General features: G+C 37.6%; 1 long non-coding RNA gene across 3 annotated transcripts; it reads left to right on the forward strand.

Annotated features, from left to right (window-relative positions):
• The first annotated feature begins 17,204 nt into the window (after positions 1 to 17,204).
• Positions 17,205 to 37,526, forward strand: LOC105874728 (uncharacterized). Of its 3 annotated transcripts, none has more exons than XR_012922814.1 (6): positions 17,205 to 17,608; positions 18,295 to 19,297; positions 22,595 to 22,728; positions 34,629 to 34,795; positions 34,923 to 35,044; positions 35,362 to 37,526. It is a non-coding gene; the product is annotated as an uncharacterized LOC105874728 (long non-coding RNA). The 3 variants fall into 3 exon arrangements; XR_012922813.1 differs by having other exon boundaries at positions 34,945 to 35,044; XR_001155637.3 differs by having other exon boundaries at positions 19,260 to 19,297; positions 34,945 to 35,044.
• The last annotated feature ends 34,563 nt before the right edge of the window (positions 37,527 to 72,089 follow it).

Raw genomic sequence — 72,089 nt, forward strand, 5'->3', positions numbered from 1 at the left:
GAAAATAGACCGTATGTTTGCGTAGGTGTTGGGGTAGAGATGGTAGTTAGGAGGGGCTGTTTTATCCTAAAGTAATAGCGGGAGAAATTGTAAAAAGTTTCATCAGCCCTTCATTATCCTGTAGCCATATGTCATTTACTACCTCCTCTTGCTTGGTTTGGCTGGAACAAGGCTCCACAGATGGTTTTTGGAGCCCTGTATATGAACTTATGGTGGGTTGGGCCAGGGACCTTTGGGAGGAAAAAGGATGCTTTTGCAAGTCTAGGCATCTTAGAAATCTGGAACTCTCTGTGCCCTACAAATATCGTTCTCAGAAGGTGGAACTTTTGTCTTTATTTCTAGCTTGGATAGGAGAAGAGACAAATACGGGTGGAAAAAAAAAAGAGTTGCAGCATGAGAGAATAACTTTCAATCCTTTGATAACCTTGAAGTCTGAGTGTAAATTCCAGTTAGCCTCTTTTGTAATTTACTTACTGATATCTAACAGATAGGTAGCAATATTCTGAAAAGGTGAAGGAATTATTTCTATTTTTTTACTATAAGATAAATTAGTTCTTAAGAAAACCTTTTCTTATTTTCATGGGGGTAGTGGTGGTCATGTATCACTCTTTACTGCCCATTACCTATTATGCTATTTAGCATGTACTAGTTTCCACCAATGTTTATTAACTTAGTAAATTAATATATTGACTACTTATTTAACACTTTGTTAGTTTTCGATTGCTGTGTAACAAATTATCAAATATTTAATTGTTTAAACAACATCTATTTATTAACTTGCAATTTCTCCAGAACTGGGGATCTTTTGGAAAGCTTCAAGATCATGCTTTTATGTTTGTCCATAGTGTCCCAGTATAATTTTAAGTGACTGTTTCCTCCTGCAGTGAAATCAGATTAAGCTAGACCCTGCCCACTGTGTCCCACTTTGCTCTGCTAGAGCCTAGTTATTCCAATGCATCTCTCTTGCTCCTTGGATGTAGACTTGCTAGTGTCTTCACTCTGGCAAGGTTATGGTGTGTTCTCATACTGTCTCATCGATTAAGACACAGGATGTCTCTACTGAGTGTCCTTTACCTTACTCCATCAGTTGAAAAATTAATCAAACATAGGATGCTGAGAACCTGCATTGTGAAGAGCACAAAAGAGGCAAAAACCACTATCTTTTCCTTAGGGAGCTTAATGGTTTTGTGTAGAGTCAATATTATTTATTAGAACAGAATAAACTTAAAATAACAGCCAAGGTAGGATTTATCAAATAGTGAAGTAGATTAGATCACCCCTAACCCCACCAAAGCTGTAACTGGATTAGTCTGAATGGACCAGGAATGGTCACCTGAAAAAAGCTGAAACAAGAAGAGTCTCTTTCCCACAAAACTTGAGTTATGTGAGTCTTTATCGTGCACTTGAACTGAAATAACTTATAAGGTTTAGGGAGTCCACCCATGACATGGCATAGAAAAACAATGTGCAGAGAAAGAGGAGAAAGAAAAGAGAGGGAAAGAGGGTGAGAGAGAAGAGGCTTCTCATCTTGCTGTGAATCCCTTATAAGGTCTAGATGTATGATGTGTTTGTGGGTTACTAAAGATATCCCTCTTTTCCCCCTAGATCTTTCCTTTTATTTGTTTAACCCAGTTTGACTAGTATCTGTTACTTATAAACAAAGGATATCTCAAGAAAAGAGGCACTAATCTTTATGGTCCCAGCTATGCTTGCAATAGGAATTCAGAGAAGGGAGAGATTTAGTTCAACTAGAACAGCCAAGATGGGACTTACCTGACTCTGAAAGAATGATAGATAATCATAGAGGCATAAGACAAAAGAGAGAACTGCAGGTTGTGTGACCATGTTGTATATGAAGAACACGGGACCAACTTGGTTTCCACAAAGGGTACATATCTTATGTTTGTAGCATATTTAGACTGCAGTATCAAAAATGTTCATTTTGTGGAAGATCAAACTATGTCTTTTTTATTATTAACCACAAAATATCAGGATTGCAACAATAATAGTACTAATTTCTCATAAATGGTCAGTTACCCATGGATTTAATTTCTACAGTCTTCTGCAAAATGTTGTAACAAAAAATGGGTACATTTTGTCTGAATAAAAAATGCATGCACTTTGGGTCAGTTAGACTAGGGCTCAACACCTAGCCCCATCACTTACCAACTGGATGATACTGAATAAATTACTTAGTCTCTCTGAGTTTCAATTTCCTCATCTGCAAACTTGGGGCAAATACATCTAATTCATAATGCTTATATTTGAATTAAATTAAATCATTCAAATATGAAGATGTTAGAATCACTTAAGATACTCAATGTATTAATATATATGCAACTCCCTTCCCTAATTTCATTATGCGTCTGCATTGCTGCCAATTCAGCACTAATATAAAATGAAAATAATAATCATTGTCATGACTGACAAAATATGATTGAGACAAAATATGACCTAAGTGCTTTGCTAAATGCCTTATCTCATTTAATTCTAGCAACTGCGTGAAAGAAAAAAAATCCAATTCAGCATTATCCTTGTAGAGATTTTATATTGTGCATACCTCTGGAATTCCTTCCAGCTTATTATCTATTCTGGATAAGTGAGTATGTCTCTGAACTCTCTGAAATCGAATTCAATTCTATCATGGGAACAAATGCTGTCCCTCAAACCTAGCCCATTAGGGAGAGCTTAATGTAAGCCAAGCATCACTTTCACAACAGTGTGTTTATTCTCAGAGAAAATGTTGTGATTGTTTGTGCATGTGTGTGTGTGTATGTGTGTTAGTATGGAGGAAAGAGACGTTCAGAAGGCATGCATGGGGATGATTATACGTGGTAATTTGAGAAAAAAGAAAGGATTGAGCTCCAGATACAGCTTTGCCACAATTAGATTACTTTTGTCTCTCCTTTGCAAGTCTCTTGACCTTTCTAGACTTTCTTCACTTGTGAGAGATGACTTTGATAATATGTAATACAATGATTTTCAATGGTTTTAAGCCATGGTTTCACATTAGAATCCCTTGGGGAGTATCTAACACCTACTCAGAGAATTCTCTGAGGGTGGCATCTAGCCGCAGATATTTTTAATGAGCATAAAATTGATTTAAATGTGTAACCAAGGTTAAGATCACTGAAATAAATGATTTTAAAGATCTAGTCCATGTCTAACATTTCTAGGTCTCAGGAACTAGTCACCACAAAAACTAAATAGAATCACCACTAGGGGAACTAAAAACGGTCAATGAAAATTGTGTGTCCCAAATAGAAGTTATGGTAGCCTAATAACTTTGGAAACCATTTGTGAGACCAAGCTCAACCTGGTGAAAACAATTTTGAGATAGAAGTTGGAATTGATAATAAATTTAGAGATAGTTGTGCTGACAGATTAATTTAATTCATTTATTCACTAAATGTGTTTTGACCACTTACTATGTGTAAGCCCCTATTAGGCATCATAGTAGAAATAGTGATAAATTAGACACGGATCCTATCTACAAAGAACTTAACTTTTGGTGGTGGTTTGTTATAAACTTAAGAGAGGTGTTAAAATGCTCATTCCATGGGCATCTGGAAATACTTCATGGAGGGAGGAGGTGATATTGGAGTTGAATAGGAGGAGATACATGAACATGTGGAATGGACTGATGGTTGGGAAGATGGGTGGAAGAACATTTAAAGCAGGAGAAGTGTGGAATAAATGCTTTTCACTTTTTATTCAGCAGTCCTGAATTCTGCATGTTGTCTCATGCTGCTTTATAATTCCATACCATGAAACAAACTATTCACCTTGATCTTAATGCCCCTCTTCATTTTTTTTTTTTTTAAATCTTTATGCCTGAGCTGAGGGCTACCTCCTTTGGTAAACCACTCTCATTGCACCTTGTCTGGTCTATCCATCCATACATGCCTGTGCTCATGTCTACCATAATATTTACAATAAAATATTGCAATGAGGTTGTGAGTTCTTCAAAGCAGGGGCCTTGTTTCAAACTTTCATTTACAGAGCTGTGCCTATTACATGACCTGGCTCAAATAATCCATAAGAAAACTGTTGGACTGGAATGATAAAGAAAAGCAACTTTTCATGTGATAATTATGATTCAACCTCTAGCAAATGTAATTTTTTTGTTGTTGTACTTAAAATTAAACCTACCACCAAATTTTAAGTTCTTTGAAGGTAGGATTCATGTCCTTGCTGTAGCCTCATGCAGACTCATAAGATTTGTCTCCAGAATATTTTTCTGCTATTGTTTCATAAGCTTCTCCCCCATTCTCAGCTCTGTACCACCCACACTGTTTTCATCTCTTCTCCAAGATGTGAAACTTGTTCCCTTTGGGAATCTTTGCACTTGCTGTTTCCACTTCCTGAAACACTCTTCCCTGTCACAGGGCTTCCCCTTCCCCTTGTTCTTGTCTCAGTGTAAATGGCCTTTCCTCACAGAAGCCTACCCTAACCACCACTTCTTTATTTCACCCAAACCCTTCTTTCATCACATGTATTATCTTGCTGAATCATCAGTTTTTTTTGTTGTTGTTGTTGTTTTTTTACTATTAGGCACCTCCTAACCAGAACACAAGCTACATGACAGAAGGAATGTTATCTCTTTTATTTACTCTTATATCCCTAGTCCTAGAATGGCATGTGCCATATAGTTGTTCATTGCTATTTATTTTGTTTTAATAATTGAAAACAACTGCATTGGAGAAGAACAATTTCCATAGTTTGCCAACTCATCTGGTTTGGAAAGGAGAATAATGGAAGACAGGGGTAGAAAGTTTGGCTCATGACAAATCTTGTACAATCTTAGATGCCAAATCTCTACATCAGTTACAGGTTCATGTACCAATTGTTGGCAAAAAATCATAGCCCAACTTGAAAAATGGGATAGACTCCTAGAAATAGAGGTGTAAATTAACTAACTTTTCAAAATGTCATATTTTTAAAAAAGGCAAGTCTTCCTTTCATCTCTTGATTTTGCACTTTCCCATGAGAAATGTGGTAATTGGTTGCCATGCATTTAGCTGGCCAAGTGCCAAATGCATAAACAAGCTAGATGGCATTTAAACAATGGTGACATTTACTCTACATGCTCGGAATTTTCCTTCAAAAATAGAAAATGTGTCTGTAAACTGGAAAGAGTGGTAAGCATCATCTTCCCTTGACATTAAATCAATATGGAAATCAAAAACAATGTTACAAAAAGTGTAGGTCTCAGAAGATATGTCCTAGTGTCGTTTGTATTATTGTCACTGCATTACTTTTTTTTTGTGATACTTTCTTTTTTCTTCAACAACCACCAAGTCTAAGGTTCTAAGAATTAAAGGGATAAGATGTAAAAAACATATTTCTTTTGCATTATTTTTATAAAATTGATAACTATCTCTTATTTTATAAACTTCAGTTCTTGTTGTACTCTAAACAGAGACTTTGATTCCTTAAATATGATGCAGACAGGAATACAAACGAGAAAGCTCTAAAGTTCTACTGAGTATTAGCAAGTGGGGTGGGGAAATGCTCACTTATCTCCTTTCCCTGAAGAATAAAATTGAGGAAAGATCAAAAATACAAGTCAGATTTTGGGCAGAAATGTGGACATAAACTCAGCTGTTTCAATGAATGATAAAGAGGTAAAGGTGTTTCTGTTTTCCATCCCAGTAGAGGAAAAAAGACAACGGACTTGATAGTGTATAAGTATGTGGGATAATTGTGATATGGTGACAGCACTCAGGCCCAAGGACCAGAGTGAACTTTACGGTTAAATTTGCCCCTAAGCAATCTGTGGGCTGGGGCAAGTCATTCAACCTTTCTAAGCTACAGTGTTCTCATCTGTGAAATGATAACATTAGATTTTCAAATCCTTTCCAGTTTGAAAATGTCACAAAGTACATGCTTACAGAAAAAAATCCTCAATATTTGTAAAATACTTTGTAAGACACCACTTATATTGAATCCCACAAGTGTGAAAGAAATAAAAGGACCCACACCCTCAATGTTATTATGTTTATTTTGCAGTTGAATAAATCCAGGTTTAACTAAGTTGAAGGAAATGTGTTAGCTAAGCAAGGGATCCAGCTTGCTTTTCCTATGAATTATGGAAATGACAGAAAAGTGACATTGGAAGATACCTAGGAAGCACTCCTGGCAGAGGATCTTTGCAGATACCCTTAGATGGGATCTAGTCTAAACGTTTACTCTGCACTAGAATGTCTTCTATTTAGCTACTGACAGATGATTATTCTAGCTATTCCCTCACACTCCTTGGGACAAGGTGCTACTTACTGACACAGCTGTTTATCATTTATGGGCATCTCTGTTCTTCTTGTATTTTTCTATGTGAAGGGCACTGTGTAGAATTCATATAGGTGAAAGTTGCCATGTTCATGTCAGACTGGGAAGTATACTAAATCTTCCTTTGTGATGATGCTTGTCTAATATCTTTTTAGGTAAAATCATAGGATGATCAAATATTACAATGAAGAGAATGCACTTGGGAAGCATTTATTCACTTTTCTTTTTAGCATGGTCGACTAAAAGTTAGTAGGGAAACTTTCCACATGGAAAAAGACAGAGGCATCCCATATCACTTTGAAACATCTGCACATTGTCACTTTAGCCCTTTTAAAGAAAGGAAGAGGCTGTTATGTACATTTCTACTATTATGAAAGAAAGAGAAAGTTAATCAATAGGGATTCCCATTACCTCAGATATTTTCTGTGGCTTTGATTTTTTTTTATGGCAGGAGGGCTAGTCCAGTACCAACACGTTCATCAATGTGAGAACTGGAACATCCCACTGGTTTCTTGCCAAACTCTTTAATCACACTACTTCTCCCACTTTCGACAATATTTTCTCTTTATATACTCTCCTTTCAAAGACCTATGTCCTAATTCTCATAGATATTAAGTATTCCTTCCCTATCATATAAGCTTTTATGAAATACTTAACCTTTCTTCTGTCATTAGTACAATGCTTCCCTATATTGTGATATTTCCATATTGTCTTTTCCTTTCATGTGAAATGCTACATTTATCTAAGACAAGATGGATTTTACCTTCCACAGAACATGAAATTAGGGGTTTAAACCAGCATTATCAAAATCACTATAGCACCAGGAGATCTTGATTGATATCCTGCTTGCAGAAGTTTTATTGGACACCAAAAAGTTGTCAATGTAAATGATCAAAGTATTTTTTACTAGTTAATATACTTACTTGCTTTCTTTGAGGCCACTATGGAATAGATTAATCTTTTCTAATACCAAAAAAATTATAGAACAGCTGAGGAATTTCTATACATATTTTAATAAAATTTTTCTCCCAGGAAACAATAATGAAAGGCCATTGAACCTTTATAATATTTTATTCCTTCTATCACAAGGAGGACTTGGACTTGTTTCTAGTGAATGAATGATAGAATTAATGTTGTGATATACTTTAAAACCTCCAAAATATGCTGGCCATAATGGAAGCATTTTTATTTTGGTGCTTTAAAACATTATTCAGCTAAGTATTAACCCATATACTTAATCATCATAAATATCACAAGGCTTAGAATATTTATAATGCTATGTCTAGTATAGATAGGGTATATTTTATTCATTCTACAGTTTGTTAAACTATGAAGACTCAAATTGATGCTTTTAAATGATCATGCTTTTCCAAAAAAATAAAGTTTCTTATCTGGACATTTTTATTTGAATTTTGAAAAATGCTGTTTTCTGCACATCTTTTAGAAGACAAAAATAAATCCAGTCTGTGACATATCCTGACAGCCATTAAAGCACATTCTGTATTTTGGTTACATCATTTCTGCACAGATTATATTACTATTGCTTCTCCTTATACGATATGGCTAAATCTTAAAAGGATACTTCTGAGTACATATTTACTAAATGAATATAATATATTTTCCATTATATTTCACAGAGTTTGAAACAACTCTCCTCTACTTTTTTGGTTCCTCAGATGAAGGGTTGGCTACATCAATGATTTAGAGAGAAACATTCCAGGAGCTTTTCCTTTATTGATTTCTGGAACTGTTTTCTACTTTTATCTTCTATTCATTTGTCTTTTCAACTATGTCTTTCTGTCACTTTTTTTTTTTTTTTTGCTATTGTTGTTCTGTAGCTATTGTCCTTATCTTTGTTGTTTTCTTTCACAATGATCAGTGTTTACTGTATTCAGTTGTAGATGATCAATTAATATTTATCAAATAGAAAGAAAATTATTCTAAGAAATGTTTTCATTAGCTTCTAGGAAAAATACTAAATCTTGAGGTAGAATATTAAAAAATAAACATGTTTCTTCCACCACAGTTTTATAGTTAGTGGGAGAGAAGGACCTTAACAAATCCAATGGAATGTTAAAGAGAACACAAAGGAAGTAAAGTAGTAGGACCACATGGTCAGAAAAGAGAAATATTAACTGGAGAGTAATAATAAGTTATTACCTATAGAGCTGTTATTTTGTACCAGTCTCTACTAAATGAATATACTTGTTCCTAAAGTAATCATCCATTCTAAATCAATTCCAAGTAGACTCTCTTGATCCCAACATCCTGTCCTGGGCAATGGGCTTTCAGAGACATTAATTTGTAGAACAAATAGTAAGAAACAAATAATAAAAAAAAATATTCAAGTAAATGGCCAGGAATTTGAAATACAATGGAAATCCAATGGCCGTTTAACTTATTTAGTAAGAGTTTAGGGATCTCAAAGCAGTGAGACAGTTCTGTCACCATAGGGACTGAGCAATTTCAAATGTACCTCAGCTCCAAACTCTACTGTAACCTATGACAATCACTATTCTGAGATATATCATGGTCACCAGGATATTAGTTGATTTTGTGCCACTTTTATGCCTGAAAAACCCCAACAGATGTGATTTATTGACCTTGGCCAATAGCATTGGTTTTACAAAGAAAGAATAGTCGATTTGCTTATTATCTAGGGTATTTTAATGACACTCACACTTCACTAGAGCATTAAATATATATTTCAGGTTATGGAACTTTCTGATAGTGCATAGCATTAGACTCAAGATCTTATCTACATGTATAAAGAAATCCTTGGATGGATTGCAATAATGATGTGTGAATTACCATTTTGTTATGACTATTCTCTAAACACTAAAAGCAATTTAATTGTGAAATTGTGATTCAGACTATTCCTCCTGGTTTCTCTCTCCCTCATTAAAGAATATAATGAATAGACTATATTTTAAGAAAGTGGTCTAATTGATGTATCGACCATTCTCATCAATCCAAGAAAACTCTATACCATTCTTTTGCCCTCTTACATCATTGATATAGAATCCAATCCTCCTGGTTTATCTCTTTTGTAATACCTCTATCATTGAGCATGTCATGTTTACTATGACTCTAGTGGCCAAATGTTTTGTTGATTTTTTTTTTCTCCTTTGAAACCCTAAAGCTTCTGTATGTCATTTGTGGAACACATCACATTTTGCTTTCTATAATTATCACCCACCCGCACTAGACGGAAAAATTTTGAGGGCAAGACTCATGTTTGCACATTCACTTCTGTAACCTTTAAATTACTTAACCAAGCTTGTAGTTGATTCACCATTTATTGAGCTTAAATTTAACTGGATACAGAAAAATTCTGGAGAAACTTAAAACTTGAATTCCACTTCTACTACAGCTGCATTGACAATGTGTGAAAATATGTTTCTCATGTTGCAGCTACCATTTCCATTAGTTGAGCTAGATCTCTTTGCTGCCAAAATTATAATAAATATGAATCCAAGCTTAACAACTGAGAAAAGCTTTCTTAATTTGATTTTGATTTTCTTTTAGCTGAGATGATTTCAATCTCAATTGTGAAAAGTACTAAAAATTGTGAAATGAATATTAATCAATGTAGAGGTAAAGATATTTTGTTTCTAATAAATACATGTGTGTTTATATATAAATGTAATTTCATTCTCACTTATACTAAATAAAGGATAGACCAAGCACATTCACAGGGATCAAGTTACTTTCTTAATGTTGCACAATAGGAAAGTGGCGAGGCTGAAATTCTGAGGAGAGCATTTCTGAACGCTGCAGTTACTGCAGCTGCATTGGAGGAGGTGCAAATTCTCACTAGAAATACACTCAAACTGAGATTTAACTCACCTTTTTTGCAATTGTTATTTGGTTGAAGAAAGAAAAAATTCAAAATAATTACCGAGAATTAGAATGAAGAAATAAATTTTGTATTAAAAGTACAGAAAACGATTTCCCTGAACATTCTATTTGTCTCTTACCAATTGCTAATACTTAAAACACATTTGAAAGTAACTTTCTAAGGTTTAAAAATATCCAATGAAAGCAAGTTTGGGTAACATTTGTAAATGTGATGGGCTGATGCTCTCCTCTTCTTGTGTTGAAATCTTAACCCCCACTACCTTCGAATGAGACTGTATTTGGAGAGAGGATCTTTAAAGTTGTAGTGCTAATTAAATTAAGGCCATTGGTGTGAACCCTAATCCAGTATAACTGCTATCCTTATAAGAAGAAATTACTACATAGACATATATGAGGGAAGACCACATTAAGATACGTGGATAAGGTGGCCATATACAAGCCAAGAATAGAGGACTCCAAAGAAAGTGACCCTTAATCTCTCATTTCCAGCCTCCAGAATTGTGAGAAAATAAATTTCTATTGTTAAAGCCACGTAGTCTATTGGTACTTTTTATGGTAGTCCTACCACTCTAATGCGATTAGTTTTTAAAAAACTAAGAATCTCAACTTTATATCTTTTTCCTTTAACAGGAAAACTCCACGAGACCCAGTGTCATTACTCTCTGCTTTATCTGGTATCACTTCAGACTAGAACCAGAAATTTTTACCAGTTCAAGCAAACAGAGAAGCACGTACCGTGGTGCTCTCAGCATGGAAGGGCAGCTTGAGGGATAGGGCTGGAGAGATGCTGTAACTCTGTCAACTCTGTCCACTTTAGGGTATCAATTCATATCCTTCCCTGAGGACCAGAAAACTAAGCAATAAGCAATGGCAGGGAAGAGGAACTGAAAACTAGAAAACCAAAAATACTTTAGTACTCCCTGCAACACAATATTGGGAGTGTTCAACAAACAATAATTCTAGTGATACTATAGATGTGCCAACATACTAGAATAGTTGAAAAAATATAAGGCATTACATATTATCACCATCACCCATTGAAAGTCTTTAATATGCTGGGAACAATAATAATAAAACCTTCTGAGAGAAATGACTTAAGACATAAAAGGAAATGTGCTTCTCTCTTTTTATATAGAAGCTACAGAGAAACAAATACAATGAGAGAGGCATTAGAGTTTATTATTGACTTGAGAAATGCAAAGTCACAGACATAAGATTTGAAAGACATTCAGATGTTTCAAAATTCCAGAGACCTAATGTGTAGATTTACAAATTGACTAAAATTTCTATATAGAAACACTCAGAGCCATATAAAATATAAGTGTGGCAGCTAATCTATTATAGGTATTCCAAACTTATACAATGATCAGTTTCCACAAGGAAATTATCTATGAAAAAATGGAGTTTTACTATGACTATTTAACATATTCAATGACAGATTTTTTGGCACATACCATATCATTTATCATTTACACTACAGGTAGTTAATAATTTTGTGTTATTGTTTGGAGACATTTGCCTGAATCATTTGTGTAACTTTGAATAATAGCTGCTACCTAAAAACAAAAATTAAAAGCGACTTGACATAAACTTATAACTTGTTTAATGTAGGTGTTTCTTACCAGAGTAATATCTAGAACAATCCTTTTCTATTGGCAGCAAAGCTGATAATAAAAATTATTGTTATTTGTTTTTAAACCCCTTTTGTCTAAAATGAAATAAATTTTTAAGAACTGAAATTGCTACTTCTGGATTTTGATGAATATCCATGCCTGCAATATTTAAGGAAAAAAATAGCATTTATTGAAAATAATAATCAGATAAGAATGAGGGAGCAGACATGCCTGATAACTTTTAGAATTCCTTCCTCACCATTAAAAATACTCAGAAATGTTTTCGGTCAGTGTTCACATTACATTGCATTGGAATATCTCTGTTAATTGCCATCATACCCTACATTTCCAATGACTATTAAACTTTTTAAGGGTATCCATGATACCAACTATTCATAATAATTTTTACTCCCCACCCCCAGCACTTCTCAAATTATGTTACTTATATCTTTATTTGTAGATATTTCTTACATATGCTCTCTACAGATCCTTCACCTTTCTCCACGTTGTGAATGTTTTTCCCAGTTTAGGTCAGGCTGCCATGCCTTTTCATTTTCTTGAGTGTTTTTCGAGGAGCAGGAACTTTTAAAGAGAATTATTAAGATATAATATACATACCACAAAAATAATTTATTAAAAGTAGACAATTCAGTTATTTTACTAAATTTATAGAATTATGCAACCATTACCATATTCAAGTTTTTGAACATTGCTATTTCTCGAGAAATTACACATGAACTACTTTGTAGTTTATCCTCCCTCACGCCCCCCCTTCCCAGTTCCAGACAATCACTGACCCACATTCTGCCATGATTTGCTTTTCTGAACATTTCCTGTCATGTAACCACACAATATGTAGCCCATTTCACCTGACTTCTTTCACTGAGTATATTATTTTTTATGATTACCTGTGTTGGATTAAGTCTTTCACTTGAGTATAATGTTAACCTATTTTTTTAATAAATGCACTTTATTAGATGGAAAAATTTCCATTTCTACGTTATTGAAGGTTTTGTCATTATTTCATATGATTGGTTGCTTAATATTTTTCTATTGTATGAATATATCATATTTTGTTTATCCATTCACCAGTTAAGCAGCATCTGGATAATTTGCAGTATTTAAGCTATTGTGGATTATATGACTATGGATATTTTCATACAGAACTTTATGTGAACATATAATTTATGACTAGATCTCTAGAAGAAGAATTACTATGTTGTATAGTTAACTCTTAACTTCTAAAGAAACTGCCAATGTGGTTTCCAAAATGGCTGCACAATTTTATTTTTCTAGCAGCAACATATGTTGGTGGTTCCAATTTCTCCACATCCTCCACAACACTTGGTATTTCCTGCATTTCTTTTTTTGAATTATAGCCATTTTAGTGATTTTTATAGTGGATTTAAGAATCATCTTCTTAATAATGAATGCTGAGTGGTGTTGACCATGTCTTTATGTACTTATTATTTATTTGTAAATCTGTTTTAGTATTTATATTTATATGTCTCCTTCCTTTTGCTTGTTTTAGATTTATTTTTTATCCTTTTTTAAAAAAAAAACTCAAATTTAGGGGGTACAAGTTGAATTCCATTACATGTACATATTGTACAGTAGTAAAGTCTGGGCTTTTAGTGTACCCATCATCTAAATAACGCCATTGTACCCTATAGGTATTTTTTCATCCCTCATCTCCTCCCTTTTGATTCTCCAGTGTCCATTATACCATTCTGTGTGTCCTTGTGTAGCCACAGTTTAGCTTCCACTCATAAGTAAGAACATGTGGCATTTGTTTTTCTATTCCTGAGTTACTTCACTTAGGATAATGGCCTCCAGATCCATCCAAGTTCCTGCAAGAGGTATCATTTCATTCTTTTTTATGGCGGAGTTGTGCTGTGTCAGATTTTCTTTATTCACTCATAGGTTGATGGGCACTTAGGTAGATTGCATATCTTTTGAACTGAATTGTGCTGCAATAAATGTACAAGTGCAGGTGAATTATGAGCTCTTTTTGAGGGGGGTAGATATTTAGTGGTGGGATTGCAAGTATATCTACTTTGAGTTCTTTGAGAATTCTCTATGCTGATCTCCATAGAGGTAGCACTAATTTAGATTCCCAACAACAGTGTCCAAGTGTTTCTCTTTTATTCGCATCCATGACAACATCTAATGTTTTTGACTTTTTATTAATGGCCAGTCTAACTGCAACAAGGTGATGTCTCATTATGGTTTTAATTTGCATTTTTCTGATGATTAATGATGTTGAGCAGTTTTTCATATTTTTTGGTCATTTGTATATCTTCTTTTTAAAAATGTCTGTTCTCATCATTTGCCCACTCTTTAATGGGGTTGTTTGGTTTTCTCTTGGTGAGTTGAATTCCTTGTAGATTCTAGATATCAATCTTTCATCAGATACACAGCATGTGAATATTTATTCCCATTGTGTAGGTTGTCTATTTGCTTTTTGGATTATATAATATAAAATTATATTATTTATAAGTCTATTATATTATGTTATATAATTATAAATTATATATAATTTATCTATAAAATATATAATTATAATAGATAAAATCATGTAATATAATTTATATAGTTATATATTATATAATATTTATGTAATTATATAATATATAATTATAGAATATATTATAATTATATATTTTATATATAAATTATATTTTATTTATAATTATATATTATTGTATATTTTATATATAATTATTTAATTTTATATCATATAATTTTATATATATATAATTTTCTTCTTGGTAACTCCATTGAAAAAGAATCTCTGAACCTATGATGGAACCACCCTGAAGATAACAGAGTAGCTATTACTCATTAATAATTAAACCTTTTTGAAATTGTCTAAGGGAAAGTACTGTTACACACTCTTTCATAAGATGTGTTTTTGGCAGCAACTTCTGGGTTATTCCATAGATTAGTCTAAGACAAGAGAAAATTCAAGCAAAGCAGCTGTATCAGACATTAAATTTCAGTGCTTCCATGAGAATGGAAGAGAGAATGTCTTCCAAGAGACATTGGAAGAGTGCTTCCAAGAGAATGTCCTAAATGGCAGATTGGCTAGTTCAGTTATTAAAGGAGCATGGAATATTCTTCAAAAATACTTTTATTATTCCTGAGTAAAAGGTTATCTTTGGAAAACAAACCTGTACCCTACTAATAAAACAACATGCTGGCCAACTGTGTTCTATAGATGGGAGAAAGCAATCTGAGATCCTACTCAATCCTCAAATTACTAATGTTATTCGTTAGCCCAGAGAGCTGTTACTTTCTCATCTCAAAATGGTTTGAGGGATTTTCTGAATAAGTTGTTTAATGTCTTTTCTACTAGCCTTACTAACTCCTTTCTAGCCAGGATAGTATATGAGAATTACACAATGTAGAGTAACTATCCCCGTAATATGTTGAAATAAAAAAAAAAGTAAACAGATAAAAAAGAAAACACAACATATCAAATGTATGGGATTCAGCTAAAGCAGTGCTTAGAGGGGAAATTTGTAACTGCAAATGTCTAAATTAAGAAAGAACAAAGATCTCAAATCAATAACTAAACTTTCCACCTTAACACCCTGTAAAAAGAGCAAACTAAACCTAAAGCAACTAAGACCCCAAAAGCAAATGAAACAAAAACAAAATAGAGAAATGGGACTTGAATAAACTAAAATGCTTCTGCACAGAACAAGAAATATATATTATATATATGGTAGAATTTTTGTTATTTTATTGTTAAAGCTGTTATCTTTTTGGCATTCATTTATTAACTATTGACTTCATGTACATTAGGAATGCTATTAGTTTTGTAAAGGCTGCAAAGAAATCTGAAGACATTTTGTCCTAAAATCAAACTGTCTACTTGAAAAGGTTTAAATTTAAAAAAATAAATAAATTTTCAAAGTCCCTTTTCCTTCCTAAGGTCTCCACTGAACTTTATAACAGCAACAGCAGGAGAGCTAGCTTGATAGATATTAAAGTCATATAGTTGAAGAATTTTAGGCTCAGAAAGAATTTTAAAGTTCATTTAATTCTATCCTTTTATATTATTGTCACACAAAAATTATTTTCTATTTTCATTTTAAAATAAAAGACTTTAACATTTGCAAAAAATAGGTTTCTTGAATACTCTTTATTCAGCTTCCATAACTATAAATATCTTACACAACCACAGTTCCATTTCAAAACTAGGAAATTAAAAGTGATATCATATGACTAACTACTTCACAGACCTTGGTCGGGTTTTGCCTATTGATTCACTAATGCCAATTTCCTGGACTATAATCTAACTCAGGATCCCGTGATCTGTTTTGTTGTCTCCTCAACTTCCTTTAATCTGGTGCAGTTCCTTAGTCTCTTTGTCCTTCAGGACGCTCATAGTTTAAAGTGTACTGGCCCCTTGTTTTGTAGAAATGTTCCTCAGTAATAACTCGTTCATTTTCAAACTTAGGAAACCAAGTGTGGTGATGCCGCATATCCAACAGCAAATTAGTGGAGAGCAAGCACCGTGTACACGGATAGAAAACTGCTAATTTTATGGGAAGTTCATTCCAAGATCTCAGAAGGCCTGTCAGCTACTTCAGGCGGTTGGGTGGAAACTGATACAGGTTAATCAATGAATTTGTTCAGCAATTATATAATGGATGTAGTAGACAAATGTCTACAGTAGGTTACTGATTTCCTATGGAATCTTGAGTTTTGTGGTCAGTCCTGGGACTACAATGGTGTGACAAAAACCAAAATGGCCCTGAGCTTCAGTTTTGAGATCCTTTTCTGTTCCCCTTTCCCCTCCAGGACTTTGTAGTTTTGGAGGAAGCCATGGTGTATGCCCATAAAACATTTAGGACATGACTAGTACCAAAGTTCTCTTCCAAAAGAGATTATGATATTAAAGACTAATTTTAAACAGAACTGGTGCCATGGAAGGTGAAGAAAAGGCAGCAGTTGGTGACTAATGGGAAAACCCTAAACGCGCACACAATGATCGTGATCGCGTGTGTATATACAGACACTTATTTTTTCCACACACAGCCCCACCCCCATCTCCGCTGCTGTCCGGAGTCTCTCTCAGCCAGGACACAGCGCCCGTGCCGTGGGTTAGATCAAAGCGCCCATTTACAGAGACTGAGAGGGCAAGAGTAGCGTCCCCCTCCTCCCCAGGACAGTGGCAGGAGTCCACAGGGGCAGGCGCAGAGCAGCAGAGCGAGGGTTCGTGGCGGTCGCGGCCCGACCATGGCCCGCCCGCAGCGGCTCAGAGCGGTGCGGAGAGCGGGGCGCTCCAGCAGCTCCCGGTCCCTCGCGGGGCTCGGCTGGCGGCCGCGCCCGGGTCCCTGAGACTCCGGTCCCGCCCGCGTGGCGGCGCCTAGCTCCGCGCGAGTGGCCGCCACCTACCGGCGCCGCCTCCGCCCCACCGCGGCCCGACGTGGATGGAGTCGGAGCCCTGAGCGCCTGCCCCCCGCAGCCCGCCAGCGGAGACCCCGCGGGCCCCCTCGGGTGCGGGAGCCCCTCTCCGCTCCTCTCGCCCCCGGATGGGACAAGGCGCGGGCGGCGGCTCGCTGGCGAGGCTGAGCGCGCTCCTGGCCGGCGCGGGGCTTGGTCCTCCGCGCCGGGGCGTCTGCGGCGACTCCTCCTCCCTCCCGGAGAGCCGCCGCACCGAGCGCAGGCAGCGGGAGCGAACGGGAGGAGAAGCCCCTGGGGACTTAGGCTAACGGGACTCTGAAACTCCGCGGCAAGATGACTCCATGGCTTCCGAACGCAGGAGCTGAGGCTGACGCGGCGGCGGCGAGGAACGCACAGAGATGCTCACCTGGTCTGACCGCGACCTCGATGTGAGTAAGGAGTGGCGGGGCGGGGTCCTAGAGGAGAGGGTGGCGAGTTGACGTGGGCTGCAGGATCCGGCAGCAGGGGATTCGAGTCTTGTGGCTTCGGAAGTGTGCACAATAAAGGCTTTGCCGCCTTTCCCAGAACTATTTCACCTTCAGGCTGAGCCTCTGCCTTTCCAGGATCTTCATGTTTTTCTCCAAACTCTAACCCTGAAACAAACAAACAAAAAACCCCAACTTTCAAGTAAGCACGTAAATCTCTACTTTCTGTACCTATGCTTGTGGGGCTGAAGACCAGGCAAAGAGTAGGGTTTTATTAAGTACCTGGAATGTCGTGGCGAAAGAGTTAACTTTTCAAGCAGCCTGGCGTTCCCTCAAGTCATTTCCTCTTCAATAGCTGCAAGTTTACTGATGGCTCAAGTCTAGGACGACATATGTATAGGTCAATTTAGAGGACACAAAGATCGCAGTGGGCAATCGCTGCCTTCTTTCCAGTGTAGTCGGTGCCTGTGACACTCAGCTGATAGATGCAAGTTACAGGGAGAGCCTGAACCATCTTTCTCAGGATGCTGTGTGTGTGTGTGTGTGTGTGTGTGTGTGTGTGTGTGTGTGTGTGTGTGTGTGTGTCAGTGTCAGAACTGGGGCTTTCCAGCTTGTGAATTAATTACTGATTGTTCTCCAATGTGATCCAGTCATAGAAACATCAATATCCAAGTGACAACAACTGCCTGTTCACCAGTCATTGCCTGACCTCCTCTACTGAACAGCGAAAATAACCACTTGAGCCTTTCTTATGGAGAATGGGATTGCAGGATTGCAGAAAGCTGACCTTGGGGAGAGTGGTGTGAGGTGGGCTGCTGGCTGACACAGAGAAACTAGCAGTGGTGAAAGTTGGTGATTTTTGGCCATGCCAAGGGAAGTTTTAGATTTGGAGGAATAAATCTGAAACTTTTTAATCTGTCAGAACTCTCAATTTAAAGTGAACCTGGAAACACTTACTGGAAGAAATATGAAAACAACAACTTTGTTGGTGATGATGAAAGACTATTTTAAAAGTGGGTGAACGTTCTCCAGGCTACCATAGAGTGGACAGTGAAAGAACATTGTAAGCAAGGATGGGTAAAAATTAAACACATATGTAAATAGGCAGAGATTAAATCAAGAAATGGGAGCATTTACTCTTGGAGATGTGCACAGATTATCCTGCACACAGCCTGTCACTATATCTTCATTTGTACTGAAATTGCCAGAAGGCTTCCCAGAGACCCAGAGACATGGCATTTCAGCTGTGCTCATTGTTAGCTTTTGAAATAAAAGTGGTGAACATTTCAAAACAAATAGTTACTCATTGGGAATTCTGTTAGTACATAAGTATAGATCGTATTGAGGCAAATCTTAGCAGCATTCAGTATCTATCGATGGCCCTGTCCTGCAAATATCTACCATTGCCCTAATAGCCAACTTTGAAGACATAGGTTCTGCTTTATTCTATACAAGTGTGTTGAAGTTATTGCAACAGAGAGTCCACCAGCTCCCGGAGAACTTTGCCGTCACTCCCTACCTTAATAATCACATCTTTAATGTCAGTATTTAATATTTATTAACATATCACCACCAAAATGTTCATCTCATTTATAAAACTTTTCTACTTCCTTAGGTGAAATGGAAAGTTCTGGCTTCAAATGTATGCAATATGTAAGTACCATGAAACAAATAAGTTTTGGACTAGAAATATATAGTCTTATGCCAAGCTGCAAATTATCTTGTAACTTGTCTTGAAAGATTTTGAACTGAATGAGAGGGGGTAAAATGTATTTTTTGCCAAATCAAATACTAGTCCATTTAAGAAATGACTGGAATGTTTTGCCAGGTGTTGTGTATGTGTGTGTGCGCATGTGCGTGTGTGTGAGTGTGTGTGTGTGTGTGTGTGTATATGTGTGTGTTGATGCCCAGGGTTATGCTAACAAGCCCAGAGGAGACAGTGTGGGTCAGGGTTTCGAAGGTTGGCAGGCAGTAAGTCTACTAAGGCTATTGAATATAGTTAGTATTAGAGGGAGTGACTTAATGTTTGAGCATTCAAAGTTTGCTAACTAATGAGCTCTCTCTCTTCCCTCAGATCTTTTATTTCTCAATACCAACCACCAACACACACGCACATGACTTTTTCCAGTATGTACGTACATGCTTTCAAAAACAGGGATAATCAATTTCATCTAGCCACATTCATTTGTCCGAGCATTGTGGAGGAAGTAAAGTTTAAAGTTATTATTTTTATAAATTGAAGTGGGGGAATCAGAGGAAACTTAAATGCAGGCAACTCGATGAAAACAGAGTGGAGACCTGACTTCTAGTCTTATTTATTAGTTATGCACCCTTGACAAGTTATTTTAATAATATGGGTTTTAATTTCCTCATCTGTGAAGTGGTGTCGATGCCACTCAGAACTATTACACAGAATCAGAATCAGATATGTGTGTATCATATCTTGATAACACACAAAAGGACGTTGGTGTTGTGAAGTACTGTATACACGCGCATCACTGCCTTTCCCACACATTTTTTCTCTTAGATCATTAAAGAAGATAGTTCATTAACCCCAAATCTAAGACCAAATTGGAGACTTATGATTTTTCACTTAGACTTCCTAACCCAGAAAGAAGCAGGGCACAACGTCACACATCCTTTGGACCTCTCTGATTGTTAGCTAAAAGCTGTGGCTAAGGAAGACTAATGATTGCAATAACACCTGCATCGGAGGTACAGACTTATGGTAGTTATAGGCTGCCCATCTAACATTTCAGGTTTTATGGTTTCCTTGCCTTGTTCCTTTCTCCTTCCTGTGCCTTTTGCTGATGCTCTTGGGGGTAGCCTTTTGAAGATGTCACTTTTGCTTTGCCCATGACTAGTTCCATCCATTGTGTGTGTGTGTGTGTGTGTGTGTGTTTTGTGGGATATATTGTGTGTATATGTGCAGTGGAATTATCCAAATTTGATAGCCTTCACTTAAATGCAGGTACTGATACTTATAGCCTTGTCATATAGGACAGCCTTTCTTGATGAGAACCTTCGCTAGATCTGGATCCAATGGGGGGAATCTTGTGACATGAAAGATACTGAGTACAGATAATTTCCCAAGAGCAAGAGCATGTTGCTTTTGTGCCCCTTATTTCATACATCATGTGCTGTGATCTGATTATATATGTTAATATTTAGTGTTTTATGTATGTGTGAGTCTGCATGTGAGTATTGTTCTCTCTTTTATTGAGTTCCAAAATGCTAAGCAGCATTAGCTAATTATTAATAATCTATATAGGATTCTTATTAGGTAGATGGTAAGCATTAATATATGTTCTTCAAAATTTTATGCTAAATATAACTTAAATGTTTCAGTTTCTCACTGCCTCTCCCACCCCCCGTGTCTTTTGCACAGGCAATATTGTTCAAGGAGTTATAAACCAAAGATAGTTATGTGCAATATATTACTTAGCTTACATTGTTATGGTGGTTTTAATACTGTATTCTTAAATTGCATGGCTGGCTGGTCATTTGACATCTCTGTGTTTGCCTTCAGCTATTTTTAGTCATGACTTGTATCAAAACAATCTTGATAATTAAACTAGGCTTTTTTAATGTCTTATATTTATTATGTTTTTAATTTTCACAATAATTTTATGAGGGCAGGATTATCAGTCCCATTATACAAAACTGAGGTTAATAAAGGGTAATTGAGTTGGCTAAGATGACACAAAGGGTCAGAGGTAGAGCATGATTTGGAACCAACATTGATCTGACTCCAGACTTTAATGTAGAACTTAGAAATCAGATCCTTTTAAAATATTTCTGTAACATTATTTGTTTTGGATGGTTATCAGAGGAGGTTGGGCATAAGTAAGTCCTGGTTATGAAAGCTCCATCTCCTTTTGAAAAAGAAATGTTTTTAATATGTGCCTGTCACATCTCATTCCTTACCTTCAGTAGTAATTGCATTGTTCTCACATGCCATTCCTTCATCCTAAGTCTTAAAATCAATTCTTGGGTGGTGAATTGATCATCAGATCATCTGAAAATGTTGAGATCTGGACTTGGTTAATACATTTCTGAGTTATCAACAAAATTAGGTTTTATTTTTAAATTGGTTGTGCAAACTGGGTTGGGTGATTATTTGCGTAAAATTCTTTTCAACTGACTTTTAAAATTTTAGTAGAATTGGCTTGTTTTAGCAAACTTACATTTGTCCTTTTTGATCAGGGCTCTGCTCCAAATAAAAAAATGCAAACACAATGTGGAACAAAAGGCAAAATGCTGTGGAAAAATAAAGTATGAGATGTGGAGGCAGCCAAAGCTCTCTTCTGTCTTAGACCTCCTTAAAACCTATCTTAAAAATAAGAAGCCTGCCTGCTTTCTGCTTTCTGGTTACACATGGTCAGTAGCTTCTCAAAAGCCCCACCCAGGTCACATCCAATATATTAGTGTCTTCAACCTGAAAGTGTTGAACACTTTGCACTTGTAAAGTTATGGAGAAACAAAGATACCACATTGATCTATGACCTCGACTAGAGAGTGAGCAAACTTCATATGTCACATGATTAGGTCTTTTCCTACCATTCATATACAGTTGAAATTTGAAAGTCATTGTTTAAATGAGGTACTAATATTTGCATTAAGATACAAAGGCATATTAATTTGTTTTATATCATCTTTGTGTTGGCAAACATGTAATATTTGGCTATAAAATACATAATATAAGATTAGAACTTAAATCTTTTTTTTTAGAAATGTACTGAGATCTTCTACTAAAGTAATTAAATATTGACTGTGGAAAGGATTTACATATTTTTAAAAAAGGACTTTCAAGACTATAGAATTGGGTGCAAAAATACGTGCAGTGTTTTATTTATAATATTAATAATCACAAATATTTAAGGGGTGTTAACTCTGTGCCAGGTAAATGCTACCTTATACAAATTATCTTGTTAACTTCTAATTCCACAGATATTTTTCTGAGCACCTAATATGTTCTAGGCACTGATCTAGGCTTGTGTGTGAAGTGGTACAGAAAGTTATGAACATTCATATGAAGCAGAAGATGCATATCATCTGGATGACTAAAGTGCTAGAGAATAAAGGTAAGATGGGACCTCTGGCTTAGACTGTTATGCAGGCTTGTGGTGAGAGTGCTTAAAATGTACCATGAATGGTAGGAAGAACTTTAAAAGGAGAGTTTTGAAAAGACCATAATAATCACAAGATAGATAAATATAGTGAGGAACAAATATAGTGAGGAGAGGGGTTAAAATCCCCTAATCTATAATATCAGTTTGGAATGAATATAGGTATATTTCATGCCCCATGAGAAATTAGAAATCTATACCTGAAAAAAAAAATCTATGTTGTCCCTTACAGACATCATTGCTCTTTTTTGAACATTTAAAATCTCATCTTAGATTAGTATTGCATCTTTGTATGCTGACTGATTTCTCATGTGCGGTTTTCAGAAGAAAGAACTTCCTTTTGTTTAGTAAATGCTTTCAGAGATACCCTCATCCAGGCTGCCCAGATTGCCATTTTGCTGCATGACTCTAAATGTATATGCAAATTCTGTGACCCATCTTAATGTGTATCGTGATTATTACCCCATATCTCTAGAAAATGTGGAGGGTGCTTTTGTGTCCCCAGCAGGGAAACAGGGCAGTCAGCCTTCCTGCAGTGGCCAGTGGTGATGGTGGGGAAGAGGCTTGGCCAGTGTGAGGAGGAACAGGCTCCATGGCACGTAACGTCACCGCTGAGAAGTGCTGGCTCTGCTCAGATCAAACGCGTGCAGTAGTCAAAGGGCTGGCAAGAAACAAAGGTGAATTCTTACTGTGCAAGGTTTATAATGAAAGAACAGAGCCTAATGTAAAATGTAGGTAGGAAAAGAAAGGACTTGAATACTTTGTAGGAAACCCTGTGTGTACATTAAAGATCTCTATAGATCTCCCGAATGTTTTCATACCACCTTAGATCAGTAAGGCACGCTTTCACTTTTCAAAATGCCTCACTTCTGAAGAATTCTGTTGCATTATTTCAGTTTTATTCTCACCATAATCCTCAGAGATAAGAAAGACAACTTACCAGTATTTACATTTCATGCAAGATGAAACAGAACTACTGATTTAGCAGTACGATTTACACATGTCAGTTGTTGGAAGAAGAGTAACTGAAACTTAGAATACAGCATTCGGCAGATACTTGGACTTGCTCAGAGCTTTGTTGTTGTGGTGGTGTTGTTTGTTTTGCTTGGACTGGGGTCAGACACACAGCTGTGGTCACAGTTTATGTTTGGGCTGAAACCTGTTCTCCTGCCCATAAGAGATCACCACTGTGGAGGAGTGTAGAGATTGGGCACAGGGCTCCTTAGTCGATGTTCATCTCCAGCTAAGTGTTACAATATGGCAAAGGAGCTCAGGGGAAGAGGTGAAAATCTTCAAGTTTTATTTTTAAAGCTCACTCTGGGTTCAGACAAGTGACTTGCTTTGGCCAATAAGATGTTGAGGAGTATTAGTCATGCCGAAGCTTTTAAAAAAATGCTTGTATCAGTCCACCTTCTCTTGGAATCCTGCTACCGTAAGTACAAGCCTAGGCTAACGTCTCTGAAGGTAAAAGACCATGGGAAGGTAGCAAAGGTATCCCACACAACCAGCCTAGAGCCAACCAACTTCCAAACACGAGGGAGCCCAACCAAGATCAGCGGAAATGCTCACACAACCTTTAGCTGAAGGCAGACACACAGTGAGCCCAGCTAAGTCTGGTCTAGATCAGGAGAATAGCTCAATTATTCCATAGCCTCATGAGAAATAATAAATGTTGACTATTATATGACACTGATGTGTTGTGGTTGTTGGTTACACAGTATTCATGTGGCAATAGATAACTACTACACCAGCCCATGGAAAGTGGTCAATAAATGTTAGCTGTTTATACTCATATTTCCTTGACTCTAAGGTGCTTGGGTAATGCTGCCGTTTTGCTTTTTCTGGAAGCTTTCTGTGGAAATTTTTTACACAACAGCACTGTAACTACCATGTAGCTGACAGTAACTATTATATTCCATTAACTCTCCTATGCATCCTGAATGAAAAGATGTTAAAACACAAAAATCATACCTATTATAGAAAATTTCACCAAAACTCCCCAAGGTAATGGTGATCTATGAGTGCTACTGAAGCCCAGCTCCTTGGAGCCAGAGTGTGCTACAGAAATGAAGGTTGTTAGTTTGGTACAATATGGAATCAGAAATTCAAGGTCATGAAGACTGGAGGTACCTGCAGAGTGCATGGTGAACAGTCCCCTCCATCAAAACAGACCAGTGCCATCCTCTTTGATATCCTAGGTGACCAGAGGGAGAGTAGTTTGAGGCTCTTAAGAGGGCTTCCAAGTTGCCTAAACATCGCAAGGACAAAGGCTTGAGAAACAAAGCTTTCTTTTACACTTGCATTTTGAAGGGTTGAAATATGGCCCCTACGGTCTCTTTATGCCGAATCAGGATAGTATTTAATTATGCTGGTCATAAATCGCACGGGGACAGCCAGGGAGTGTTTAAATACTACAATTATGAGGACAGTCAGAGAGATTTTAAATACTACAATTAAAGGTACTCATTGTATGTTTTACTTTTTATGTTTCATAAGGATTTGTGAACTGCCCAGAGACAAATTTATATTTTATTCCATTATCTCAATCTTTTATAGTCTTTTATAGAGTGAGGTATATGGGCTTAATATTTGGCATTTATATTTTTAATGGAAGCTTACAGGCATTAATAGAAAATCAATAATATGGTTTCATTGCTAGTCATCATTTTGGACCAAAAATGATCCCCAGGTTGAGACCCACAATTGGGTTCAAATAACCTTAATCTGATAAAAACAATTCTCTAAGACACCTTTTAGACTATGAGGTTAATTGCAAAGGTGAGTGTCCCCAAAGTGTTTGACAAAATGGTGGCACTACAGGGATCCTGATTGTCCATTCTGGGATAGAAACTCTGAAGGGGGCAGTTCTCAGTCCAGAGGAATTAGCATGCTATAGTTGGATAATATGCTGGTTCTGAATACTCTTTCTGCCAAGAGATTCTTGTTACTCCCCTGTGCCATGTCTAAGAAAGGGCCTTTGCCTTATTAATGATCAGGCTTGAGAATCACACCACTGAATCGTCCTCTTCATCTAAGATGCAGCTTTTATTTCCTGTCCAGACCTCTTGTGGTACCCTAGGAGAGCAGGGGGCATACTAGGATAGGTGGAGAGAGATAGGTTTTGGGGTCACAAAGCCCACGTGTTGAAGCAGAATAAGAATGAACATTTATTGAGCATTTTTTAATGTGCCAAGCTCTCTTCTAAGGGCTACACATTTATCATTTTATCTAATGCTCACAACTAATCTATGATCTGGGTGCTATTAATAGCTCTATTTTACATACAGAGCTGTGGAAACTTGAGACACAGGGAAATTAAGTGACTCACAGAAAACTGTATGGTTACTGAGAAGCAAAGACAGTATTTAATCCCAGCCTTCTCTGCTTCCCTCCAATCAAAGTCTTCCTCAGTTGGGCATTGGTCATTTTCAGATTCAGACAGATTCTTCAGATGACCTAGAGAGCTGGGGGAGAGAGCGGTGTCTGTTGTTCTGTTATGAAGGAAGCTGCCTTTGCAGTCACATGCAGTCAAGTTCAGGACCTTGTTAAGGGTTTCTCAGGATCTAGGAACAGCAGGGTTTCAGGTGCATTGCATCAAGTGTACAATGGCAGGGAGGGGACTAAATTCTTAGTCTTTGGGCACCAGTGGATGAAATATCCTGCAGGTATAAAGGGAAAGACAAGTCCAAATTCCCTTCCCTCTCTTGGACTCTTCCCTATGGCATGTGGAATTAGAGGACACATATATATTGGCTAGATTTGATACTAATTAGAAGAAATATCCCTTCATTGCCATGTGAAAACAATGTTCATTAATTAAAAGGGTATTCTCTTCATAGTTGTAGAAATTAAAATAAGAACATTGGGAATAGTATATCCTGAAGCAGAAATACAGGACAGTTGTTTCTATTATTGTACTTAATTATCATAACTAAGTTTTTGAAACCATACCCACTGTGGAAGATTTTAAGATGCTTCTGTCTCTCCATCCTCAGAAACATCATACTTAGCTTTATACACTTAGGGTGTGAAGTCATCTAATTGTTTTTCCTGCCTTTTGGCAATGTCAGGCAGGGACAACTTGTTTTGTCAAACATCTGCTTATTCTACTGATAAAATGAAATATATAAAAAATGTGTTCTTTCCCTTTGAAAACTTAAGATGTGTTGGGTATATTTAAGGTCACAAGCTACTGTTCTTGTTTGGTCACATGCTACTGTTCTTGTTTGCAAACCACAGAAACCAACTCTATCATTATCAAAAATGAAATACATAATTAATCTAATTAACATATCCATCACCTTGCATAATTACCTTTTTGTGGTGAGAATATATGCACACGAAAACATCACATTGCATACCTTGATACAGGATTTTTGTCTATTATATTGCAATAAAACTGAAATAATATTAATAAGTGACTTATATAAGATTTATATATATTATAGGTGTGTATATATATTCACACACACACATATGTATGCATATATATATGGTAACAAAAGAGATTTTATGAAAAGCGATCATTAGCCCTAAGGACAGGGCAACAGGAACCACAGCTGAAATTCTACCAAAGGAACGGTATGATTCATGCACCTCTTAGTTGCATACAGTGTCTTAGTCTTACAATCATTTGATCAAGATTCAAAGTCATGAAAAAGAACAGGAGATGGAGATGCTATGAAAAACAGCATAAGGAGGTGTTGAATGCTAGCTAGGCAAAGACAAACAAAATTTTTCTTCTAGAAATCAATGTGAAACCAAAAACTGTGTGTGTGTTTGCATATGTGTGTTGCTTTTTATAACTTGTACATTTCTAAAATGCTGTATTTACAATGCATCCGATTTCATTTGTAAAAGGGTAACATCTATTTGTATAATTCAAAAGCAGCTTCTTGTCACAGCTAGTAATGCAAAACAGAGCTTCAAATTGATTTTGTTTAAAAGTAGAATTGTCCCATAATTGCTTTCCTCAAGGAAAGAGGCTGAATATGTAATTGCAATCCTTTAGGGAGGCAAATTCTAAATTCTGCCAGCAGGAAGCTCCTCTCTTGAATAGAGCTCGATGGAAGATTCCATCACAGATCCCACTACTTCACCCAGGCAATTATTCCTCAGGAACTGAATTATCCCTCAAGAAGTGAAAGAGGGATCTTCTTTATCTCTTTTTTTCTTTTCTTTGTGTATGTGAGCATGTCTGTGATCTTTCTTTGCAACAATACATGCTATTTCAGCCAAGACTAAAATGATTGATTTTATCCTGTTTTCCAAAGAATTAAATACATTACTTTTGTTACTTCAGTGCTTGTTAGGAATCCCAACATTTTCTTTAAAGTCTACTCATAGTGATGAGCCTTTCTTTGAGTACCACCAGCCCAGGCACCTCCTCCTTCTTCCAGAATCCCACTGGGACACTGCTGTCTCAGGTACAACCTCATGCTTGATATCCCTGCTCTCATCCTTTCCTGTGTGGGGTCACATGACTTCTCCTAGTCCAGGCTTTCTGGCAATCCTTATGGGCTTCTGATAAGACCTAATGTGGTCTAATATTCAGGAAGCTGATAGTGATATTTGTTATTTAGGCATATGAATTAGTGAATTACAAACATAAAAAAAAAAAAAAAAGCCTTCCCTTTCAAGAAACATCACTATTTGGTCATTACAGCCCTTGTGGCCACCCTGAGAATCTGCCCGGATGAGTCTTTCATCGAAGTTGGCTGTAACTGATGCTCAGAGCCTCCAACTGGCCTGTAAATCAGAGCCACGAAACTTAGGGAGCTTCTAGCCCCATGGAATTTAAGCTTGAGGATTTCAGTCAAATTTTTTAGAACGACAAAATATGGAACTGAATTTGCTAAGTTGGCACATCATAATGAAAACAAAACAAAAATAAATAAAACATCAAAATCAAACTTCCAACAATAAACAATAGATTTCAAAAAAGAAAGAACATTTTTATCACCAAAAGAACAAAAAACATAGTATCAAATTAAAGGAAAATGATTTATTTTTAATAAACTTAGCTTCATTTTTAATAAATTTTGTTTATATGAAACCTACTTTATTTTTTTTCCAATTTTTTAAATGTGTCATTTGAATCCTTCGGCATTTATACTCTACAATAAGGATAAATCTCACAAACTTAATGCTGATGGAAAGAGGTCAAATACAAAATGGTTCATACCGTACAGTTCCACTTATAGAAATAATATAAACATGTGAAGCTCATCTCTGCTGGTAGAGGTCAGGGTGGTGGTTTCTCATCCAGGAGTGGAAGGGGAGTGTCAGGAAGGGAGTGAGGGAGGGAAGGGAGTGAGTGAGCTCTAGGGTACCAATGATGTTTTGTTTCACGATCCAGATGATCTTGCACACATCAATTCATTTTGTGAAAATTAAGCAAGTTCTGTACTATTTTAGCTGTACATTTTGCCATATAATTCCTTAAATTACAATAAAAATTTTAAAAAGCTACACCAGCATAGCCCAGTATAGATCTATATGCTTTTAGAAATGACTGGTTCAGTTTCCCTTTTGACAGATGAGGAAGCAGAAGACCTGAGAAGGAAACTACATTATTCAGCAAGTCAGTTCTCCAACTGGGAACTGAGTCCCGGCTGCCTCCGCTTAGTCCCAGGACCTTGCCATGCTGCCAGCTTCTTCATCTTGAGATTATCCCTGTGCTTGAGGTGTCTCTACCAGGAAGGGCCTGACTTACCTTAGGTGCTTGCTCAGGTGTTGGCATGCAGTAGACGTGTGATACACACTCACTGAGTGAGGCTTAGATGGCTGTTATCATCACCCCATCCTCACCCCAGGAGCCGGGCACTTACTGATGGATAGCGGTCTCCTTTATACTTGTGCATACCTAACCCATTTTATTATGCTATTTCTTTAAGAAAAAGATTTTCTCCTTTTCTCCAAAACAAACTCCTCTTCTTGAATATTTGAAGCTTTCTGACCATTTTTGTTTTATTTTCTTCTCTCATCTTTGCATCATCTACATCTTTTCTTTCCACTGGTTCTCCCCCTCTGCCTACATATATGCTCAATATCCCTTTGTTTTGGAAAATAAACAGTCTAAACAACAGGAAAGCAAAACAAACAAAACAACTCCTTTTATGGTCCCACAAGTATGTCATGAGAGGGTTATGGGTGTCCATCATGTGCCAGACTGGCCCACAGTTGGGCAGACACAGCCTTCCTCTCCAGTTATTTCTTTATGTTTTGAAAATTTTGAAGAATTCAAGTGATCCCTAATTGTTCCTGCTCATCTCTAGTTTTGTTTTGTTTTGTTTTGTTTTTTCTCAACCCACTGCTGTCTGGCTTCTACTCCCAAGGCTCTGCTAATGCTATTCTTTTGAAGAATGCCCATGCACTCTTGGTAGGGTATCCATATATCTTAATTTGCCTCGGATAATGTGTTTGTTATTCTGGTACTCATACTAATGGAGCTCTGTTTTTAAATTCTATAAAATTCACAGATTGGAGAGTAAATTATGTGGTCAACACTACCTCTGAGTTGCCATTACTGAGTGCTTGTTGTCACTGACCCTTTGTCACATTGGCCATGGTATGTATAGCAGTCATGAACGTAGGCTTTGACATAGATCCCTGGGTTCAATTCCTGGCTCTCTTGTGTAGGAGCTGTTACTTAATCACTTAATCACTGTGTTACTTAATCATTGTGATTCTCAGTTTATTCATCTGCAAAATGGGAATAGTAATAGTAGTACCACAGTTAGATGGATTCAACACAAAAAGTATCTGAAGTATGTTGTTCAGTTCCTGGCACAGAGTTACCGTTCAATAAATGGGATCATTATCTCATTGTGTCTTCCTGGGAATCTATCTCATGTGTTGCACATTTTCTTCTTATCTCTGGTGATGTTTCTTGGGATTCTTCTGTCCTCTCTTTACTTCCCACCTACACTCAGTGTGTTCTCCATGTTTACTGTTTCTGTGTCTGACACTATGCGTTAGCCTTACAGTTAAGACTTATGGTCTGGACTGAGCAGCCAGACCTCATGAGTTTATAATCCTAGCTCTTTTACATTCTTCTAGCACAGTGTACTTGGACAAGTTATTTTACCTTTTGTTGTCCACATTACTATAACTATAAAATGAGGTTTATAGCAATATCTATTTTCATAGTGCTACCAATTTTAAAGCAGTTGTTATAAAGATTCAGGGAGCTAAGACATCTATCACGTGCTTAGCACAGTACCTGGAACAGAGTGAGCACCCACAAAATGGTAATTATCACTATTCTCAGCGCCCAGGTTAGAGATGTCAGCCTGCATTCATTCTTATCTTCCTCATGTCCCCATATAAGAATCTATGAATAGTTCTGTGCATTTGTTCTCTGTGGAGCCCTCACAAATAAATCCACTCTTTTCCCTTCATACCACATTACTCCAGTTCAAACCTTTGTTCTGTTTTTCTGACCTCCTAGAGTAATTTCCTAACTAGTTTCCCTAGCTACATTATGCCCCCCTTCAATTTATTGTGAATGGTAAAGCAGTTAAATTTTCAGTTCAGAAATCACATTTCTGAACATGTCACCCTTCCATGCTAAGAACTTCTATGGTTCCCTATTGTTTATAGATTTGATTGCAAACTCCTGATATTCAGGCTCTCCTCTGTCCAGACTCCACTTCCTTTTTAAACATTATTTCTCCTCTGAACACATTGCTGCACCCAGTTGCCCAGCTAAACAGAACATTACATTCTTTCTCATGTCTGACTGCAATTATCCCATCAGGGCCATTGTTTCTGTTGTCCCATCAACCTCAAAATCCACGCCTCTCTCAATGTCCAATTATTACCATGCTTTGAAGTGGAACACAGGTGCTCTGTTCACCCTGACTTCCCTGGTGTGTCCTCTACCGCTAAAATGGAGGGGTTCTCTCCCTATGTTACACCCCTCTGAAATTCTGTCTGACTCTTCCCAACAGATGCCACATTTTCTACCTTGTGTTCCATCCTTAGACAATTTTTTCTCCACTGGAACAGCATCTGCAAGTGCTCGCTTTCTCTTCTTGTTCCCTATCCTCTTTTCTTCACCAGGCAGTTTGCATCATTATGTCCAGGGGAGGGAGGAAGGTGGCTTGATTTAATTAACCCTGCTATGCAGAAATTGAATCAGGTTCTGTGGAGGCCATTGCAAAAAACATAAAGGCCTCCATTCTTGCTTTGCAGGAACATAAAGCTGAATTGTGAAGAAAGAGCACACATACATGAAAATGACTTAAGCACATTCTCAGAGCAGCACATAAACAGAGGCAGCTTAATGCAGTGCCCACGGAGTTTGTAAGTGCTGAGAGGGTGCAGAGTAGATAGCTCATCAGCCTTGTGGTATAATGGGAGATTGCTCAGTGGAGGAAAGGAGCTTTTAGGAACTGGAGAGTAGACAGGCAGAAGCATTAGCAGTAAAGGGAGGGGAGGCTGTCTTGGGGGGTAGCAGTGACCAGGCACAACTCAGGAATGTCTATTTCCTCCCACGCCTGAGGGGCAGGGCTGGCTTTACCCTGGAAAAGTTTAGGTGTGTTACTGACCCAAATCGAGATACCCTCAAGCCCCAATTTAGAGTATCAGTGAAATTAATCCTTCATGTTTAGTACTGAGGACGTACTTTGGAGTCAAGCATGCTGGCTTCACATCTTGTACTTATTGAATATGTGATCCTGGGCCCTCTACCTCCATAAGCCTTGGTTTGCTCAACTGTCCTTAACACAGCTTGGGGTTCAGAATAACAGTTTGACTGCATATCAATCCTACCTCTCCTAAGTACTGGCTGTGTAATCTTGAAAAAGTCCCTTGACTTCTCTGAGCATCTTCATCCTCATGGGATGTCTGTGAAGATAAATGAAATAGAATATATAGGAGTCTCCCATATCATAAAAGATCAATGCATCTTATATGATGCTATCAATACTATTCATTACATTCCTAGAATTAGCATTTTCATTTATAAAATGGGAAAGCTAATAGTCACTTGCTAGGGATATTGTGTGAAGTTAATAAGCCATCATTCAAAACACTGGGCATAGAGTGAACACTCAGTAAATGAAAGATTGACACTCTGCCAAGACAATATATGCCTGGAGTTAATGATAAAAAATGGATTACCATTGTGTTTAACTGGTTGTGTAATTTTGTGTTTAATATCTATCTTTCATGTTAGAATAAAATTCCAAGAATTTAGAATTGTATCGGTCTTACCTATAACTGAATGCCTGGTACTAAACACAATTCTATATGCAGTGTGAACTAATACATAGACAAAGAGGAGGGACTAGGGAAAAAAGTTACAGTGGTAATTATGGGGACATACACAGCTGATAAATGGTAGATTTTTATGGAATGATGAAATGTGCAAGTTATTTCCAGAGTTGTTGGAATAAAGCCATTTACATTAAATAGGCAGAATATCAGTAATTAAACTATAGATTCTAACTTTCTCTAGTCTATGTTCTTCTGTTTTATTTATACCTTATTTGCAACAAATTCATGCTCTTTCCCTCATATTATCTAACTTTGTCTACTGATCCTTTTAATTTTCTTTTATGGATCTTATTACTTACTATGCAGATTGAAGGATTTGTGGGCAAGGAATCACCTTTGTAAAAGGTGCTTACCATTAGAATCTAAGCCATGGTATGTCTCCTGAGAATTAGTACAATTATTAGAACATCTTAATTAGACTCTGGGAGGGGGAGAATTTTTTGGGGGTAAGTTCCACAGAGAAGAGAGAAGAGAGGAAGAGACAAAAAGAGAAACTGAGGGAGACTAAGAAAAAGCAAGAAAGGGAAAGAAGTTTAGTCATAGCAATTTAACCAATCAGCTTAGTTAGACTTACTCTACCTACTTGCAATCTTGAAAGTGGCTAACCACTTTATTTGCAAATATTTATTGTGCACCCACTGCATGCAATGTTGGGAAGTGCTGTCCTAGGTAGAGTAGGGGTTAGAGAGAAAAATATGGCACAGCCTGTGTTCTCAAGGATCTTCCATCTTAGCTGTGGAGGAAAAAAAATGAATCAATAAAACTTGAGTAAACCACCTTGATTTTAGAGCAGAGAAGACAAGATATTGAAGGAGTTTGGAAACTATATTCTTCTAAGGAATGACTAGAAGACCTCAGAGGTATGTCTTGAAGACAGTAAGTAGGAACTGCCCAGGAGCTCCTGTGAACAATCGGCTGTTATTTGGAATAGCTTCAGGTTCATTTCATGTGGCTCCAATGGGCTGAGTTAAGATTGATAAATCTATTATTCATTCATTTATTCATTCATCAAATATTTTACAGAGCACCAACTAAGTACCAGGAATTGTTAAGTGCCACAGAGGAAAAAAAATCATAAAATCCTGTGCCCTAATGATTAGAAAGTTACAGAAGAGAAAGCTTCAGAAGGTGAACTTCACAACCAGAGATTTTGAGAGATAAGCTTCCCATGAGATAGGGTTAAAACTTCTCACAGAGCTTTCTAATTGTTAATGCATAGAAAGAATTTAATACTTTTATTTGTGTTTTATATAACAAATATTAGTTTACTACAAGTCATGAACCATGCTAAATATTGGGAATACAGAGAAAAATAAGACCGACAACTCCCTGTCTACATAAAGCTTCTATTCTAGATGGAAGGAGAGTCACAACAAACATTAACACCAGTAAGCATGATAACTTCAGGTGATAACAAATGTCAAAATTATAAAGCATCATTTATAATTGTGGTAAGGAGAATCTGAATGGGAAGTTTTAGATTGGATGGTAAGGGAAAGTCTTTCTAAGAGAGGGAATTTGAGCTCAAATATAAGGCATTGTGGTATAAAATTCAGATTCTCCCGTTTTAGGATCAAGGCTCTCATAGGATCAGTTGCTTGAAGAGATAGCAGCTGACATCTTGCAGTTGAGTTCCTTCCTCTAATGGCTGCCCTCAGCTATGGAAAGCTGCATCTTCTACAGCCGTGACCCCTTGCAGTGTGGGAGTGGGAGGAGTTCAAATCAAATGAGTCATCAGGTAAGTATATAAAGGCCCTCATCCTAATAAAAGACAATCCTGCAGGGCCTTATTAGCTCCATACCTTGCCATGGGGTTGACTGAGACTTTGAGATTACATCACCTCTCTACTTCTCCTTCTTCCCAGCTTGCTTTTCTAATTCCCACAGAGCTTGATTCTGAGAACACTCCCCAGGAAATTCACTGCATACAAGCCTCTGCCATGGAGTCAGCTTACTAGAATCCACCTCCACATGACCTGTGACAGATGTAAGTGACAAGGAGTTGACCATACAAAAATACCTTGCATCTAAGCAGGCATTAAGATAAAATAAGAAGTTGATGACAAAAATGGCACTGTTACTGATATAAGGGAGTCTGGGGAGATGGGATCCTTTTCCGGTTTCCAAACAAGCATGATACCAGCCAGCTGCCCTCTCATGGATGTTCTCCCCTGACCAAGACTGCCTTAATGTCCCCTTTAGCCTGACTAAACTTTAGACAGTTTCTTCCTGATTATAGGCCCCTGACCTCTCATTTCTTGGGCTATTTACCTTAGAAAACTTGTAATTGTAAATTCTTTCTAGGTCCCTTGAGAAGTAAATCTCTCGGCCTCTTGCCAGTTTTACAACCTAAGAATGTTTTTTCTCAAGGACCTGGGAGCCATCACTTTGAAATATAATCATCAAGAAACATCAGCATCCCTACTCCCAGTCTCTGTGGTGGGTGAGAGCTCAACTTCAATAAGCAGAAATGAGCAAACACAGATGGTCTAATCACATTGGCCAGCCTCCTCCCAAGAGCATCTAGTACTTCTCCCCTCGCTCCCAGCAGCGCGGAGAACCTGCCTTTCATTTCAGTGCAGAGTTGAGTTCAGTCTATCTGGCCTACTGCAGCAGTCTTGAATAAAGTTTTCCTTTCCTGTTTAACTCTGTCTGGTGTAATTTTTCTTTGACATTCCTTTTCTCTTTAGTGATTTTGTCAAGCAGAGAGACTAGTGGGAGAAATCTAGCTAGAGTTAGCAGGACCCAGCTCTGCCAGCAGTAAACTCACTTGTGTTCTAGATTATTTGAATTCCTCCTGGTAAGGACCATGGGAGATGGTAAAAGTTCTATTAGTTAGACTCCTGGAAGGACAGCAGCAATGTATCTGCTGATACCTCAGAAACTCAGTCTGTTAGGACCCAGCAAAGAGCTTGCCCGGGAGAGCCCAGCACAGGAACCAACCCTGGGTCTATCATGGTCTGAAAGAGCAGTTGAGATTTCAGGCCTTAGAATCTGCTTGGCAAGCTCCAAAGCCAATGCAGAGCATCCTAAACTATGAGGCCTGTGGTTATTTCTAAGAGCTCTTGTCTTCCCTGATGATTTCATATGAAATTCTCTAAGCATCGACATGGTGCTTCAGAGAGCTCAATTGTCATCATTACACAATGGCCCACTGAGTTGACACACTGGAATTTACCTTATAAACTCTTATGGGCATTTGAGCAACTTCCAGATTTTTTAATATTTTTTGGTTTGTTTTAATGTTATTTTTTTTTTCATTAGGATAAATTCCCAGCAGTGGGGCCATTGGGTCAAAGGTCATATTATTTTTATGATTCTTGTTACCTGTTCAGATTGTTCTTTTGAAATATGGAAAAAATTTGCTTTGCTACCAATGTTGGCTGATATCTCACAATTGTATTCAATTTTTCTTTTTACCAATTTAAATGTAATGTCTTTTGTCATTTATTTAATGGGACCTGGTAGTTATTTTAATGAAATTTGCATATATTTATTACCATATGGTTTATATTTTCCCTCTAAGTAGTAGGACAAAGACTCTTCTGATATATTTCAGGTTTCTGTCCCTGGACGCAGCCATCCCATTTAATCTTGTCATTGGCTAGGTTTAAGGGGTTCTTCCTGTTGTTCTTTAATTACTGTGGTAGGAACCATGGTAAAGCAGAGATCTCAGTGGGACAGTTGATAGCACGGAGGTGGTCTCTAAAGCAGAGCTCATTCCTGGGCAATAGAGAGGGTTTCTCTATGCCCAGGGAGATGCATGTTGGGCCTGCTCCTGCACCCCTTCTAACCCTACTACATGATCCATCAATCCCACTTCTGGGTCTGCATCTAAAGGAAATAAGTGTCTTGCATGCCAGTGCTCATTGACACATAATCCACAATAGCCAAGATTTGGAAACAAGTGTACATCAGTGGTTGAATGAATAAAGAAAATGTAGTATATGCACACAATGAAATATTATTCAACCTTAAAAAAAAGAAGGAAATCCTGCCATTTTTTACAACCTGGACAAACCTGGAGGGGATTGTGCGAAGTGAAATTAACCAGACACAGAAAAACAAATAGTGCATGACCTCACTTACATGTGGCACCTAAAATAGTCAGACTCATAGAAGCAGAGAGTAGAATGGTGGTTGGTGAGTGTAAGAAAAACTGGGAATATATTGGTCAAAGGGTAAATGTTTTAGTCATGCAAGATGAATAAGTTCTAGGGATCTAATGTACGCCTTGTGACTATAGTTAACAATATTGTATACTTGAAATTTTCTCAGAGTATAGATCTGATGTGTTATCACCAGACACACATATACAAAAAAAGGTAACAAATGTGAGGTGCGGGATATACTGATTAACTTGAGTGTGATGATCATGTTATAGGTACATGTATATCAAAACATCAAGTTGTAAACCTTAAATGTATAAATTTTTTATTTGTCAATTATACTTCAATAAAGACAAAGAATATGCCATGAATATTTTTACTTTTTACGTACATATTTATTATTATATTTCTAGCCTATTAAAGCACAAGTTTTACGAACTATCCAAATACCTCATGATGGATCTGGAATTCTAATAATACATATCAGACTCAGAGCCAGCATTGCTATTAGGCCTGATTCCTTCCCTCTTGAGTTTGTGTGTGTGTGTGTGTGTGTGTGTGTGTGTGTGTGTGTGTGCGAGAATGCATGTGCTTAAGTTCATATTTATGTGAATTTTATGCCTGGCATGTATACATGTGGGTCTGTGTATGTGCCTGAGTAGGTGTTTTAGAACCAGACAAAATGACCTTGTCATTTCAAGAAATCTGGCTCCAAACTATTAAAAGAATGCATGAGAACATGCTCTAGTGGGGAGCGTCTAATCTCAGCCCATAGTTTATGAGAAGTATCCTGTCATCAGGCAGGAGTGGTGGCTCACTGTAATTAATCCCCTTTTTGTCCCTACACCTCCAAGAGTGAGAAATAAAAGAGCATTAAAGGGAATGCAGTTACAATCCACAAAGGGACCACCTAAAATGTCACCTTGGCTCAACACATTGCTCCCTTCATGACTCCTAGTCCTGAGTTCACCTCTCATCAGCACAGACAGGGCTTATTGCTGGCTGAGACCCAATCAGAGATTTCTTGGCAGTCAGTTTCCACAATATTGTAGGAGTCTTAGCTAAATCTTTACTGAAAGTTAAAATTTTGTGTCAGAGTTTTTACCTTATCCTGTATGTGTTCATGGAACACAGAAGAAAGCAAGGAAAAGAGATGAATTATTGTTGGAATTTAAAGTTTAGGGGCAGAGAGTTGAGTGTGAGCTCTAGCATTTCCATGTAAGAACACAGAATAGGGTCACTTAACTTTTCTGGGCTTCAGTCCTCCCACCCCATTTGTAGCATAAGCATCATGATACACGTCTCTCAGTGTTTGGAGGGAAGATGAGTGAGTTAAGTGTATGTAGTGAGTAACTTAGTACCTGGCACATAGTCAGTTCTCAGTGCTGACAATTATATAAATTAAAAGGAATTAAAACACCCTCGTTCATTTACAAAGCACATGTACTTCATGTCACCTTATCCTTGCAACAATCTATTAAGGCAGGCATGCACTCTTGTTTGCATTTGCGCATGTTTCATGGATGGCTAGTTTGATTAGATTCCATCAGTGGTATTTGCACCACAACAGCTGCCACCCAGACAAGAGGATGGTATTGCTCCTAGCTCTGCAACATGCTGCTGGCTCTGTGAGGGACAACCATCAAAACACAGGCACTGCTGCTCTCCCGAAGCAAGACAGATGGTCTTAAGCAACAGGCCCTTATAGATGGATGGGAATCCTGGCACAGACTCTTTAGAGCAAGAACTTTGTACAAAACCTCAACCTTGTTGCACTTCCTTGATAAATTCCAGAGTGTTGGTGCTATTGATTTTTTGTTTCTTTAAAAAAGAAGGCAGAATTGTCTTTGTACAAATGCAATTCAAGGTTCTCTCTTCTTTTCAGAATCAGGAAAGTAAATTATGGAAGGGGTTGGTGCAACTTCAAGGCTTGGATTTGATTTTCCCTCCAGCAGGGGATGGGCTAGAAAATGCCATAGTGTGACTTCACGTGTCCCCAGAAAGATATAGGAAAAGGACTTAGAGATTCAAAGGAAAGAGGATTCTATGGTTAAGACAGGTATCCCTTCCCGAGTGTTCCCAGTAGTCTTTGGTGATTTTTGGAAATAAGAAAAAAGAAACAGGTGGAGGGCTTTATTCTCTCACAAAAAAGGAAGAGAAAAAAAGATAGAACTGGGAGATAAGGAAATATGAGAAGCTGTCAGCTTTATAATCTTGAGCCTTGATCCTTAGGTTGGCAATTTGGAAAATACGGAAAGTATATAGTAGTCTTGTTTTTTTTCTTTTTTGATTCAATAAATTACTAAAACATAACCACTACCCATTCTTAATTTGCTAAAAATAAAACCTGTTTTCAAAGCATTTAGGTGCAAGGTATTATCCTACCCCCCTGAGAACTGGTCTTTTGAACTCTGTTCCTCTATCACTCATCTTATTATTATATTAAATTCACCTACTTTATAAACGGAGAAACTGTCTTAAGCCAATTATTACTGGATTTCAGGACAGTCAGATAAAGTGTATGTTTCTGGGGAGATAGTGATTCAGCACAAGTGGGTGCTGTTTTTCCAAAATGGGACCCATGGAAAAAATGTGGATAGATCATCCCCCAGGGCTGGAAAAGCAACTAGAGCCTTCCTGGGGGTCAAGTGGTGTGTGTGGTCACCATCTCTGGGACAGAAGGTGATTCCACCTTTGTGTGCTCTGACTGGAATGTGACTGCTGAGTACTAGGAAGTATTCAGAGCGGTACATCCTGATGAGGTGATGGTTGAGCGCAGCAGAATCCCATATATCAAGGGCTAAAGGAAATTACACCAGCTGAACTGTAAGAGAACTGAGCAATCTCCATGCCCAAATTTCTTACCTGGGAGATGAAAAATCTGAGATTCAGGGAGGAAAGGTGACTTCATCCAAGTCATCCAGTTAGGAAGCAGCGGGAAGATTAGAACTTACATCCCATAATTCCATGATTGATTCTGTTTCTATAAACGTAGATAAACAGGAAGTCCTGGGAAGAGAAGATATTAGCTGTGTCTTCATAACATCTAGAAGCTTCACCTCTCCGTTGTTTCTAAAATAAAATACCAGGTTGATGTTGTGACCATGAGTCAGGAATCAGGGTCAATGAAGCTCAAGGAGCTTGGTCCTTTCTCCTTTCCAAAGAAACTTGTCTCCTTTGTCAAGGACACTTCCACAGATAGGCCAGACAGAGTCCTACCAGGGCTATGAAGCCACCACTTAATCTTTTCCCTACTCTAGCTAGATAGAATCCAGTGCTTCCTGCTCCCATCCATACTTTAGTAGCTCTTGGGGATAACTAGGTGATATTTGTTCAACAGTCCAGAAGACATTCCATGAAGCAGACAACCAATGGGTTAGGGTTTAGGAAAGAAAACCTATAAATTATAATTACTTTTTGAGTTCTTTTGGACAAACTATTAGTTTTGGCAACATCTATTTTTGGTTCTCTGGATGTGCAAATAGTTCTTAAGCTCATCAAAGTTGTATGAATACGAGAAGTGTTTCTTTCTTTCCCCAGACAATCAGATTGTAACTTAACACCTTCTACCTAGAATATAAGCTGTGCTCAATATGTAGTAGCCATAATTGTCAAGTAAACAATATTTTTTATGTGTGTTTACTGTATGCTCACATTTTAATTCATCTTAATACAAGAGGAAGAGAAAGAGACATGGTCCCCTTGACATATAAAGCTTGAAGTTTGCAGAGGTAGATTAAATAAATTACTATCAATTATAGTGGATCAATGTCATGTAGAAGTTAGGATAACATAAGAGTGAATCAAAAGGACAACTAACCTAGTTTGGGGAAGCAAAGATATGTTTACAGAAGAAGGGCCTTTCAAGTTTATGATCCGATGGATAGGTAGAGGTTTGAGTAGGTGAATGCTGTCAGGGTAGCAAGGAGACATTTTGAGGTTGGGGGGTATGCAGGTTCTTCAAGGGGGGAGATGGCAAGTTTAATTTCACAATCAACTTGTGGTTTTCACCCTATCAAAAATAAAAGGCAAAAAAAAATCACTAATGAAAACCATTTACTAGGATTATGTCTATATCTATTGGTGATAGGCTGCCAGTGAGGAACTGAGGTCCTTAGTCCAGTAGCCTGTGAGGAACTCAATCCTAACAACAACCACGTGAATGAGCATGGAAGGGAAGGATCCCTCAGGTGATCTTTGAGGTCACTACAGTCTAGCCAACAGCTGGGCTGCATCCTTAGGAGAGATCTATCTTGAGCCAGAGGCTTCCAGTTGAGCACATTCAGATTCCTGTCTCAAAAGAGATTGTGAGAAAATAACAAGTATTGTTTTAAATTGCTAGGTTTGTGGTATTTGTTATACTGAAGCAGACAATTAATACACTGTTACTTGCTGGGATCAGGACAGGTTCAGCCTCATTTTTGTATATCTTAAGTACTTGTCCAAAGCCCTGAAAAATAGTCATAAAATTTATTCTCATAATTTTTCTGAGTGAAAACAGACATCAAACAAACTATAAACCACACAGCTTTATACTTACTGGATTTTTTCATAGCCATAGATTTCTGAATCTGTGGTTGATTGACATGGCAGCATCCAGTTATTCAGAAACTCTACGTTAACACTGATTAATGCTTTATGTCAAAACAAGGCATTTGGGGTTATCCAGCCTATAGTGTGCACTTTGGGCTAAAGGGGATGAACTGAAGAAGGTTGGAAGCCAATTCCATGAGAGCAGAAGCTGCTGCCATATATATATATATATATATATATCTTTTTTTTTTTTTTTTCCCCCCTCTCCACACAGCCTTCTCTACTACTGTATCTCCAGATGGCCTTTTTGGATGCTACACATGGTTCCCAGTGAATTTGTTTCCCTGGCTTTCTTTCTCTCAAGGGTCCCAAGAGCAGAGACAGTTGATTTGTGTTCTCCTGGCATCCTGGGGCAGCTCTTACATTAATATCTGAGACATTCCTGCCCTTGGAGAATCAAGATCCCTCTACACCCTCTGCCTCCCACCTCATCATGGGGAAATATCCCTGCCAAGTATATTCTTAGAGATTCTTAAAAAGCACATACCCAGCAAAATTTTCTGGCAGAAATAGAGGCAAAAACAGGGATAGGCTATTTCTAGATAAAAAATATAAGAAATATATGCATAGAAGAAAAACCAAGCTTATATAAACTTGCTGCTTCTTCCACAGTTTCAGGGGCCAATATCCCAAGAGTTTTGTTTGCTTTAATGTTTTAATTATGAAATATTTCAAACTTATCCAAAAGGAAGAGAATGATATAATGGAATCTTATGTACCTTACTTGCCTTTCAGCAATTATCAACTCATTTATATTTTATCTAGATCCTTCACTCACTTGTTCCTTCAACACACAATACAGTGGACTATATTGGATGCACTTTCAAGAAACTATGGCATTAGTATAGGAATGTATGTAGATCATATCCCAGTGATATTTGTCTTCCTAGTACCATAGTGTGAGGTGATATGACTTTTCCCAGATCTTCTGTTTTTAAGCATTATCATATCGAATCCTCACAGTGATGCTCTGAAGACAATACTAATTCCATTTTATTGGGAGGAATTGATCTAGTGAAATGAAGTCACTTGATCAAAGTTATGGAGCCGGAATGTAATCAGCCCCTGATATGAAGAGAGGTCTGCAAGGAAACTTATGAGAACTATTTAACCAAGAGTTGAATATTGTTCAATCAAAAGAATTACATTTTCACCTTTCCTAAAATGGGCTTAATGTTTGTTTTTCACGCAAGAGGAAGCAACACAAACCCACATATTTTTGCTCTTTGCTTAATTAAGAAAGCGGGGAGAGAGTCCAAGGTATGGCAGTGCTTATGCTGAACGTACTTTGTAACTAACAGCCATACGTTATCTCAGGATGTCCAATTCCTATGGCAGGGTATAAAAATAGGGAGAAAGAACAATTTATTTCAGCTCTAATCAAAATAAGAGCAAATGGATCAATGTTTACCAAATGAAACTTTGTTAGAATAACACTTATTTCCTAAGACCCATGGGTATTACGAACTGAAATAGGAAATGAAAAGCTATTAAAATAAATGATCCAACAGTGTTCTCTAAATAACCATCAGCACTTTGATAAAAAGGAAACTTATCACCCACTTCTTTTGTATTCCTTAAGTTCAAATTCATGTATCTTTCTTGGTAGGTCAGCACTAAATTAGGGTAATGAGTTCTAAATCCTAGGCAATATTATTTGAAAGGAAGTTGAAGTTAAAAACAAAACAAAAAAAAGAAAGATAAAATACTTTTAATATATCTGAATGTTATGCTTATAGGGACTCTGTTGCTGGACCTAGAGGAAAGTTGAAAACAAGACAATAAAAAGATCCTAGTATGAGTCAATTAATACATTTTAATTTAATGTGCTGAATAAAAATTATTAATGTGAGATTTCTGGAATTAGCTTTTTTTCCATTTTCTGCTTTCCTTAATCTCTTTTCTTCACTCATCTTCCAAGGAAGTGTCTAGGGAAAGGACAAGGAGAAGAAGAAAACAGGGTAAAATAAAAATAATAATAATTATTATAATGGTCATCTTTTCTAAATGTATTTTGTTGGTAACTAAAGTTATGATTGGTATATAATTTTATAGGACTAGAGGCTTTTAAATGGGGGTTTAAGGAGGGTGGAGAAGGGGTTAATGTGGTGTTTTAAAAAATATATAAAGAGACCCAAGTCATTTTGTAGTTACTTTTGTATGTCTGGATTATGTGTTTTTAATGACCTCATTAAGGGGTTCTGGGCATAAACACTGTGAGTCACAACTTTTAAAGGCAATGTGTAGTGGTCCTAATCCTCCAGTCTGTAGGAAGAGTTAAGCTAGTTTGTTCCTCAGCTTTCTTTCCTCCTTTGCTGGAAGTAGGAAGGCTTGATTTAAATGCTTGCTCAGTGCAGTGGAAAAGTCCTGGATATGTTGAAAGTACAATTCTGGTAAAGTAAATAAGTGTGTAAAAAAGAACTAACAGTTTCAAAGGACTCTGGCTTCAGTTTTTGAAGCTGTGCACGTGTTTTCTGCAATTAAAATTCCTTTCCATTCTTTCAAATTTGTATCTCCCTAAGGAGGCTCAAAGCAGCACCTTCCTTGAAATAATTGCTTGCTTTATCTCCAAGGTAGGCTTATTCGCAGGGACTGGGATTTACTCAAGAGGTGGCTTGTCTATTTGCAGAATATTTGACATCCAAATTTTTTTGAGTTGAGCTATTGGTAACAACCTTGGAAGAAGTTCTGAGGTCGTCACTGAGGAAGAAGGCAGGGGCTACTGCACGTTAGCAATAATGATTGGAAGCAAAATATGCTGCATTTTTCATTCTTAGAATGTTGCAATATGCCTGTCTAACACATCAGAGAAGTGTCAGGTACAGAGAAAGAGGATTCCCTGATATACTTCACTGAATATAAATAGAGCACATCTATCAGTCATTTATTATAATAAATGGTAGGCATTGTGTGTCTTCACAACAATCCTAAGAATGATGTTGCATTAATATCCTCCATTTTACAGATGGAAAGCCTGAGATTTAAATAGCTTAAAACTATTGCCCATAGTGTCTCAGGTAGTAATTGTCAGAGCTGAATCTAAGTCTAAGACTATCTGATACTAAAGATTGAGAGTTTTTTACTCCATTTTTCTATAATTCAGACTGATTGGGTGGTATTTATCACCTGGCTGATGCTGGCTATCAAAGTACTGGGTTTTGGAAACTTATTATTATTTCGAAACGAGCCGGAGTATCACTCTGTTGCCCCAGGTAGAATGCAGTGGCATCATCATAGCTCACTGAAACCCCAAACTCTTGGGCTCAAGAGATCCTCCTGCCTCAGCCTCCTGAGTACCTAGGACTACAGGCATGCACGACCATGCCTGGCTGGTGTATTATTATTTAGTAAGATTATATTAAATTACTTCTATGTATCAGGCTTTTTCTAGATGTGCTGGAGGCCACAAAGATAAACAAAATCCAACACATTTTCATGAAATCTGCAGTCTGTTAGAATAAGTATCTCTAAAGCAAGGCAAATTATAAACGACACAGAACAAGAATAAACAAGGGGCTTTGAGAGTTTAGAAGAGAGTGGGATTCATTCAGGACAGTAGAAGAGAACTTGTGAGCTGGCTGTCTGCAGTGAGAGGGCTTTAGAAGAGGGATTTAGAACAAAAAAAAATGAGGAGGATGCAGTACAATTGGAGTTTAAGCTAAAACTCACTCCGCAGAAGATTGATTTGATCCATCTATTTTTCAATTTAAAAATATTGTTGGGTCAGTTTAATTCTTTTAAATGTTAATTAATGGATGCATTGAGTGTCATGGCAAGTACTAATTGAGGTGGTGCTGGAGGGATGATGAGGAAATGAAAGAATTATGTGAATTTTCTGCGAGGTCATTTTCTTATGAGACAGAAAATCTGATGGCAGCAACAGTGCTGATTTCTGATGACATTTCTGAGTAAATTGTTTAAATCTTCACTCTTGTTATTTATTTTTTTTATTTTTTAACATCACTAATCATCAGGGAAATGTAATTCAAAAATCACAATGACATATTACCTCAAAATTGCTACAATGGCTATCAGAAAAAGTCAAAAGATAAATGTTGTTGAGCATGTGGAGAGAAGGGAAGAAGGTCATAAGACCTTCCTCAGTGCATCATATAAGAAGGTATCATTCCCCTCTTTGTAATAACTATTTTCCTGTAATTATCAGGAACATTATAGGAGTGAATTGCATGAGACTATGTGAATATCCTATTTATCCTTCTTGCCTATTTCAAAGACTTTAATACCATATATTTCAAGAACCAAAAGAAACATCACTATGATGTTCTAATGGTGATTTTCTCTAATGGTGGTTTTCTTATTTCTTTCATATTTATTAGTTGAGATTCTTTTATAAGGGACAACTGTCCCTTCTCTCTCATTTATTTATTAATTCAGTTATGTACTTATATTAGCATGGACTTGAATATTTTATTCTTTGGATTATGATCCAATACTATTTTTACTTATGCTGCTGAAATTTCTCTAGCTGTGCCCATTAAACCTTTTTCATATTATTAATATCTCCCATGCCCTTTCAAAATGCATCCTTTCTATTTGGCAGGAGTTGCGGGGGTGGAGAGCTTTCTTACTTGCAGGCGCCACACGATGCTTGCTCCTAGGTCATCTTGTGTTTTGCCTGTCTGTCCTGAAAACAATCTTGCGTTTTCACAATCTTATAAAAACAAACATTATTGCATTTAGGGCCCTAGATGATCCAAGGTAAGGTCCCCTTTCCAAAACCCTTATTTGAATCATGCCATTTGCCATATAAGGTAATAGTGACAGGTTCTGGGGATTACCCAGCATAATATCTTTTGAGGGGCCACCATTCAACCACTATCCCTTCCATCTCAGATAAAGGCATTTGTTCAACAGGAGGGAGAGGACAGCAATATCCAGTGGAAAGACATGATTCTGTGGCAGTGGTTGCTATTACCTCCCCCATCAGACTTACACCTCAAGGAACATTTTTCCCAGGACTTACCACAATTTTTTGTGAGCACCTGTTGTGGTTCCTACAGGAAAACACACAAGAGTGTTTCACTTTCAAATTTCTGTCATCTTCAGGGGCTTTAAACTTTCTCACCAATGCACACTCGTCTTCCATCAATTTTCCAACCAAACTCATTGTTAGGGTCCACTGGTGTCTATCGCCCATAAGTCAGTGTTTGCATCTTGTCTTTCCTTGCAGCTTCTTTTCTCTCCATAGTCCATCCCCCTCGCACCACCCCCCAGTTTGTTGCCTTGTAATCCAGTTCTGTGATAGGATTAAGGAAAGTTGTGAACCTGCATGGGGTATCATCATGGAGAAATAGATTTTGTTAATTTGCTTTGGCTTGTTGTAAAATGACAGCTTGCTGTTTTAATTTGCACATATCTGATTACTAGTAAAAATGACAATGATTCATGTTGGCTTAAACAGTTGAGAATTCCACTTAAATTTTTGTTTGTGAAGAAGAAACTTCATAGTACTTAAAGAAGAGGTGAACTGCTGAGCAAAACCATACATTTAATATTCCAGGAGCTATTTAAACATGGGCTAAGATCTACGTGGTAGAAATATGTTAAACCTAATTAGAGAGTAATATTTGGAATAAAAGGCATTCAAGTCTCTTTGAATTCTGACAGTGTAGATGGAGATAAAAGGCCACATAAAAATAAGGTATATCTCAAAGTGCAAAAAGCTTTCCCTTTCCCGTCTATTCTACTCTTTCTTCATTTTTCCCCCTCAAGAACAAGGTGTGGATATCCTTTATCTAAGTCACTTTCAGATTAGCAACTTCTACAACCTGCCACGTTTTAACCTAGAATTTGCTGTTTCTCACCCTCATTGTCTTAAGATACTATCTTTTATTTTCCAAAAAGATTTTTCACTAATAAGTTGAAGTTCAATTTTAAAGCCAAGTAGCACAAGTCTTATTAACCAATGGAGAAGTGTGTATGAGAGATAACAAACTGTTGGCTAGATAAAAGCTGGATCTAATTGCAAGTAGGAACATTATGGGAAATTGTGCTAATTTCTAATGATGACCTGAGTAAAAGATTGCATAACATTCCATAAAACCCCTAAAATCTTGGTTATTTCTGGGAAGATTTGGGGGAACCCAAATTAGGAAAACAATGTTTTTGTTTGACTTTTCTTACAGATTGTGATGCAGAGATTTGATATGTTAGAGTATGAGGATAAATACTCCTCCCAGTTCCTCAGAAGTCTACCAGTTGAAGTCAGAGGCTAAAATAACTATAGGAGCTATCCCTAAGGATTCATTCTAAGGAGTAAGATTATATCATGCTTGTGAGTATGTTTCACATGTTATCAATGCCAAGGGCCAAAGAAAAAAGAATCTCTTGGTTCCCATTTGAAGAAAAACTAATCTTCCTATTAAGAATTTATTTGGGGTTAGAGAGCAGAAATATCCTGGGGGTGTTTCATCTAGTCAGAGATTAGTGGGGTGAACACATCTGTCTTCCCACCTCAAAAAGTTCTCAAGAAGAAGGCTAAAGAGCTAATATCATCAAAAGATCTGTAGATAGGGAGTTGCCAGAACTGAGTTTCATCCTAATTTTATTACTAACTAGTTTTGTTACCGGTCAAATTAATCCATGTGTATGGGCTCCTCGACTATAAAATGACAGACATAAAACTAAGCAGTCTCAAGAGCCGCTATAAAATTCTGTGGGGAAGTCTTCATTTCTGTCTTAAAAATTATCAAGCAAGGTAAGCTCATATCTTCCCCAACAAGGTCTTTTCAAACCTTGTATTGTATGGAGACAGTACATGGTTTTTGCCATACTTAAGTTTCTTAGTGTGTGGTGTTTAAGGAAGGTGGATCATATACATTTTTTTTAATTTTTTTTATTTTGGCATATTATGGGAGTACAGATTTTAAGGTTTCAATAAATGCCCTTCCCCCCCAAGTCTGAGTTTCCAGCATGACCATCCCCCAGATGGTGCACATCTCACTCATTATGTACATACCCACCCCCCTCCCCCCTGCCCAATACCCTATTACTGTAGTTCCTATGTGTCCACTTAGGTGCTACTCAGTTAATACCAGTTTGCTGGTGAATATATGTAGTGCTTGTTTTTCCATTCTTGGGATACTTCACTTAGTAGTATGGGTTCCAGCTCTAACCAGGAAAATATAAGATGTGCTATATCGCCATTGTTTCTTAGAGCTGAATAGTACTCCATGGTATACATATACCACATTTTATTAATCCATTCTTGGATTGATGGGCACTTGGGCTGTTTCCACAGCCTTGCAATTATGAATTGTGCTGCTATAAACATTCGAGTGCAGGTGTCTTTTTTTGTAGAGTGAGGAATCCCCATTCAGTCTTCCCCACCATCTTTGGAAATTGTTCTGTCAGTCCTCAGCAGTCGTGAGAATGTCTGTCACCTGGTACTTCTGTGGTTAAGAAAAGTCAAAGCGTTTAGTGGTTAATCATATGGGTTCTATAGTCCATTGGCCTGAGTCAGAATTCTTCGTTTCCTCTCACTGGTCATGTGACCTTAGGGAAGTATCTAAACCTCTTGAATCTAACTGATTTTCACCTGTAAAATCATGACTAAGGTAAATGAGAATGTGAAACGAAGCCTTCCTTGCAAAGCACGATGCTGGCCAATAAGGACAATCTGATAAATGTTAATTACTATTTTTATCCACTCAAACCCCTTTAACTGAGTTATTTTTAGAAATCATAAAGTTTTGTTTAGTATATGACTCATGTTTCCAAATAGATTGTGGTATTAAGATGTTTCCTTACTTAAATTCCCTCCTGTAAGGATGGATATCATTAAATCAGGCTAATAAACTGACTCATGTTACCTACCTCTCCCTCTATCTTACGAGGTTTTGGAGTCTTTGTAGGATTACTTCATTTAACATAAGAGTCCCCTCGTGAGAAATTTAGAGGCCTAAGAGAGTTTTCTCACTGATTCGTTGGTTTTCGTTTTATTGGAGAGAGACACCTCTCGTAGCCTATTCATATCTACCAGATTACTAAAACTAGACTCACCTATTTATTCCTTAAATATTTATTGAACACTTACTGTATATCATGTAAACTTCTAGTTGCCACAGTGGATAGTGAGAATATTAAGGAACCAAATTTTTCTCTTGCCTCAATGAGTGAAAAGTCTGCTTATCTACCTGAATTCATTGCTGTGAATGTCAGAATTGAAATTCTCAGGACCTGAGAGAAATCCCCATGGCACATGGCTGGTGGTGTTGGGTTTGTAAAAGTCAACACTTAGTGTCTGACTCTAAGGACTCCTCTCATAAGTACTTATGGAGTCCACTAGCTGAAGGAAAGAGCTTATTTCCCCCTAATTCTCACAAAGTTCTTTTATAGTTCATGGATGTCCCTTTCTCTCAAGGTTTAAGTATCTGAGGTTTTATTTTTCTTCTTCTGAAAGCTTGTATCTTTTGACCAATATCTCCCCATTTTCCCACCTCCCACAAGGCTCTGGCCTTCCCACCTTCTGTTTCTGTGTGTTCCACATTTTTAGATTCCACATATAAGTGAGACGATTTTCTCTTTCCTGACCCTCCCCATAGAAGGGATATTGCAAATATGCTTTTTTTCCCCAAATGAAACTCTGTGTTTTTATACTAATAAATCCTCTTTGGGTTTACCAAACACCCACAGAAGCTCTGAAGAATTTATATGGAAATGAAGGCAGCCCTACATCTGCTTAATTAGACAGATGCACTCATAAAAGGAAACAAGTGTCTGCTGGAATGGAAGGAGGATTGGGATGGGAGGGGAATTCCTTTTCAGCTGTTTTCACAGGTTCATTTAGGGGTTATTGTCTTACAGGCTCCAGTCTCTTGGGTCACTACCCTACTCCACAGGAAAGAGGAAGATGTTCACTTTCACATCCAATAAAGTATTCAAATTAACCTCCCTCCCCACTGTGATATAATTAATGTCAAATTTAAGGAAAGCAGATTGCAGATTTCCAAAAGGATGGCAGAGACCTAACCAATTTACTGGTATTGAGTTGTGTATTAGAATCACCTGGGGAGCCTTAAAAATGATTATGGCCATGGCCAACTAAAACAAATCACTGCTAATTCACCATCCTCTCAAAATTAACTTGAGGAGTAAGATATGGTCTTAGTGTAAAAAAAAAAAATTAGAATTTGAAATTATTAGCCTGTGTTTTCCACTGGGCCTTTAGTAATATTATTGGGCCAAATTAAATTTGCTCAACTTTTTTTAATACAAACATTCATGCAAGTGCTCATAAACATATAACACACAACATAAGGCACAGAGAGACAAATGCCAATATGCTTAGAAATTGACACTACATATTAATAACAGTACAGACACACATTCAGGATATAGATTTTTTCAGAACCTCACAAACAGGCTCATAGTCATACACACACTCAGATACACACAGACATGGAGATCTCATACAACAGAGACCCACAGACACAGAGAAACAATCACAGACACATACATATCTGGATGCTTTCAGAAGGCAATTTGTATAAACATAGTCTGAAATACACACAGAAAGAACATCAGAGCTATGCAAAAAAAAAAGAGAAATAAGAGTCACAGGATGAACTTCATGGTTTGCAAATTATATCTATATAAGGCTATTGAAAAATTAAGAAGAAAAAGAATCACTGAGATAAACTTAGACACCTAGCACACAAAAACCTAAGAGGAAACATTACACATTCAAGAATTCTTCTTTAGAAAGTTTCATTTTTGTTTTTTTATTAGTGTGGGCAGGCTCTTGGAGTAGCAGCATTGGGTGTTATTTGCTGCCTCTTGGTGGATGTATTTTTGCTGAGATCACTTATAAGCTTCTTGGCTCCATGCCCAGGTGGATCATATAGGAGGCAGGGTTGGAATTATAGCCTTCAAAAAGAAGAATTATTCATGTTTTATTGAAAAGGAGATTCTGCTGAAATTTCCCTCTTATGGAAACCTAGAAATTTGGATAGCAAGTAAAGACGATTTCACTGGGTTTGGATGCTGACAGAGCTTGAGACAGCAAAACAAAACAACCTATAGTAATAATAATTAATAAGTACTATATCTGTGCCCTTTTATAATATAATAAATTTTCTTATAACTACCTACTCAGTGAATCATGTGACACGGCTGTTCAGTGTGATCTAATTTGATCTTCAGGGCAACCAAGTGAATACGAATTATTATTATCAACATTTTACACTTGTCACAATTAATGCCAAGAGGCATGAGGTAACATTTTTGAGGTGATCTGGTCACTAAGTTGCATGTTTGGAGGTCAAATACATGACTAATGGGCACAGTCTTTGCTTTTAGTAACTGCATGACTCTGACATTTGCACTCACTGAACTTGGGGTTGATATTATGGTTATTCTTACTTTTCATATGAGAAAACTGAATATTGGAGAGGCAATTTTATGCCAGATTTCCATGGACACACAGAAGACTTGAAATCAATGTTCTTATTCCTGTTCTAGGGCTGCTTGCACCAGAGAAATAAGACTTAGACCATTCCATGGGTTATATGCAAACTGCATTTATTTGATGAAGGGGGTAAAGCTTAGAAACCATGACTGAACTAAAACGGCAGTGGGCATGCCTTGAACATCCTTAGAAGACTGGATTCCCCTAGAAGATAATAGGGTCAGAAGCCCTCTTCACTTCTCTCTGCTTCTTTATCGATTCTCTGAAGATAATGAAACTGTTCTCCCTGGCATGTTGGCTAATGATATCTCCAAAAGCTCTTGGAGGGGATTCCATCCTAACCATGGTAATGGAGGTATGGCCTTGATTTCAGGAAAACATCTTACTCATTTGCCATTTTCTTAAGGTGTGTGCCCAGCTGGAATGATACATGCTCAATAAGTGTAAAATCGCCTTGATCATGTTGTAGAATTTCCTCTAAATCATCTCCTTAGAATCTGAGGATGATTTTGAAGTCCCCCGTTATTCCACAATTTTTAAACATGTATCATGTGCTTGACCCTGTGATAACCTGTGTGTGTATCAGAATTGGAGACCTGTTCTCAAAGAGCATGTGCTTTGAGGAGAAAAATAAGGATTACATATTATGGAATACTTAGAAATCATTGGACTGTATGTTCTCAATAAGGCAAAAATTGGTTCTTGAGGAGAGACAAAATTTATTAAATAGTACCTGGTTTTTGGCTCTCCCTCCAAATTTCAATCCTTTATTTGATAAATTCTTTTCCTTAATATTCAATGCCATGTATAGGTGATTAGGAAAAAAAAAAGATGTTTAAATTTCCCTACAGAGGTGATAATATAAAAAAGGTTGAGAAATACTATATTAGACTATACATCTCATAGCTCCATATTATTCACTTAACCATTTCAAATTCTGGCCAATTTTAAAAATCAAGAGCTTTATATAACTTAAATTCCTGGTTTCTTTTAAAAACAAAAATCAGAATATCTGGCAACTTTGAGTTCCCATGGCCAGAAATTGGCCAGATCTGTGGAGCAGCTTTACCATTTAGGCTGTATGTTTAGCCACTGCAGGTATCTATGCACATTTTCAGTATTCAGAGAAAAGTAATTATAAATTCAGTGACAGATGTTTCAGCAGTCCAGGGAGAGAGAAGTCAGCAAAGACTTGAGCATTAAACAATGGCTTCATAAAGAAAGTAGGAATTAAGCCTCCCTATAAGAAGTCAAAATTCCATGAGGGAATAAAGGAGGATGATTGAGTAGAGGGTTCATAAGAAGAGGAAAAGATTAATGCAATAGTAAATCCTGGTGGACAAAAGACTGTGCAAAGTAAAACTTTTAAACATTTAGAATAAAATGTAAGACGTTATATTTACAATCTTAGGTTTAGAAGAATCTTTTAAATGACACAAAATAGGACAAACCATAAAGGACAAAGTGCACAAGTTTGAATTCAATAAATGAAAAAAACATCTGTTCATCCAAAGATATCATAAATAAGGTAAAAAGACAAGCAGCAGACTTTGAGAAGATATTTACAATGTATAAAACTGACAAAAGATAATTATCCAGAATTCACAGAGAACTTCTGCAAATCAAATGAAAGAGATAAACAACCCAGTGTAAAAATAGGAAAAAAAGTGGGAAAAATGTATGAAAATGCCATTCACAAAAGTTATTAAAAGACCAATGGCCAATATATACATGAGAACATACTGAATTTGAAATGGTATCAGGAAAATGTAAATTAAAACAATAGTAAGATATCATTCCATTCCCATCATACTTACATAAATCTAAAATCAAATGATTTCTTAGGTCCTGGCAAGAACATTACAAATTTTGAAATTTCATACATTATGGGGATGCAGGACACTCTTTTGGAGGTCAATTGACAATATTTAATAAACTGTATTATTTACATACTTATTCACTCAGCAAGTCAATGTAGGTATGTAGCGTGAAGAAATTTTCACATGTGTGCAAAAGAAGATATATACTTGAATGTCTGTCATCTCATTGTATAGGATTGGGGGAAAAAATGAAAACATCGTAAATCATCCTCAACAGGAAAAAAAATTGAATAAATTGTGATATATTCACAAGATGAAAAACTGTAAGGTAGTGAAAATAAATGTAATAATATAGCACATATCAACTTAGCTAAATCTCCAAAACCTTGGGAAAAAACCAAATTGTATAGAAATACACATAGTATTATAATAATTTTACTGAGTATAAGAGCACACAAAACAGAAGACTGAATAACATGCTCTTGGGGTAGCTGTTGAAATAGAAATGGTTTGTGCAGGGAAGATAAGGTTGCCTAGATCTCGTGCAGGGTACATTGGGGCCTGGAGGAGGGAAGCATGTGAAAAACTGCACTTTGTTGTAACACTTTGAAAATTGCTGTGCTTTCATTGTCTGATCAAGCAACCATTGACAAAATCTCTTTGCAAGGCTGTTACCTGGAGAAAAATAGCCATTGTAGATTCATATGGAAGATAGGAGTTTCTAGTTTCAAAATTTTATCTGAAGAAATAAGAGAATCTTTGCAGAGCAGCCAGTCCTGTGAGAAAGAAAATCGGTGGATGTTCTCTTTGATACAGACATTGTGGAGGGGAAAAGAATTTGGCTCCCATAGGTCATTCAGTAAAACAGGTAAACTTTACCCCTTTGTTCAGATTCTTGCAATGACCTTACTGCTCTCACCACTGTCTCTGTCCATGCCTTCAATCTCTGCCTCTAGCATGCATACAAGTCTCCCAAAAGCCACGCCTTTTCTTGGCTTGAAAATTTTATTCCCCTTCTCAACAATCCTCATATCCTTACTATTCTCTGAGCAGTGTCTGAATCCTGCAGCCTCTGACGTTTTTCTTATTGTTATTGTATTGTTTTTATTTTTCCTTTTAAATAGACATTAAATAAGTTCATAGAAAAATTGAATAGAAAGTACAGAGAGTTCCCATAAACCCCCTGCCACGCCCCACACATAATCTCCCCGCCATCAACATCCCCCACCGGAGTGCTACATTGGGTACAACTGATGACCACAGTGCCTTTGTTGATGCTGTTTCTTCTTCCTAGAGCATTTCATTTTTGTATGAGAGCCCCACCCTGCTATGAATGCAACCTCCTCCAGGATGCCTTACCTGGCCTTCCCCTCAATTCAATGCTCTCTCTCTCCTGCTTCTGCTGATCCCTTCAGTGGTAAGGCTGGCATATTCTCTCTGTATGTCTGGGCTATTTTAATTACAAGTCATTGGACACTAAACTGTGCATAAGAAAAAACAAAGAGATATCCATTGGGTTAGTAAGCATGCCCTTAAAAATGGATAGAGGGAAATGGTGTAAAACTATAGACAGGATTTATGGAATTACTACTGTGTGCCCTGGCCTGTATATAACACAAACCATAGCGTGCTCACTTTGGCAGCACATGTACTAACATACACTGTGTCATCAAATCCCCTCAACGGGTTGTATTAGCTTCCCTACCACCACCACAGGAGAGTAAACAGAAATTCAAAGTAAAAAAGAAAAGTAAATAAATTTAATGTCTAACAAAAACTAAATCTCTCTCAAAATAATAGTATATCCATATAATAGATCATTGTACTATTGCAGATTATAGTTTGGAAGACTATTGGATGACACGAAGCAGGTCATAATATAGTATCCAGTGGGGAAAAAAGCAGGATATTACATCATGCATGCACACACTTCTGTACACGTGATTGTAACTTTTGAAAATATGTTTATACAATGTAATAACTGGCAGAAATTATATCAAAAAAATTGAAAGCCATCTGTAGGCAGCCACTTAAAACATAACCCTTTCTCCGTTTCCAGGTCTCCACAAAAACCTTTACGATATTTTAATAACAATAAGTAAACAAATATGTAGATAAAAACTTAGTCATACATGCCATGTAACTTTTCCAAATTAAAATAGCTGTAAGAAAGTGGTTCATCTGCAACTGGAGCCTAAGTCTGCATATTTTCCTCATTATATCATACTGTTCCCTTGTAAGGACCCTTGACAACTTGCATGCCTCAGGTAAGGTAAAGATCCAGGTAAGGCTTTGACTCTCACACACATCGAGGACCCTGTCTCTCCACATCCAGTTCTGCCCTAAGACAAGTATTCATTTCTCCTGGGCAGCAGTGGGCACAGGACCTGGATCCTTTAGATGTTGCTGCTTTGTTACCCAAGTGGCTCTTCTTTTCTTACCTGACATCCCTGGACTTGGTTTGTTCAGAGCGGCCACAGGGTATGCCAGCCTCCTCTAACCTGTGGCCATTCACAGACTAGATCTTTTCTTGAAGGGTTGGACGTGCATTCTCCTATACGAGACTGACACACATAAAACACTTCTATTTTAAGAATTTCAAAGTTCTCAACTTTGCAAGGTGAAAGGCTAACACCACTCAACCTAAAGTGAACTGTCAACAATTTATTTTCCTGAAAAGATGGGAGTATTCAGCTAATGAATTTCCATTAAAGACTTGCTTGTAAAGTGCTAATAGATTTGGGAAAGGGACCGTTTTCCATTAGTTTAATTTAAAAGATGGAGATTAAATTACGGATCTGTTGGAGCTACCTCAGGCTACAAGTTTCACATTCAGTCATTTCCACAAAATAACCCAGTTTGTCGGGTCTCAGGCCCTCAACTAGAGGGCCAATCGGGTGTTTTCCAGCATCCTGTCTCCCTCAGGCAGTTTCATTCATCCACTGACCCTTCAATCAATCACCTGTGTCCACCATTCTGCAAGGTGGCTGGCCCCCACTTTTACTGACAATTATTTTTCAGGGTAGACTTTTTTTCATGTTTCATTTGTTCTGTGGAAGCTAAATGCCATTTTGGCCACAGAGATATCAATTTTTGCCCACATCACATTCTGTCCATGGAGCCATTAACAATTGGAAATAATTCCCAGGAGGGATCTTTTCCTTAGAACATGGGTGGGTAATTTACTATTGACAGTGTTTTCCTTTGGATCAGAGAGCCTTACTTGTGATGAATATTCTAAGAAGCTTTAATAAATCTAAGAGAACTCCTGTGTATTTACCTCACTGTGCCTTAAACTTCATAGTCCTTTATACTTATCATCCTTTTTCTTACACATTTTGACATTTTCCCTTTCGTGTAGGATCATGAGGCTTGCTGAGTGGGTATTATGTCCATTTTATAGGAGAGAAAACTGGGGCTCAGAAGGATTAAGGAGCTTGTCCTGCTTTAGTCATTCACTGTCCCTTTCATCTCCAAACGACTCCAGGGGGGATTGTATTGTTTTCCTGGGGTGCCATAACAAAGTGCCACTAACTTGGTTGCATAAACAACAGCAATGTATTGTCTGACAGTTTCTGAGGCAAGAGTCTGAAATCAAGGTTTTTGCAGGGCTGGTTCCTTCTGAGAGCTGTGAGTGGAGAATCTGTTCCAGGCCTCTCTCCTTGGCCTACAGATGGCTTTCTTAATGCTGACATGATGTTCTCCCTGTATGAGTCTGTTTCCAAATATCCCCCTTTTCATAAGGATGCCAGTCCTATTGGATTAGGGCCTACAGTATAGTCTCATTAGAATTTGATCACCTGTGTAAAAACCCTGTCTCCAAGTAAGGCCACATACTGAGGTACCAGGGATTAGGACTTCAACAGTGAATTGAGGGTGATGCAATTTGGGAAAATTTATGGAAAGAACTCTGTCTAAGATGCTACTTAGTGTTTATGAGTTCTTTCCTGATGTGGGCCTTGTCTCTGGCCTTAGCCTAAGCTCTTAACACTGCCCAATGGAAACTGTAGCCATACCAAACTACTTAGTAAAAATACCTAATGTTTATTGAGCACTTAAAGTACTGTGCCAAGTGTTTCACATGTGCAAATAATGTGAACTTTTGCCAATCTCCTTATTATCATCTTATCATAGATTCATTTATTCATTCATGCAATCATTCATTCACTCAAAAACTTTTTAAAATGCCTGTTATTGGTAAGCTTTGTTCAAGTTGCTGGGGGGTACAACACAGTTACCAACAAAATAGCGAAAAGAAATCTCTAGCCTGGCAAACATACATTCTAGTGAAGGAAAGCAGAAAAAAATAAATTAAAGCATGTCATGATATATAAGACAACAGAGAGTGCTACAGAGAGAATTCAGACAGAAATGGAGGTACTTCAGGGGCAAATGCAATTTTTAAAATTTATACAAAATAACTTTATACTTATGGAAAAATTGAAAGAATACTCTGTATCCATATTCCCCCAATGTTATTCTAAATAAATCCTAACTTATAAAGAAGTTGCAAGAAGAGTGCAAACAGGCCATGTACCTACTCCCTTGATTCAGAATTTCCAAATTGTTTGTTTGCCAACATTTGCTCACAATCTCTCCCTCTTCAATCTCTGTCTCTCCCTCCCTGATAAATTCCCAGTGATGCTTCTAGTTCCAGTTGTCTTTGTCTCCTGGGCACCTGGAAGACACTTCTGCCTGCTCATTCTGGGGACACTGCCCATTTACCTACCACTTCTCCTGCAGCCTGCCCAAGACCCCACCATGACACCGTTGCTTCTGCAATCCCTTCCGTCCCCTCAGTCCACACGCTGCCAACTTCTAAGGGAAGGGAAGGAAAAAGACAGGAAGAAAGTTTAAATACAAACGTAGAAATTGAAGCTTAGAGGAGTCATTTGTGCAAATTCACCCAGCTATTGGGTGGTGGAGCTTTTTTATCTGCCATGAGATATAGAACTAATTCTTGGCCGCTGTGTAGTATTTTCTCATCTACTAAGGGGGAAACTGAGGATTAGAAAGGATAAGGAACTTCCTGACTATTTTAAGACCCACTGCCTGTGCAGCGTCTGTAGCCTGACATCCTGCTTCTTTTCTGCTGTCCCAGAAAATACATACTCTGCAAAGTTCAGAACAACCACTGCTCTTGTGTAAAATCGCTTCTGATCTTCTGTCATCTGGATAAAATTGAGCACTCCTGTCTTTTCACTTCTGCCCCCGGTCCACTAAAAGCCCTTCTGCAGGCTTCAGTTCCATCACCTAATACATTTCAGGATGCCTGCAAGTGCAAGGTCTGTCTCTGTTCACTCCACAGATGCCCTCCCTGTGGCAGCGAGAGGGTGTGACACAATCATTCTTATGTCTTCAGAGCCTGGCACAGAGTGGGTGCTAAAAAATGGTTATTGAATAAACAAAATGAAAGAATTAAAAAGGAGTAGCCAAGTCTTTGAATTCCTCTTCCCCTGAAGAGTTCCTGTGTATTTTATAATAAACAATACATTGCATCATGAAAGTTTTATTACAGGAAGTTTTGCAATAGTGATATCCTTTAGTGCATTCAAAATAGGATTTTATTTGTTTATGAAAACTTTCTTTAGACACAAGATTGTTCACCTTTCCGTGAGAAGGAAGGTAAATTTCTCAAACTCTCTGTCCTTCTGAGATCTGCATGAGAGGGAGAGTGACCTCCATCACAGGGGACAGGACACATGTGGCAGGGGTGAGAGGCAGGGGCTCCCCATAAAAGTGCTAGTCTGAGAGGCTTCCCATTGCTGGTGAAGGATGCAGCAGTCAAGGGCAGACACCCACAGCGCATGCGTGCTGCCCTGCAAGGCCCCCAAGCCTGCATCCCTGTACTCACTCCTGCCTGCCACTCACATGGCATCACCTGCTCCCTGCTCATCCTCCCAGGCTGACTTTAGTCTCCACATGAGCCCTTTTAGTCCAAAATCTGGTATATAGCATCTTGACTAATTTGTAATATTTCATCAAATATTACAAAATGCAAATCGATATTTAATTTGTATATCAATAACTACAATATATTAAGAATTCACTGTGTGCCACACTCAACATTTTGTGCATTAGAATCCCATAGGAATAGAATAAGGGTGGTTTCAGCTTAACCCCATTACAGTGGGTATTTTGGATTCAGATTGCTGCAATTTGCAATTTGAATCCTGCTTCTGCCATGTCACGTAATCGCCCTATATAATACTAACAGAATTCCTGTAAGCCTGGTATTAGCATCTCCGATTTATAAATGAGAATACCAAGGCTTAGCAAAGTTGAATGTCCTTCCAAATGTGTATGGCCAGCAAGAAGCAGGGCTGGGATGGACACGTTTGCCTGAGCCAAGCCCAGGCCCTGCCTTTGCCCCTGCATAGATGTGGCTGAGGCCCCTTCTTGTAGCTCAAAACCTTCCCTTGTGTCAGTTCATCTACCCCTCTTGTTAAACTACAATGTTAACTGGCTAGAACTATTTATAATGGGCACAGCTGACAATTATAAACCCCCCATCCCCACCCAAAAGGAATTCACTATGCTCCAGAATGTGCAGTTTAAATATTAATAGTTATCATCCAATTTCTTAAAGATGTATTTCCAAATGTATTTACTGTATGTCAAGGGCTCTCCAATTCCTATTTCAAATAATTATTTATCTCCGTAAACATAACATGGCTAACATGTTAATAAAATTTTTAACAAACCTAGACTTAATATAAATAATGCAATAGCCGGGCGCGGTGGCTCACGCCGGTAATCCTAGCACTCTGGGAGGCTGAGGCGGGCGGATTGCTCAAGGTCAGTCAGGAGTTCGAAACCAGCCTGAGCAAGAGCGAGACCCCGTCTCTACTATAAATAGAAAGAAATTAATTGGCCAACTAATATATATAGAAAAAATTAGCTGGGCATGGTGGCGTATGCCTGTAGTCCCAGCTACTCGGGAGGCTGAGGCAGCAGGATTGCTTGAGTCCGGGAGTTTGAGGTTGTTGTGAGCTAGGCTGACGCCACGGCACTCACTCTAGCCTGGGCAACAAAGTGAGACTCTGTCTCTAAATAAATAAATAAATAAATAAATAAATAAATAATGCAATAACAGTATGTGTTGTTGGGCCCTCATTTCTATTGACATTTTCTCCAGAATCTCACTACCCCTCCATCTATCACATGTATATATTAATAATACTATAATGTCTTTTCTTCTTGCTGGATCATACTACTGATAACCTTTGTGTAACATATATCTGTTCCTTCAACAATCAGTATTCTCGAGAGTTGTTATTAGGGTAATATTCGTCTTATCTCAGTAAGAACTTGGCTGTGTTTTCACCTTATACATCAACATAAAAGTTCAATTAATTTCAAAGTATTGAGCACTGAACTCTGCTATTACAAATTGCAGGCTAATTAATGCTCCTTTACTTGCTCATTTATTTGGAATCTTCTCTTTTTTTCTCCCTGTCAGAGCCAAGTAAGTATGTAAATTCCATTAATTGTTTTTACTAACTCATTAAATGGATTATAGAGCAAAGTAGTAATTTTCAAAATTATAGCCATCCAACACCTACATTTGAAAAGGATGCCACATTCAAAGGGATATTGTTAACTAGACAGTAAGTAAAAACTGCAGGGAGAATTCTTCACAGCAACATATGCAACTATTTTATTTTAATGGATTTCTGAAATATAAATTCCTTGAAGGACACATCTAACCTTGAGATTCTATGAAATAGCAGCTAGCTAAAGGGTGAAAAGGAATATATCATTTCATATGTTTAAATATGAAGATTATGAAAGGATATCTAAAAAGATTGAGCATATGTAGGAAAACTAAAATGTATTGAACATATGACAAGTTACTTCATAGTTTTAACAACTCTGATCTGAATTTTTATTCCCATTACATAGATGAGACAACTGAGCCTGAAGTTATGCAGTATTTATGCAATGCTCCTCTGAGGGCAGCTTTCCAAGCAGAGGGGAGGGACCCATGAGAAAATGTGAAGCAAGAGGAGTTAGAAGAATTAAAGGCAGGTTGACATGCCTGGAGCACAGCGGCTGGGGCACAGTGGTCTGAGCTGAGACCCATGCAGAGTGCACTAAGGGTGGCACATGCAGGGTTTTCTAGAAAATATTAAACATCTGGGGCTTCATCCGTTATGTTTTGAAAAGATTACTCTTGCCACAGTGTGAAGGGGAGAAGGAAGAGTGGGAGAAAAGATGCAAGACTATTGCCAAAGTCCTGGGAGGTGATGACAGTGTGGACTGAAGGGGAGAGTGGAGTCAGTGAGAGATGTAGTAGGTGAGAGAGTGATGGGCATCACTCATGATGTCAGCAAAGGGTGGTGATGAGGGAAAGGGGCTTATGAGGATAATTGCCACGTCTCCAGGCGTGCTCAGCTGTGTGAAAGGAGGCACCCTTTCTTGAGGCAGAGAGCGCTGGAGGAAGAGAAATTAGCAGGGAGTTTTATGCATTTGTTCTAGGCCATGAAGAGTTGAATAATGACATGTGGAAAGATATTTCAATGTGCAGATTTCAAGTTCAGAGTAGATATCTACATTTAGGATATAAGTTTGAAAATCAAAGTAAGGAGCATTTTAAAAAGTTATTTCAGTGTTTCTCAAAGTGTTTCTTGAGCTAATATCAGAAGCCCTTGCATATCTACCTCATGAGTCCATGATTCTCAGGCTTTAATATGCCTCATAATCACCTGGGCACAGTGTAATGAGGAAGATGAAGACTCTGGAGTCCATCTGCTCTGGTTTGAATCAGCTCTGACATTTTCTAGAATCAATTTGAGCAATTTGATGCCCCTGTCTCCATTTTTCTCTGTAAAAAGGACATAATGATACCTGCCTAATTGAGTTTCTTGGGGATTATATACGAAAATAATGAAATAAACCAACCAAGTTAACTTATATAGAAGTTTTAGAACACTTAGTGGCACTTAATAAACAGTCAAAAGATAAAAATAAAAGGCTAGGCAAGCCATTATTGTTTGCCAAGGATTTTTTTTTTTTTAAGTGTAGGTGCATGGCCCTCACTTCAGGCTTTTAATGTAAACATCAAGTTACAGAATAAAGTGGACATTTCATTGTGCATTTGGTTGTTTCAGACTGGAGAGAGATGATGAATTAGAATTCAATGGATCTGCTGAGTAGGATGAATCTGGCCCCTACCACACCTACTAAATCACAGTGTCTTAGTTCAGAGGACAGGAAATCTGTGTTTTGGAATAAATTTTCCAGGTTCTGAAGATGCTGATCCACTGCCAGGCTTGAAAGTGGTTATATTAGACAAGACCGTGTGATTCTTGTTGTCAGGTCAGGATGTCCACCAAAATATGCAGTCCCCCTTTCACAGTGACATTATTTTGCTGGGACGTGCGTGGCCATGCGGGAGGCACACCGAGTATCAGGTATAGGCATGCGATTAGCACTCACCAGTGACCGTGAATGGAAGTGACGTCTGTCCCTTCTGGATGGCGGCTTCTGAGAAGCAGTCCTGTCCCTTCCACCCTGTTTCTCCCCTTTGGCTCAGGAAGCGTAGAACAACAAGCACTAGGGGGTGCCGTAGCCATAAGATAAAACGAATCAAAACAAGGAACTGATGACAGTAGGATAGTCTGTTGTTACATGAATGAGAAAAAGGCTCACGCAAATGAAGAAAAAGCTTCTAATATACTATTTGAGGGAACTTTTGGAAATTACTTATTATGGCAGTTGGTCTTCCCCTGATAGCTGCTCTTAAACATGAGACTTTTCCTCTAAGACAATATTTATCAGAAGCCTGTTGGTGAAATGGGTAACTCCATCAGAATCAATGTGCTAGACTCTTATGATACAATGAATAAAAAATCTTTTGCTTGGTTCTGGGAACATAACTCTATGTCTGAAAAAATATCAGTATTTCAGTTGTTTCTCATTGTTTTCAGTTTTTATTCTTATTTAGAGTATAGTGATTTAAAAAAGTGTGCACTTGGAAGAATCTTACATTTTTTTAAGTAAAAATATAATATAAATTAGTGAAAACTGGTAGCTTTCTGTTTGGCTTCACAGCTCTTTGATAGCACAGGAAAGGTTTCAGTGGTTTTGTATCCCTGAAAGTAAGAGATTAGTCTCTCTTCTGTATCTTTTCAGACAACCAAACACCTGTTTTTGTAAAATACAGGAAAGTTGTTTGTATCTAGATCATTACTTAACCCAATAAAAAAAAATTTCCAAGCAGTGTAAACATCAATATTCATGAATTATTATTCTTTTAAGAATGTTGGCTCAATTTACATATAGATTAAACTTTAAATTTATGAAATGTGACTTTCTTTCATTCTGATGACTTAATGCTGCTTGTATTTTAGGAGTATGTTTCTGACACAAAATGCTTTACATTTTTCCATGTGACTGAGGCCATGGAAGACCCCATATTTGGCAGACCCCATAGCGTTAAATTGCAAATTAAATTTGAGATGGCAAGGGAAGGATGTTCGGAAAGTGACTGAGCCTTAGAAATTAGAACAACATTCAGCTAACACACATGGCATGAAAAACTCATAATGAAGCTTCCTCCTATGGAAAGGGGGTTTACAGAGAGCAGGTTTTGTTTTCAAGACCATATGTTTGATGTCAGCCTTTGATCACCACCCACTCAACTTGTTCTTTGCACAGAGATGACATTAATCTTCTTTCCTGGAATTTTATTACATGAACACACATGTATGTACAAACACACAAGCACATCCCTAGACTGGACCCTTTCTCCCACATGGCCTGAATGTAGGTAAAAATGAAATCACATACTAAGGACTTTTTCTTGCAACTTCAGTGGCAGAATCTAACTTCTTTGGCAGACCTCACAACATTAAAGTGCAAATTGATTTTGAGAAGCAGCAAAAGGATATGGTAGAGAGTGACTGAGGCCTGGAAATTAGGATGATGTAGAGTTAATACACGTGACCTGAGGAATTCATAATCATTCTTCCTGCTTGCTAATGAGGGTTTACAGACAGCAGTTTTAATTATTGAGGCCGCATGTTTGATGTGAGCCTTTGATCAGCACTGACTCAGCTGTTCTCTGCATAGAGAGGACTCTAATTTCCTTTTCTGGTAGTCGCTTACACACACACACACACACACACACACACACACACACACACACACACCCGTCTCCCACATAGCCGGACTGTGGGTAAAGGAGAAAGTAGACCCTCATGTTTTCACCTTGATGTGTTCATGCCTTACATCAGAATGGCTTTCCCATTGTCTTTTGTGACAAATCCTTTTTGTTTCTTTTTTGTTGTTGTTGTTATTTTTTCCCCAAGGGCATGTGATTTAGCATAATCGGCTTCTCAGTGATCATCGATTTCTCTAGAAACAATTACATATAATAGACCCAAACCCTATGCTCTTCCTAAGTCTTCCACCCCTCTCTCTGACATTGGTGCAGTTCCTTGACTTCTTTGAACACTAGTTTTCTCAACTGTTAAAGGGGGGGTGTGGTCAGCTGTAATATAGACCTTCTCAAGTTGTTGGGATGGCTAAACAAAATCATAATGTTTCTTTTTCTAAGTCTGTGTCTGTTACTTGTTCTACCACTGTCACTTAATTACCAGGAGACCCAGAGACAGGTGTTTTTATTCTTATAGGGGGACTCTTACAGCAGTGCCCAGCTTAACCATCCCGAATGGACTGACAGCAGGTTTAGGGGGTTAAAATGAGAGTTAAGATCAGTGGAAGAAAGGAACAAGAATTGACCAACAAGTCATACACAAAATATTAATAAATCAATCAGAGAATTTTGATTAATGTGTTATTTATTAGTCAGCATATGTTTTCTAGCCCAGCAGACTCACTTTGGATGCTTGTTAAATATTGAGATTCCTGGACCTGATTTCAGACTCATTGAAAAAGGAGGTCTGGAGTTGAGGCCTGGGAAATTGCTTTTTGAACAAAATTCCTAGGTGGATTATGGTACACATATAAGTGAGAACCATTGGACCACTGTGTACCAACTGCAGTGCAAGTTCTAAATGGGATAAAAATAAACAAAATACTCAAAGTAAGTGGTTTAGTTTTAATATATTAACCAAAAATCCCTTTTCCCTTTCCCTCAAAACATCCACATCCAGAGCTGTCCTTTGCTGGAACTCAACAGAACCAGTTTGAACTCTTTTCCCAGAGACTGAAGAGTGATAAAACGCAGCCCTGGAAGGTTTAGAAGCAAAACTGTGCTTTAGGCCATTGCAAATATCACTTATAAATGGGAAGTTATAACTTATGAATAAATTAGAAAATCTATACCAAACCAGTGAGCTCTAAAAGGAGCCTTGAACTTCTGTTCCTCAGATCCAAGAGCAGTTATGAAATTGACAAAGTAAGTCACAGTCTTTGCAATCTCCTTTAGAATTATTGCCAGCTCTACAAAACAGGTATGAAATGAAAGCCTTTCCTTGCGGGAGAAAAATATATCTTATCAGTTCCAAGCCAAAAGCTACAATTAAAATGTGTTATTCATTTTCCCCACTTCTACATATATTTTAACACTTCAGGAGGTTGTACTATTTCACACTCAGGTTCCAAGTTGACCAGTGCTATATTATTGATTTTTGTTTTTCATTAAATGAAGGACAAGCATCAATATTGTCTATAAATTTGTTCTTAACCACCAAGACTCAGCATTGGAGTTTTATTTTGTCTTGTTTTGTTTGGGGAAAAAAAAAAAAAAACTCACCAAATTTCCTGATATTTCATTTCTTTTTTTTAGATTTTATCTTTTTAACTTCAAAGTATTTAAGGGGATACAAATGTTTTTGTTACATGGATACCTTCCATAATACTGAAGTTAGGGCTTGCTTTATTTATCACCTCTGACTGTTCCCCTGAAAACTACTGAAATTTTTCCCAGTCTTCTTTCCTTATCAGTGTTGGTTCCAAATGAGTAGATGCTGACAGTGGTTACCAAAATGCAAAGGGGTGACAACTTGTTTCATAGAGAAATGTTGCTTTAAACTGAAGGGCATTTGTTGGTTTTATCTCATCTACCCATCCCAATACAAGCACCCACCTTACACATACACACACACACAGAGAGTCTTTCTTGTGATTCGGAACTTACAGCCACCCACAGGCTATGGATACCAACCAGAGGTTGGTGAGCTGATGAATAACTGAGTCCTCCACTGGAAAGGAGATTCATACCACTTCTCTGGAGGGTGGGGACTTAACAATGTGACATGGTGTTTGTGTGTGTGTGTGTGCGCGTACGCACGCATGCACCCACATGCTATATTGATAATAAAAGATAATATGTTTTTTCCCCATTTTTCCTGTGTAATCCTAGCTCCAAGACAGCTACCAAACTTCCTTTCTTCTCTCTGTTCTATGATTGGATGGCAAACTGGCTTGTAAGGGAATGGGAAGAATTTGGCATCGTCAAACGATGTTTCCATCAGAAGCCACAGTAATAAAATTATTTCTAAAAGTATAAAGTTCATACAGTCATGTAAATCCAGGATGAGACCGGTGCAGAGAGGCACAGAAAGGAGATGGGAGTCAGACACAGAGTACAAAAGTCCTCAACCCTAACTTTTTCTCCAAAGGCTCATTTCTATTAGAAAAGAAAGAGAGAGAAAGAGGCTAATGCACAGATGCGCTCCGAATTAATCTCCAAGAAGAAAGCATTCACCAATCCCTGCAGACAGCTCCTTCCAAGAGGCTTTACACTTCACAACAATCAAGACATTCAGGAAAGCCCTGGATAGAACGGATGCCTCCTCTTCTCCAGCAAACGAGCTGTGATGAATGATGGGAGAGTCGTCCGGGCCGCTGGGGTCTGTCCCCGCTATTTATCTGCACAAGTTATGAGCCAGCCTGCATCCTTCTTACCCTGTACCTCTGACCTCACGTTAGTGAGACAAATATATTTGTTGCCTCTGCTGCTCTCTAAATTTCAGCACCGCCACACTATACCTGACTTATGGTTCACTAATTCCAGTGTTCTCTTTCTGTCAGAGATGATAAATGGAATGGAATATTTGTCACCCATACAGTGTTAGGGCTGTGTCCTGTTGACGTCTAATATCTCTTAACCTGCATTGTGCATTGTTTAAAACAATCTGGAATTAGTTTGTGTGTTCAATCATTTCAAATCTTAGGTCAGTATCGATATGGGTAGGATGGTTTTCTCTTTCTGCCACTTGCCTTAAAATTGTTTAGCTCTTGTGAGTGCTAACTTGTGAACGCTACCTTGTGAACATCCCTTTTGTCTGGTGATGGGGAAATGGGGAGAACAATGACCTCAGAGTCAGAGACCTGAGTTCTCTACCAGGTATTAAGTTCCAGACTTCTAAGTGATCTTGGAGGAATACCTATCTAACATTTTTTTTAATCTCATTTTTTGTTCATTTGACAAATGGAGCAATAAACATTGACTTCCCCAGATTATTACTATTATACGGTCTCAGTTAGAAAATGAGTGGAAATTTATATTATTAGTTAAAGAACTTAATTCACATTCCATACAAAATCATTTAAAAAATTTATAGTCATATTTTAAAGTACCTTTATTAATTACATATATCAAAGTAATGCATGGCATGGTAAAAGAAATCTATGGAATTTTAATGAAAATTAATAGTTTCCCATCCATTTGTTCCTTGCCTGAAGACTCCCTCCCTGAAAGATTTTCATTTAATAATTTTTGGCTTTTAGTTTTAACAATTTCTGCTTTTAAATGTGTTGAGTGTTACTTCCTAGGTGTTAAATAATATTCTTGAAAGTCTGTATCTTAATTTATTACTTAGGCTTTTTTGTATTTATTTCCTATATTTTTCTGTCTTACCTTCTTGGAAACTTCTAATTATTTTTTTTTAGCACAAATCTCTTTCCCCATAAAGAAATGTAGTGAAAGGAAAAGGAGGCCTTTTTCCCCTTCATTTCTCACATCCTGAGCTCCATAGGTTGCCCCTCCCCAGAGGGAGCGCTGACCTGAGACCACAGGTCAACCTGTGCCCTCACTCATGGGGACATCAAAGGAGAACACTGGGTTCCTGTGTGACAGTTGTTTTATTCACTTATTCAATGATAATTTGACATTTGCGAAATCATTCAGAATCCCCTTCCTGATCAATAATTTGCCAAGATAAATGAAGATAGCGTGGTGCCCCCTCTAAATTTAATAGTCTTTCAGCTGCAATGAGAGTTGCTTTAACAATATGTCTTTTTTTCTTTTGCCAGCCTCTGCCTTCAGCTTTAATAGGAGCACAATTAGACCTGAATTCCAGCAACTGTCAAAATGAATAAGATGAAGCATGAATTCCATTGCTTTATCCTGCTGCATTCTCAGTTTCTTTTCTAAAGTAATTATTCACAGAATGTAGCACTTTGTTTTGTTTCTCCATGGCAGAGGATGAAGACTCACTATAAATCAATGCCCTGTTCTTATCTGGAATTACCTAGGAAGAAAGCTCTGAAGATGACTGGAGACGTTTGGGGGAAGGAGAGATTTCTTACAAGGAAAAATGAAAAGGATTGCTTAGCTTATACTAAAAAAAGGGTTCTGGAGTAATAATGCCAAGGAATACAAATGAAGAACCCACATGGAGAAAGCCAATAGTATATCTCTGTTTGCTGAAGAGTAATAAATATTTTAAAAATAGGTTTAATTTGGATTAAAGCAAAGCCTTTTGTTGAGTGCAGCATTTAATCTATAAGCATTCTGTTCCATAGGCCTAATTATAAAAGTGTTCTGCACCAGAATAAATAATAATAACATGTAGAAACATGAAATAGAAATTGTAGGTAAATTAGTTGGCTCAAAATTTGCCTTTTCTGTTACCAAGTTATAAAACTGCTATTGTGATAAAGACCCAATTTCTCTCTGATTTTGGAAATGGTATTAGTAAACAATGGCACACATCATGCACAAAAGGAAGCATATGTTATGATAATGATACCATCGTCCATTTGAGTGTTTTAGAATATACTTTGAATATTCTAATATATATAGTATATAGAATATAGTTTAGAATATACTTTGAAATTTCCTCACCAGACTGAACTTCCTGAGACTCTGTTGTGGGACAGCAGGTGTTGGTGCTTTAGCTTTCTAGAACCTGGCTGGGACCTGCTTCTTTTTATCCCTTAGCTTTGTGATAATCCAACTGGAGGAAAAGTGGCTCCACTTCACTTTAAGCCTACATTCAATAGCATTTCAGCTAGAAGTAAACCTCTGAACAAAGTTTTTGTTGTTGTTGTTGTTGTTGTTGTTAAAACCAATTAAGAAAAATAGCATTCTCCTTACCTTTTGTTTAGTTAATCCTGCACCTTTCTTCAAATCCACGTAAAATTCCTTTCTGCCAAGAAGTCTCTTATAATTCTTCTTATTCCATTCAAATAATCCTTATGTTTTTCACTCCTAGAGTCGATGAGAAGCGTTTGGAACATCTTTACTATTTTTAGCCTGTCCTGAATTCAACACACAGTATATTAATATTAGCTCTTCAAAGAGGTTGTAAATATTATCAGGCCTCAAAGCAAATCTTGCTCTCTCTTTATATATGAATGACCATCTACAAGTTACTGAATCACTTTAAACTTCAGGCTTTTTAAAAAAGCTATAAAATATTTAAGTAAATAGACATCCCTGCAATGGTTAGTTGATTTTTTGTGTATGTCTCCCTCACTAAGCAATTCTATTATTGTAGAAGTGGCAATCACAGGACCCCATCACCAGAATTTTAAGGTTTGGTAAGTGACCCGGGACAAGCCAGCCAGAGAAGTCCAAACCCCTGGTGCAAGGCTGGACACATGACCCAAAGTCTTCCTTTGACCTTCTCTGCTAGAGCAGTCATAGGCAACATTCTTGCAGCTGTATTTTTTAATCTTCCTTAACATATGGAAGAAACATGACTATGGGACAGGAGAATGAGTCCAAGGCACAAAAAATCAGTGGGAAGAAAGAGAGTGAACAGTGAATCTAATAATGCCTAATCCACCAATGTTGCTAGAATCTTTACCTGTTTAACCTCCTCAGTTGTTATTTTTACTTTAAGTATTTTTATATTTAATAATTAATCATTAATATTTAATTTTATTTTTTGCTTAATCCACCTTGAGTTTTCAGACTTTTCTTGTTTATAATTTGAAGAGTTATTATTAGGGATTACATCATAGGGTTATGGTTAAGTAATCTGTCCACGCTCAACCAGCTAAAATGTGGCAAACCAAGTTTTTCACTCAGGTCTGCCTGATTCCAAAGTCCACATTCCAGGACACTGTGATTTGCCACAATATTGATTTCTCTATCCTCCAGAAGCAGTGTTGTTGGGAACATCACTGAGTGATCTTATTCTTTCCTGATAGTCTTATGATATTTTATACCATTCCTAAGCAGCCTAGTGTTGGTGTGACCTAGTCACTACAGAAGAACAGGTTTCCTTACCTCCAAAAAGTAGCCTTCTATTGTTAGGTGAAAAAAAAAAAAAAACGATGCAAAGACCAGAAAGATCCCCGGCGAGTGGCAGAAACTCTGGAGATGTCCATCAAGATGTCTTCATTTTTGGTGTTCTATTTTCTGGAACGTGCCCAACTAATTAACCTTCAGATGGGTTGCAGGGCCACCTTCCTGATACAATTCTATCAGGGGCCATTTACTGGGTATTTGTTTTGGACTAGTCTATGGTTTGCAAATGTCTTTGAAAAAAGGTATGTCTTCTGCTTTTCAGTCTTCAGGGAAACATAATTGATTGTCTTTTTCTTAAAGCCATTCCTTCTCTCCCACTTAATTTCTGCTAAGAGATAGTGAATATAGAGACCATTTCCTCTTGGTTTAAAAGTCCACAGTTTGATTCCAGGACTAAAATATTTTTGCAAAAGTTTTCATGAAACTTGAGAGTAGTTTGCATGCATATGAATACAAGGGTGTGTTGCTGTGTTTGTGTATATGCATGTGTGTGCATTTCCTATGGCACCTGAAAATTCACCAGCTTAAAATGCCATGACTTGAACTCCCGTTCAATGCTAATGCCTGTCACCAATGTTCTGGGCAGACTTTCTGGTGGCCCATGAACATATCCTGAGGTTTATATC

Source organism: Microcebus murinus, chromosome 14 (genome assembly GCF_040939455.1).
Source record: "Microcebus murinus isolate Inina chromosome 14, M.murinus_Inina_mat1.0, whole genome shotgun sequence".
NCBI lineage: Eukaryota > Metazoa > Chordata > Mammalia > Primates > Cheirogaleidae > Microcebus > Microcebus murinus.